The 72,089-nt window shown below is 35.7% G+C and overlaps 3 protein-coding genes across 7 annotated transcripts; 1 reads left to right on the top strand and 2 right to left on the bottom strand.

Annotated features, from left to right (window-relative positions):
• Positions 1-284: 284 nt before the first annotated feature.
• On the bottom strand, positions 285-6,812 carry LOC118739145 (cyclin-dependent kinase 12-like). The gene is made up of 8 exons (XM_036470315.1): positions 5,953-6,812; positions 4,748-5,817; positions 4,489-4,678; positions 3,890-4,403; positions 2,900-3,820; positions 2,452-2,840; positions 1,913-2,386; positions 285-1,719 (listed from the first exon to the last, which is right to left on the bottom strand). Exons 1-8 carry the CDS (start codon positions 6,498-6,500, stop codon positions 1,617-1,619), a joined length of 4,209 nt encoding a protein of 1,402 aa, XP_036326208.1. The 5' UTR covers positions 6,501-6,812; the 3' UTR covers positions 285-1,616.
• A 1,999-nt stretch (positions 6,813-8,811) lies between these two features.
• Positions 8,812-12,890, top strand: LOC118739144 (serine/threonine-protein kinase PLK4-like). The gene is made up of 7 exons (XM_036470314.1): positions 8,812-8,986; positions 9,065-9,160; positions 9,217-9,610; positions 9,681-10,791; positions 10,847-11,369; positions 11,498-11,683; positions 11,752-12,890. Exons 1-7 carry the CDS (start codon positions 8,930-8,932, stop codon positions 12,118-12,120), a joined length of 2,736 nt encoding a protein of 911 aa, XP_036326207.1. The 5' UTR covers positions 8,812-8,929; the 3' UTR covers positions 12,121-12,890.
• Positions 12,891-18,423: 5,533 nt separating this feature from the next.
• Positions 18,424-54,962, bottom strand: LOC118739143 (neuronal membrane glycoprotein M6-a-like). 5 transcript variants are annotated; one of them, XM_036470309.1, is made up of 6 exons: positions 54,756-54,962; positions 53,053-53,507; positions 29,103-29,262; positions 25,657-25,816; positions 23,507-23,651; positions 18,424-20,927 (listed from the first exon to the last, which is right to left on the bottom strand). In XM_036470309.1, the coding sequence occupies exons 2-6, from the start codon at positions 53,267-53,269 to the stop codon at positions 20,650-20,652; spliced, it is 960 nt and encodes a 319-aa protein (XP_036326202.1). In that variant the 5' UTR covers positions 53,270-53,507; positions 54,756-54,962; the 3' UTR covers positions 18,424-20,649. The 5 variants fall into 5 exon arrangements, with proteins under 5 accessions (XP_036326202.1, XP_036326201.1, XP_036326203.1 ...); XM_036470308.1 differs by having other exon boundaries at positions 54,780-54,962; XM_036470310.1 differs by having other exon boundaries at positions 53,053-53,287; positions 54,780-54,962.
• Between the last annotated feature and the right edge of the window lie 17,127 nt (positions 54,963-72,089).

Genomic DNA, 72,089 nt, shown 5'->3' with positions numbered 1-72,089 from the left:
AAATATGCTACAAAACGGTGACAATTTTAACGTCAATTTTATAGAAAGAAGTGCAACAAGCAGTTGGCTGCCGCTAATTTGATGCGAGCCATAGAGTATGTCTAAAACGTACTAAAGCCAGAAACAAGCTGCAAATAGTTCTGATAAAAATTAAATTTTTTTTACAGGTTTTTAAAATTTTCAGTTTAACAGTTCGGAAATGCAAGAATTTTAGAGAAATCATACATTTTCCTCATACATACACAATATATACAAACCTTCTGAAAAATATAAGTTTTTCTTGATTATTTTTTGTAAATTTTTTTGTTTTTATTGACTATAAAGTACGAACTGTTGCTTTTTATTCATGATTCTCGGTTACAGCAGCAACATTCGTTTATAATGATTTTATAAAAACAATATTTGTTTGTTTATGTATGTACATGTTTCCATTATAAGCATGAACTTACGAAAATGAATTGCTGTACGGATATGCACCTAAATATATACATCGATATATTTTATATTAGAGCATTCATTATACATATTTATGTATTTAAGCAATTTTATACAAGTAACTTTTAACTCCAACTGAATATAATTTTCATTACGTATGGAGAAGAAAACGGCATAAATTAAAATGAAGAAAAAGTATTCACTTTTTCGTATAAAATTTTCCTCACATGAAAATCATGCAACTGTAAACTTTTTACAAATGTCTCAATTTTATATTTATTTTATAGTACATTAATTTATCAATTCAATTATGCTTGCAAACAAAATTACATTCCAGCCATCTATCAGTTCTTTCAAATAGGTCTTGTTGTTGTTGTTGTTGTTTTAAGAGTAATTTTCTTGACCTAAAGCTTTATAAAATCAATTTGTTATTACAGTTGTTTGCGAGCATAAGTGCTTACTGTATACAAATTTCCTTTTTTCAAAGAATTTTTGCTTCAAAGTCAGTTTGCGCTTAAATGTACGGAAAAGAAACGCACCCAAAACTATTAAACGAATTATGCATTTAGTCATGTGTACTTAATTGTAATGAAAGTGATTTACTTTCCATTTATATTTTTTTCTATTTTTCTTTTTTGTAATTGGTTTACAAAGTTTTAAGGTTTCCTTATCTATATTTTTTTATTCTTCTCGATTCTCTAAAACTAACTATAATTTAGTTTACGCTTTAACTCGATGCCATTAATAATATGATGATAACATATTAATAGTAAGTTATAGTAATTATAAAAAAAAACTTAAATGTTGTGATACAATTAAAAATACTAAATATAAAGTTTGTAAGTGTAATTGCTAAGCTTTCACCACTTTTTCACTCTACAACCACGCAACAACAATAAATACTGCCCAAACATTTAACCACCCATTTTACATATAAAATGAAACTCTTAAATGCAAGTTTGTTCGTTTTGTAGATGGTTATGTCGTCACAATCTCTTGCAATTGCCCAATGCAATGCCTTTTCTATTTCATATTGCAGTCATTGTTGTGTCACACTACTATATAAACAATTGTTGTGTGTTGTTTGATGTTGTGCCGCCAGCATTATCACCATCGGCGTCAGTCAACCGCTGGGCCGTTGTGTCCATGACTGGTGTCTCCACCATCGGATAGATATATTCTCACAGCGGTCCTGCTTCACCTTGTTCGCGCTTTTGGCGACGCAACTTCTTGCTCCACAACTCGTGACAATCTTGCCAAGTAGGTAGCCGTGGTATAGCCATCCTGCGAAAGGAAAACGTTTATTATTATAACAGGGTATACTCATGCGTCATTGCAACAAGTGACAAGTGATATTTTAATTAAAATCCGTGCTTTTGCCAGATATTGTTCTCTTTTGCATTTCCTTCAAAATTTAAATTGTTTGTACACGTTTTCGGTACCTACAATTATAAACCTGCATTTTTCCTAAACTTACTCATCAGGATTTATATTCACGAGCCAAGGTGATTTAAGTGCTTCTTCAGCGGTAATACGACGATCCGGATCCAATTCCAGCATACGATCAAGCAAATCCAAAGCCGGCAGCGGCATGAATTCAAAATCCTCACGTAATCGTCGCCTATGCTGACGTTTTGGTTTGAATGTGTGGAAGAGTGGTAGTTTGATAACATTGGGCCAAACAGCCGGCACTGGCGTGCCACACACACGGGAAATCGTCTCCAGTTGTGGCATTTCTGCATTAGCTTGGAACAGTGGTCGTTTGACAAATAACTCTCCAAGTATACAACCACATGACCATACGTCGATAGCTGGCCCATAACGTTCTTCGCCGAGTAGAAGCTCGGGTGGACGATACCACAGTGTTATCACTTTATTAGTGTAAGGTCGTTCACGATCCTCGGCATTGTAGAGTCGTGCCAAACCGAAATCGGCCAGTTTTACTTGCCCTCTGCAAAATGAATGATTTATTTTTAAATTTAATAATAGTAATAGTTGTACGCTAGTGCCACTTACTTGTTGTTCATTAAAATATTTGAACATTTGATATCACGATGTAAAAAATTCTTTTTATGGCAGTAATTGAGGCCATCCATCAGTTGCTTCATAATACTCGCATTATTCTCTTCATTGAAATCGACCATGCCTGATTCTAGCAAGCCCATCAAATCATGATCCATATACTCGAAGACCAAATAAAATGAGCCTTTATCTTTGCGGAATTCTAAAGCATCTTGCTTGTCGGTGACTATTTCATGTAAGTTAACAATATTACGATGATTTAGCTGCCGTAATATTTTAATTTCCCGGACAGCTGTGATGGGAAACCCTTCCTTTTCATGCTCCAAACGTACTTTCTTTAGCGCAACTAATTCGTCTGTATGATTATCACGCGCTTTATATACCTGAAAATGAAATATGATAATATACGTTTAAAAACAATTTCCTTTTTTTTTGTATCTACCTGCCCATAGGTGCCTTCGCCTATTTGTGCTATCATTACAAAAACGTCTACACATCGTTCGCCCCAATCGCGCACTTGATTGCGTGAATCGCGACGATTTAATATGACAGGCCGCTTGCGTTTTGAGGATGTTGCATTAGCGCCGCTTTTGTTGCTACTAGACATTTTGCCATTACCCGGTGTGCCATCGATTGACGCGCTATCCCTGCCACCTTTCACGGCACTCGCGCTGGTATTCGCTGTATCGAAATCTTCCGGGCTATTTATAACATCATCTTCATCGCCACTTAGCTCTTCCCCGCCCGGCACCATTGGCGGCATTGGCAAGTTGAGCAAGCTTTTATTGGCATTGGAGTTTGTAGCAGGTGTTGTTGGTGTAGGTGTAGTGGCGGCGGAGATGCTGTTGCTACTTGCTTTCTTAGCTGGAGAAGCAGTTGAGCTGGCGTACTCTGAGGGCGGAGAAGGTGTTGTTGCAATGGCTAAGTCAGCCGCGCTGATGCCCGGTGGCATGGGTAACGCAGTAAGACTTTTCGGCTTTGTCTTGATTGACGGGGGTGGGACTACAGATTGACGATCTGTATCATCTATTGCGGTAACTTTGGTTTCAGTAATCTTTGCGGTTTCAATAGTCGTGGCGTCCGTGTCGATGGCCTTCTCTTCCATCATTTTCGGCATGGGAATGTTAGTTACTTCTACAAGCGGTTTGCTACCACTGCTCACGCCATTGGGTGCTGATGCAATATTAGGGGCTGGGATTGAGGCGGATGTGCCGGTCTTTGCAATGGTGCTGTCAGAGGTGGATGACGTAAGGTCTGAATGTGCGATGACCTTCGACGTGCCGCTATCTATAGACGAACTATTCTCGTTTATTATGAGCGCACTATTGCTGTTACTGTTCTCCTCTTGACGCTCCAACAGAGCCTATGAAATAATAGAAAAATAGAGTTAAAGTATGAGCCAATGGGATTCTCCACCGTTTCGGGCACTCACATCTATCGCCTTTTGACGCTTGTGCTTGTCTTTAACCAATTCAGCAAATAGACTGGTATCGCTAATCTTTTTACTATATTCAATACGCTTGAGCTTCAAATCACGTGAGGTGGGTGACGATGAAGGTGAACGGGATCGCGAACGCGAACGTGATCGACTGCGTGACCGGGTGTAAGACCGCTTACTGCCTTCGCGACGACGGTGACTACGCGATGAGGAACGGTAACGCCGGTGCGATGAGCGGGCGCTGATAGCCGATGCAGAAACTGGCGAAGGTGGTGAATCATAGTGTCGCGTTAAGGAGCGCGGTGACCGCGACCGCGAATAACGGTCTGTACCAGTTCCGCGTTTTGACGATCGTGAGCGATCTGGCGAAGTGGATGCCTCTTGAATATATTTGCTGCTGTTGTGGCGATAACTGCTGCTAGTAGCACCGGTGCTGCGGTATGCTGATGATGATGCTGCGGTATACGCGGGGGATTGTTTGCTGCGTACGGTCAACATACTTGGACTCCTAGGGAACAAAACATAAAAATGTTTAATTATATTTAGAACACACTAAATCATATCATCGCAGTTAAATAATTCAAAGGTATTACCTTGAATAACGTCTTCCATATTTGTCCCTACTACTGCTGCCAAAGCGTTCATAGTCATGTGCTTTACGTAAACTATGCGTATTGGAACTATAGTGACGTGTGTGGTGTGTTTCGTACGCAGGCGTGCGACTATCAAAAGCTTTTCTGCGTTTATGTGGAGGTGTGGCTTGCTGATGATGATGATAGCGATCTAAAACATTGGCGAAAATAAGTTTGAAATTTTTGCAGCGTAAAAAAAGAAATGTCAACTTATAATCACCTGGTGATACAGCCTTATATTTATGTACATCCATTCCACTGCCTCCGCGCGCACTATAATGATGACTGGACACACCACTTGCGCCAGCATTGCGACGATGATGATGATGTGCTGAGAGATGTTCTTCTTTTGGAGGACTGAGAGCATAACGTGAGCCACGAGTGGTTTGTCCTCGTTCAGCACTGCCGCTGACATACAGCGGAGGAGTATGCGGCGATGTTGCAGCGGGAAAACGTGTTTTAGCGCTATTACGCGGAGGCGTGCGGTGACGCTGATTACTGACTGTGACTTGTAGACCAGATGCTGCTGCTGCAGCAGTGGCACCAGAACCTTTTGCTACCGCTGCTGTTGAAATACCTACAGCGGTCTTTTCAGCGTAATAACTATTACTGCTTCCGGGACGTATTGGCGGCGTATCTATCGACATGGGACTGACTTCTTTGATGGGCGTGTACGATGAACCGACACCACTGCCACCGGTATTACGATCTGGACTTTTGATTGCACTGTTGCCGACAATCTTTTCATGTGCACGATGTATTTTTGGAGAAGGAGTATAGTGGCGTACACTCTCAGCTGCTATAACAGCATCCAAATCATTGTCGGAAATAGACTCGATGCTGGAATAAGATCGCGCCCGCTTCTTTCGTCGTTTTTTCGATTTCTTGCTTCTTTTGTGTTTTTTGTCTTTTTTGGCTTTTTTACGCTTTTGTCTCTTTAATTCGGCTTCAAATTCATCTGTGTCCATGGAGTCACTACTAGCCAATGCCGCTTCCCAGTCAGATACCTCTTCATCCAGTATTTTGCTGCTGCCGCTGTTCACACTATTCTTTTTTTGTTTCTTTGTTGACGGATTACCTTCATCCACCAGATGACGAGAAGACAATGCTGCTTTCGAGTCATTGGAGGCTGAAGCCAAAACCTTGTCACCTTTGGCATTGACAGAGCTGCTTGTTGTCGTAGCGCCACTGGTAGTTTTTGATCCGCGCACTGGTGAACCAAGAATTATGCGACGTACCCGATTTGGTGATAGATTGGAGAGATTATCAAGACTCTCATTGCGTTTTCGCCTGTGAAGAAAATGATACATTTTTAGTTTAAAGGGACTTTACTGGCCACCAGTACAAATTTATAAATTTCCGTTTCTGCACCAACTTGTGCCTCAATTTATAGGAATTCTTTATTTTAATATCCCCTTTACTTACCTAAAGGTATCATCGTCACTGCTCATATTATGAAGTTGTTGATCGCCTTTTGGGGGATTCGGTGGCGGCAGATGCGTCGATCTCATATCCTTGCCTATATTAGAATTCGAAGCGTCAACTCTTTGCTTTCTTGTTATTTCATTAGACTCTGTATTGAGTTCCCCAGCTTCTGGATCTGAGAAATCTTCCGAACTTACGTCTGAGTATTCTACAATGGCATTCAAGGCATGTGTTTTTTTCGATGGTTGTTTAATTGTCAAACTTCCATCGCCCTCAGCGCCGTCATCGGCAGTGGTGGCGACGGATCGACTTCGTGGTGATGGGCTGCTGCTGCTACGGCTACGTCGCATATGACGCGTCAGAGAATTTTCACGCGAGCGTGAATGTTTACTTTTTTTCTTTTTAGACTTCTTGTGCTTTTTCAATAAACCATCATATTCACTGGTCATGAGAGCATGTGAAGTTCCGCCAATGGCGCTGCTGCGATCGCCTGCACTGACGTAGCGCGTGCTGCCACTGCTGCCGCAACCACCCCGATCTTTCTCCATAGCTCCTGGAGCCAAAAACGATTTACTCACGAACACGCACCTGTGCTACTACGATCCTTTGAATTAAACGAAGTAATTGAATTTAAGTACAATAATTTCTGTTTTTGGATTGTTGGCTGTAATATTTCACTTCTTTTTGGCAATAGCAAAGAGAAGACGCATGTAATTAAGCTTTGACCTTTTCTCTTTTTTCATTGATATATTACCAACTTTAAATCACATCTTAGCTTTTTTTGTCACATCGGTTCCATGCAAAACGAGGAGCTAGGATACAATTTGTAAATTATTTTCCTTATTTTTTACAGTTTGTGAAATTTTCTGCAAGTTTCGCCGTCAACGATGTCGCCCCGATGAACTACACGCAGCAACAACAACACGGTAATAGAAATAAAATTTATCATTTGTCACTTTTTTCCCTGTGTTTTTTGAGGTTAGCTGCCAAAAGAAATAGAGCAACACTGAGAAATGTCAAGAGCAAAAGCAATATTGCAACAAAAATCATGAATCCAATTAAAAACGTATATTAAACCTCAAAAAAAAAGCAATGGAAAACTAAATACAATTACCTAGATACATGCATAGGTATTTAACAATAAACTTATACATAAATTTTGCAAATTTAATTAAAACTATATATAAACTAATCATCATCTCAACCAAGCTTACCCGATAACATCCCTGATGTTTAATCTGAGTGACAGTAGAAATCGTCCAGGCATGATTTGGCACAGCAGCAAAAGTTTCACAAAATCGGAGAGTTTAACCAGTTTTTTTTCAATTTAAGAATTTTCAGATGAATTAAGATGAAATTCACGGTAAATATTGTCGAATAAATTTTTTTCGACCTGCGGTTTGACCATTTGACCCGCTTGTCCACTTATTGGATGTCGTCTTTCGCTGCACTTGGTTTATTTGTTATTACATTTTTTACAAACTACCTGGGGTTTCTTTATTATAAAACACTTGTCATTTCACACACTTTCACCGCAATTAAACAATTTGGTAACAGCTTTGGAAAACTAACCTGGCCAATGCACAGACAGCTCCAGTAAAAATAGGTTTGCCAGTATGTGCAATACGTGGTGTTATCGCATGTATGTTTGTATGTGGCGAAGGCGTGCGAAGGGCGCCTTGCGCTCCACTGGTATAGTATTCCCGTTCGATTTTATTTGCTTCCAATAATTTTCCCAAAGGAAAAATTTGACGACCTTGTGTGCAAAAATAGTTCCTTATTTCAGTTTAATTTAAATCTAATTTTTGGGGCTTAATAGCTTCATATTCAAAGTTACAAACGATCATATTCGCATACTAATTCTATAAAAATGGCAATAAAATTATGGAAGCAGAATAAAGTAGAAATTTTTTTCTCAGCAGCGCTGCAGAGCGATTGCGATTACGACAGCGAAATCTTTTTTATGTGCTTCCAATTTTTTCCAAAAATTTATCGTCACTTTTTGCCCTGCAGTTTTTTGAAGAAGCAGAGCAACACTGACAAGTGTCAAATAGAGAAAACCATGTTCCACTAACCCAACGTCTCCACACCAAATTTTTGACTGCTCGCAATTGTATTCATTATGTGTTAAGATGTATCTATTTTCCCGCAGATTAGGATATTCGTTTGTTACTAAAATGCTCTACCGGAATCGCTTACTACGACGTTACACGATCAATAGCTTGAAAGCAAGTTGCAATACCTTATTACTAACAACTTTTCACTTTTACGACTTGAGCGTCGTCTTCAATTTTTCCTTTCGACTCATGAGGTAACTTGAAAATGAAGTCAATCAGCTGATCACTGTTAGTCTGTTCCCGTAGTTGGGGATTTAGTCAAAAATAGCCGGGAAGATATTTCTGCAGGTATTTATATGTGTACGGGAACGAGCCGACAATTTTAAGTTGTTTCCTTGACGACTGCATCTTGAAAGTAAAGTTGACTATTAATTGCTTGCACCTTACGTCACAGCTGTCAATTGAAATGAATTTTTACAAACAGTATGCATGATCAACTTGAAATCAAGGTCTTGATCGTGTAACCCCACCAAGACGCTGGGGTGCTACATGAACATGAATTTGTATAGTTGAGTGTACCAAAATGTATCTTTGCTGCTCTTTAATGCATCTCTTATTTAATATTTAGATAATGAAAGTTAAGCTGATTAATAAATAACTCATAAGTACATTCATTATTTGAAATTCTCGTGACATGCTGTCCTGTCATGCAAGTCCCAATCGAAGTTTGACATATTTGACAAAGATGTGTTTAGTGCGCACAAGCACTTTCTGACGTTGACATTCGAATTTAAAAGAAAGAAAAAAATGCCAAAGGACGCTGGCAGGTGTGGGATCGGTATTTATTTACAAATTGTCAGCGTGAAATAATCCTTGCGATTTTTAAAGCTTAGCAGAAATTAAAGACTTATTGATTGTGGATGAATAAAAGTATATCAATAATGTCTACACACATTGGACTAGGCGAAAGTATTGAGGTGTGCGTTGGAATTTGTGCAAAATTTAAGGTCTTATTCAAGTGACGCTAAATTTTTGATTACGAATTTTTCATTTAGGACTATGAAGTGCTCCATTTACTTGGCAAAGGTGGCTTCGCCAGTGTTTATAAGGCGTGTTCTACGCGTACAAACGAAATGGTGGCTATCAAAATGGTAAATATAAATAAATAAATGGTTTTGAACTTGCTAACACGGATAAGGGATTTTAGATTGACAAACAGCTTATACAGCGTGCTGGATTAGCCAATCGTGTGCGGCAGGAAGTGGAAATACACTCGCGTCTTAAACATCCCTCTGTTTTGGAGCTGTACACATTCTTTCAAGATGAAAATTATGTATATTTAGTATTGGAGTTGGCGCATAATGGTGAATTGAATCGTTACATGAAACAACAGATGGGGCGATCCATGACAGAAGAGGAAGCGGCCAGTATATTGCGACAGGTTGTCTCCGGTTTGCTATATTTGCATTCCCATCAGATAATGCACCGAGATATATCCCTATCGAATTTATTGCTCAGTAAGGATATGCATGTTAAAATCGCCGATTTTGGATTAGCAACTCAGTTAAAGAGGCCAGATGAGAAGCACATGACTATGTGTGGTAAGTAACAGAATATAGATCCCAAATAATTCAGACTAATATATTGCTTTATGTTTTACGTGTAATGCAGGCACACCCAATTATATATCACCAGAGGTGGTAACCCGAGCAACACATGGTCTGCCCGCGGATGTGTGGGGCCTCGGTTGTATGTTCTACACATTATTAGCGGGTCATCCACCCTTTGACACTGATGCTGTGCAGTCCACACTTACAAAAGTAGTAAAATCAGATTTTCAAATGCCCCAACATCTATCGTACGATGCACAGGATCTAATTGAACGTTTATTAAAGAAAAATCCGAGTGAGCGAATAACACTGGAACAAGTGCTGCAACACCCATTCATGGTACGTCGTGAACAACGGTATGGCACAGCTGCCGGTTCAGCTGCTGATAGTAACAAAATTCAAAATAACAACTGCATATCAACAAATCAACAGAAATATTACCAGCACCAGCAAAGTGCTGCGAGCTGTGACAGCGGTATTATAACCTTTGCCAGCAGTAACTCCAGTTCATCTCGTACAGCTGCACTTCAACGTTCACGTTCGATGGAAAAGTATCCCACACGTGGCGTTCTGGAACGCATACATGAACATCATCCCCAACATCAATATCAAGCAGATTTTACGCCACTCAAAGCAGCACATTCTTCCAATTCCTTGGGTAGTGGTTGCATGGAACCACATGAACCACGTCCAGTTCATACATCAACACCTCAAAGTGATAGCATGGAACTTGATTGGCAGTCTAATAGCTCGTCTAAATACAAGAATTTGCCGTCAACTCCGAACTATTCTATAACTAATCATTTTCCTCTCCCCAAGCCAGTAGTTGAGAACAATGAAACTAATTTTACGACTGGTGGCACTGACTATCTTCCGCAAAATGCAAAACATCCGGGGGGACGGGAAAAATTGGTACATTATTCTAATGTCGGAGAAATTCCAGAGCAAAAAAACACAGAAGAGCGTTTGAGCGTGCCACCATTGAATACTGACCGTCTTTTACCGACACGGTACAAAACTAAAAATGCAATTATGAGTATTCTATCGGGGGGTGAAGTGGCCATAGAATTCATAAAGTATAAAAGTCGTTTACGTGAAGAGCGCATAACCGATGTATGTTGGATTTCACAAAATGGCTTGCGTATTACAATTTACCAGCCAGATCCGGGAAGGTAAGGATGTAAACAGGTTACATATATTTATTTAATTCGAATACTTTTTTTGTAGAGGCCTTCCAATAAGTGAAGAACCGCCAGCTATGTTAACAGGCGATTCGTCAACTGTTTACACATACAACAATTTACCCAGCAAACATTGGAAGAAGTACATCTATGCTTCGAGATTTGTTAATTTGGTTAAAGCAAAAACCCCGAAAGTAACATTTTTTAGCGCACAAGCAAAGTGCCATCTGATGGAGAGTATGGAAGATTTTGAGGTATTTTTCTATACTGGCGCCAAGGTGACAAAATCGCCGACACAGGGTTTACGCGTCTATGATAAACATGGGCGTTTGTTGCAAAATCACGAAGAATCAGTGGCATGCAATTTATTGCAGCACCAAGAAGAATGCCTGAAGCATTGTCAGGCGATTTGTAGTGCATTGCAGCTGGTACAGACAAGTGGAAATTGTTGTTTCCCAGCTGTGGTGGGTAGGCGACCCAGTGAATTGGACGTTATGCAAGGACAGTGTATCACAACTGCAATGCGGGACACCACGAATTTGATTTACCTAACGCCAAGGTCGCAACAGGTGGGTGCTGGAGAGGATTTGGTAAACACATTTAATAGCTAATGGCTTGGAGTGCCATTTACTTTGACAGTGGCTTACGTGGAAAGAATTTGTGTACAGTTTAAGTTTTTTTATTTTTGCTTGTTTAGGGCAGCATCAACTTCTCAATTGACACTATGTCTTTAGGATTACGCAGCGGCAGCAACTTTAGCAATGCATCATCGCAACAATCAATGGGTTTGCAACAGCAGCAGCAACAAGAGCAAATAATAGCAGCACAGCCCAATGTACCGATACGAAAAATAAATATACCCGGAATCGGTATCGCCACAGAGGTGAGTTCAACCATGACCACACAGTACTAAAATTTGAATTTTAACCTTTCTTTTTCCACTCACACAAGCTATCGCATGGTATTATACAAATACAATACCCAGATGGAGCTCATGTCTCCGTGATACCTGCTAATCAAGGTGGTGGCATCACTTTCACACAAACGAGTGGTTTGTCCACGCACTTTAGCACGCAAGACGATCTGCCATTTGTGGTAAGAGAGAAATTAGCACAGTTACCGCAAATAGAGCGGCAGCTGAAGCAGGCGCCCGTATTGAGCTCAAACGGGCGCTACGGGCAACCCAAGCAACAAAATTATACCCACGAAGGTATGCAAGTAGGTACGACCCCACGCACTCCGAATGCCTGCGCTAAATACAGCACCACCACCACCGCCGCCAGAGACACGCATCAGCATGTCATGAAATATTTTCGCTAGTGCGTTGAGTATGGTGGTGTGTGGGCGTGTTAGAACAGCGCGTGCGGAAGTTTCTTATTTTAAAATTAATTTATTTGTAACAAACTAAAATGATTTTATTTTTTTTTATAGAAATAGGTATTTTCTATTGATCATACTTGATTACAATTAATGTATCTATGTATATTTGGTAAACTTGAATTGAATTAAAGGTAAAATATACTGTTTATACTGCTTTTAAATTTTGTGAAATTGTCCTGTACACAATAAAATTTTCAAAGTGGTGGTATAACCAGATTTTGGTAATTTTATTTTTATTGGCGACAAGATATCGCACATTTAAGAATATTAGAGATGTATGTAATTCAAAATTCAATTTGTGTAGGTTTCATCATACAGTTAATAAGCGAGATAAGGAGGATATGTTTAAATTTTGAAATAATTCTGTATATGATATATATTTCTGCATACATAAGTATGTATGTATGTAACATACACCGTAGCATTGAGCATTAGCTGCATTTGTTTTCCCACAAATTCACTTAAAAGAATGATTAATGATAAAAAAGTTTACATATCAAATCCACTTGTTAGCTTTGAAATCGTTTTTCTCGAAAACGTATTTAGGCAGCGTGGGTCCTTTTTAACTTTCCCTTTTACATACATAGTATATACATAACTATAAAATAAAATACAGACACTTTATTTACTTAAATGTTGAAGTTTATTATATATTATTTGCCTTTTATATTACATAAAATGTGAGTGAATCTATGAACTAGAGTACAATAGTAGCTTAGTTTAGATATATATAAATTTTTATTTCTTACATAATTCGTACATAATTGTATTTGATTTTACTTTATTTTAAATAGATGTACATATCGCACCTTAAATAATAAAAAGAGTTAATTCGAAATTTTAATTATGTGGGAAAACGCAATCAAAGTTTGTTCATTTCATATAGCTGGTATACAAAAAACCATTTTTGGAGAGTTATCTGTTTAACTGAACATATTCTCCTTATTATTCTTAGCAATTGTACAATAAAGGGCGGTGTTATCACTTGCGAAGCGAATGGATTGGCAAACGCAATTTAAATATGCATTAAGAGTGTGTTCGCTTGTACCAGCTTGTGCAAGTTCTTTGCATCGCGAACACTTTTAATACCTCTTCTGCCTTTTAGCTCTAAAAACGTAAATTTTGAATTAATTCCCTTTTATTATTATACGGTCGATATGAGCGTAGCAAGTTTCTTCTATTTTATTTGATTTATTCATATTTTTTTACAATCGGATCATTTCACTGAAAAGTCGATGAAATAAATTGTACTGTTTTGAAAGAAAAATAATCAGCAATTTAATTTACTTGCTTAAACTCCGTTATTACATATTTTTGTATGCGATGTTTTGCCAAAAATAACCATTTGTTTAGAAAAATGTGGGAGCGCAGGCTACTGAAAAACAAAAAAAAAATGGTTTAGTTATTGAAAATAACAGAAATTTAAATAATTTTTAAAATTTGGTAAGCACATACATGCATATTCGCTCATTTTCAAGTATATATATTTTTTTGTATTTCGCATATTTATTAACTTAACTCTCCTAATATCACTATTATTTACACGTATTAGATAGCAGTAAAATATATATATTTTTTTTTGATTTTTTTTAAATTCTTTCCTAAAAAAGTTTTAGTAATTAAATCCATATTTTCAAGCTTCGTTGAAAATTTTACATCAAAAAGTGTATATTTTTATATCTTCAAAAATCGGCAGTATGACAGTGGCAGTACAATATTGAAAAAAGAAAGTTGTATGTACATATGTACATATGTATGTAAAATAATACATATGTTATAGAAAAGAGAGTGAGCTAATTAGTTGTTTACATTCTATAATTTATTGCTTTTGAACATTTAATACGAAGCTAGTTCATTGAATTTCGGTTTTATTTTTAACGGTGTTTTTTGCTTGAAAATGACTAATTCTTTTTCGATGTGTTAGTTTCACAAAATTAAGTTAAGCGAAAAATGATTTTTTTTTTTTATTTGAATGTGTTATGAAAACTGACAGACGGGAAAAACATGTTTCACTTAAATTACTAGTTAAATGGGCAGTTAATGTATGTATATTAGCGTGTCAGACAAAAAAAGTCGCAGTTTTCCAAAAATCGAGTTTTTGTTATATGTAAATAACATTAGTTTTTAAATGTATTTTTTCCAATAAGTGGCCCCTGATGATAGCAGAGTTTAAGCGTAAAAGGTCTGTACTTGAACACTTTATCGACGGAATCAAAATAATCGGCCTTTCTCGCAATTTGTTTTTGGTTTGCCTGTCAATGGGAACGATTTATTCACATGGAATTAGCGATAAGGCTGAATGAGATTTCTGAAGTTGTTTCAAAATCGGTTCAGCTCGCGTAAATCTTTATATTTTTCCGAAATCTTAAAATATAAAAAAATTTATAATTCCGATGGAAAACATACCGATTTTTTTTTGTATTGAGATTGGTGCACCTTCAAGTAGATTTGATAGACATATGTACATAAATCCCATTTCTTTTATTTCGAAGTGTAGTGGGATTATGAAAATTCGCTGCTCTTAATTTTCGTCTCCGGAATTCTTTCAAAGGTAATCGGCGGTGCCCAAAAGTATGCAACATGAAGAAGTAAGAGATTCAATGTGTAATCAGCCGAATCTGGCAGTATGAGGGGCATGTAACTAGATTTTGCATTTTGTTAGGCGCGCCTGCTATTCTTTTCCATATTTTTGGCGATCAAAATTAGCTATAGCGAATGTTGGAATCCGACTGCAGCTAGCTAGTGATTAAAATAAGTGAGATCAATATTGACAATTTCAAACACTATACCCTTGATTCAGATTGACAATCAGTAATAGTCTTGATCAAAAACTGAGAGCTAGATCCACGCAGGTTATTTCACTCGATTATGACCTGTTATGATTGAGCGAGACTACTGGGACAACCCAATCTGAACAAATCTGGAATACAAAACCTCCAATTGTTAGAAATTTGGCTACTAAAGCGCAAGGTTGGTGTGGGCAATGAGATCTTGCCGCTCATGTTTCTTTCCTACTGACCGCTATATAACATACAATATATTTATAGCTGTAGAACTACGAAAAATCGAGCTCCCATCTGCCAAACTTCGCGATTATTCCCAGGGGGGCTACTCTGTCATGCGATACGACAGAAAAATGCGATGCGATAGGCAATCACCCCTGTGTATTACTTACGATGAGTTTGCGCGAATGCTAATCATTTGTTTTCGCATCGCATTACAGAGTAACCCCCCAGATGTGAGTATTCGCTACAGCTAGGCAGGTTCTGCAATTCACTTCCGAGTGAATCGGGCGGAGCCGAATATTAAATACCAGTCGGAAGTATTCAATATAGTTTTTCACCTCACCGAAAATTACCGCTACATGGCAAGCAAGGGTGGTTTTACATCTACATATTTTAAAAAGTTTCGGTAGAACGTTCAGTTACACATAATGAGATAAACTTATATATTTAGATATATGTATGTGGGCGGTATCACGCCCTTTGGATTGTTGTTAGTATCAATTTTGAGTAAATTAGCTTCCTAAAATTTCGAAATATCGAAGTTTCAAGCAAATCTGAATTTTATCGTTATTTGAAAAGTGGGCGAAATTTTAGTCCGTTTGAATCGGCAGCTGAGATAGGCCGATCTTCCACTCAGCCGTCGATATGAACTTAGGTTTAGCAAAAAAAAAAAAAAGATTGCTTCTAAATTGCTTGCAAAAATACTTGAGACCAGGGTGTAATGGCGAACTTTTTTTGCTTGTTTGTAAGGTGGTATGGTCTACTACACATGCATATCTGTGATCCATTATTTGACATTAAATTTGAATGTATTTGTATCGAAGCAGCTCCTCCTAAGTATATATATGTATGTACATACTTATTTTAAATGTAAGCATACGCCTTTTAATAAATCTATTACATATTTGATTGTATTGATTACCTGTTACGTACATATTGCTTTTCTTTACACAAAAAAAAAAATAAAATAAAAGAAAATTTTTAAGAAATTAAATACTATTTACTGGTTCCAACTACTTACGTACATCAATTACTTAAATGTTTAATATTTTTACATACATAAATCTATATGAATACATTTGTATATACAAAATTTATTTCAAGTTTATGCACTCTTTCTTCAATAATTACTATTTTGCTAATATTTTAACTAATCGTTGATTTGATATGCTAATTTGCTTGCATTGCATATTTTACCAATTTTTGTAACTATTTTGTATGTATGTATGTATGTATGAAGATATTACTAAGTATGAATATGGACTTTTGCATTTTGTATTTTGCAAGCAAGCGCACCTTGGCAATTTATATTATAAATACATTTTCAAAATTATACACACATATGCGCACATATTTCATATACATATGCAGGTATTGAAAACAATTAATTTTAAATTGAATGCAATTTATTGCTTGCTTTTTGTTTTGGCAAAATTTTCAATACAACTTTTGGGCGCAATTTAGATTTGTTTTTGCTTTTTAAACTTTTTTGTTCTTTTGTTTTTATTTTCTATGCAAATTCAGAAGAATTCATTTTGAGCATAAAACTATCGATTGTACATTGCTATTGAGTGTATGTGTGTATGTGTATGTATGTATGTGTCGTACTTTTAATTGATGATTTTGACAATTGCAGTAATTTTTGCATCCAATTTTTGGGCATGCATGTCTACATATACAAAGCTATACATACATATGTACATATATGTAGTGGCTTTGTGTGCGTGTTTATATTTTTAACAATATGCTTTTGGTGCTAGCATTCGCAAACAGGCGTTTTTTTTTACACAATTGCATACATCAAACCAAATGTATGTATGTATGTAGATATGTGGGGAGTCGTTCTTTTGCGAGTAATAATAGAGTGCAAATGTGCTGCTTCAAGCCGTAAGCGGAGCGTTTCATTGAAAGTAATTTACTTGAAAAATATTCGTAATTAAATGCATATATGTAGTTACGATTTTTATTTTTTATGAAATTTATTTTCTAAAATATTGCGTTTTTCATACGCAAAGTTACAATTGGACGGCTTGGCTTTCTGTAGACTTATAGCATTTGGCCGGGTGTGTGGTTGGAAGAGTTGATGCGGTTTGTGCAAAAGTTTAATATTTTTTTTTTTTCAAAAAATTTTATTTCAGCTCACCATTCTATCATGCATGAAAAAATTTTGGTTTGATTTTGCTTCATCGGTGGTTTTGTGTAACTTTATTAAATATGTAAACGTAGAGTGTGAAACATTTTATTTTACAAAGAAAATATATACACCCGATATCATCGATACGATATCAAAATTATAAGCGCACCAAATATTAAAAAGTTTTAACAACCAGCCTTATCATGAGTTTAATTTTCACCGAACCGGTCCACTTTTCGTTTCCGTGTACTTAGTTCGAGCGGATGGAAAAATTTCGGGCGCATTTGCTTTCGGCTGAAACGTGCGATAAGACTGAATTTATATTTTAGTTATTTAATTTTAATTATTTTCTTCCATACAAAGTATGTTTGACAACAAAAAAAAATTCCAAAAATCAACAACAAGCCCCACCTACTTCGGAAAGGTCTTCATTATATTGAAATTGAACCCGCTACAATACTGCATACTCAAGATTTTTATAAAAAATCGATTTAAAAAACTTGAAATATATACGAAAGTATGTTGAATTCTTTAAAATATTGCACAAAGTTTGAAACACGTATATATGGATTAATTTTCTTAATTAAAATTTAATAAAAAAAAATAAGTTTTTAAAATTTTCCAATACGTGATGCACTCATAATTTTAACATGGGGTGTACATATTTAATTTAAATAGTATTGTAAAAATATTACTAAAATTATGTTATTGAAATTTTACAACTAAAACTGTATTCAGTGAATTTATGCTAAATGAATAAACCTAAAAGTGATGTTCGTAAAAATACGTAAGCAACAACAAACAAGTTTTTAAAAATGCATTACTTTACGCATATTGTTATTGTTGCTTCTGGAATGTTAAAGTAGTAAGATCAAACTGATATGTCTGGTAACTCTTGGCTTGTTTTTTGTGGCTTTGTTGCACAAATAAATAGTTGTTCTTAAATCAAAGCTTAATTAAATTTAAAATCAAAATAATTAAATGAACACATGTAATATTTTTTTTTTTAACTCAAAATAAATGATATAGTAATATTAAACTAAACTAAAAAGACTGAATTAACATATTTATTAATTTAGTGAATTTCTTAAAAATTTAGCGAATTATAATGAAAGCATTATTGTATTAAAAACATATTTACCGTTAGCTTGCAAAACTTGAAAATTATACAAAAAACAATAGGCATCTTCATCTTAAGTCATAAATTTTCTATAAATGTTATAAATCAATAAATTCGTAAGGAAAACCGGTTTATTTATCATTTTATCACGTTTATTGGCAGTTTATCTCCTTAGATGAAGACGCTATTATAACTTAGTTAAATGTAATATTTTGAAACATATTATTAATGATGCAAATTTGATTAACAAGTCAAATCAGCAAACTTCGAAAAAAATGAAAAGAGGCGTGAAATGGATACTCTGGCGTATTCATTTCATAAATTTACCAAGCCTAAAACACGAAAAAAAAGCTTAGGTTAGATCCAGTTAGAATAGGTTAAGTTTTAGTTTAGTTCAGGCTAGATAGCGTAAAATTAGCTTACAATAGCAGAGGTGGCAAAATTCGTCTGCTAAAAACAGATCCCGTTGTGGTGGGTATTGCTAGATTCCTAGCCCTACCCTTTAATGTTTTCAATCTAATACGATCATTTGCAGAATCCAAGCAGTTGTTGCAATCCACTTTGCTTAAACACTTGAAATCTTCGAACAAGTAGTTCCACAACAAAGTACTGAATAGATTCTTTATCATATCCTACCACCACAGTATGTCAAATTTTATTGCAATATTAACATGAAATTGTAGAAATCCGATCATAAAAAAGCTCAAAAAAAGTTTGCACAAAAATGCCTTTAGATCAAAAACTTGAGACTTATGAAAGTGCGCGCTTTAAATACCGCCAAAGGAAAATTAAAAGATAAACGCCCGATCTAACCCCTTCTAAATGAAAAAGTATACATATTTATGTATATAAAAAAGTTAAAATTGAAATCTAAAAATAGGTCACTTTTCTAACCAAAATGGCATCTACGGAGGATTGTAAAGCCCATACACACAACTAAACTGTGCTAAATTTTTCATATCCATCATCCCCTTCTAAAATGGAGGGAAATGTTTTTACAGAAAAAAAACGCAAAAAAATATGATCTACCAAATTGGGAAGCTGTATCTTCCGGTTTCGACCGGAAGTGGGCTAAAGTGACCGAAAGTTAATTTTTTTTTTTAGATTAGACAAATATAAATGTTTTTACTATAGATTCGTATGCTAAGTATAAAAATACGTAAAAATTGGTTTAAACTTTTATCATGGAATTGTCTGTTTCGACTTCTAAATGGTCTTCGAACTTCATATCGTCCTAGGCTTCTTAAATGAGTGAATAGTTTTTATTAGAAAACGAAAAAAAATTAATTACCGTGTCGGAGTTGCTCTAACTTTTGTTCATATTACTGAGTTCCGGTTTCGACTGGATGTGGCTGTGTTCAAAATTTGAGACAAATCGAAGGCCAGCAAATCGTCACTTTTTGGTTACATTTATTATGGAATCGCCGTATAAAAAAAATAAAAAAATAAAAGAGCGGTACAAATGAAAAAGGAAATCAGTACATATGAAAATAAGCCAAAAATAAGTTAAATAAAAAGAGTGGATATACTTATGAATTTAAACAAGCTAATTACATCTTTTATGAATTCATGAGTTATGAGCCAGATTAGAAATAACAACAAAGAAAATTATTAGATACATAATATTTAATAATTCAAAAAATCCAGTTTTTAAAAGTTAAATAGAAAATAACTAAATAATAAATATTTTACATGCCATTGCTGTTATAAAAAGAAATTATGTGAACTTATGGTACATAAGGGGGAAAAAAACAATTAAATTTCAGTTAGACAATAGTTATGCATTTCCGTATCTAAATAACTTAAAGTTAAAGAATTATTAAATAAACAAAATAATATACATAAATGATGTATACAAAAAAAAAAAGAAGCAATGTGAGCAGCTTGTTATTTTATTATGTAAATATTCCAGAGAAAGTTCACTACACACATTGCTCTGCTTATTCCTTTTTGAAATTCAGTATTTATGCATGTTTGCTGTTTGCATTTCCTATCATCGTTCTGCATAAATCTTCATTGTCTATAGTTAGCGATTCATTGTTTTGTTACTTCAATCAGTTCTTTTGTTTTATTCTTCTAAGTGTAAATGTTGTTTGTGTGTGATGTGTGCGTGTTGAGTTTAGGTGTTTTTATTATTATTATTATTTTATTTTCGTTTTGTCTGTCGCTCACTTCTCCTTAAGCTCAAAATGAATCTTCTGAAATATGTCCTAGAAGCGATCCTTGGATGTTGCGCTATACTCGAGCTCATTTAGATTTTGTATTTCCTGCAGCTCCTGGAATTTCTCATGATCCCTTATGTGCGCATAATTGGCGGCTAGACACATTAGATAGTGTACCAAACTCAGTATGACAAGCAAAGCAGCCAGTGTGGCGAGAATGAACATAACTTCGGCATTCTCGACGCCATCCTTGCAGAAGGCTTTAATCTCATATTTGTCGCAGATTTTCATATCTTCTTGTTTGGTGTTGGGCGGGAACATGAAATCTGCAAGAGAGCAAGAGAAGGAATTGTTTATTTAATGTTTATATAGTTAATTATGAAAAGTTTATCATTTATTGAGAACATTAGCTATTTAATTAACATCTGGATGCTATCTAAATTAGGGTGGTACTTAAATAATAGCAACATCTAAATTTAAAAATTCTAAAAAAATTTTTAGGGGTGAGTACCAGGGTTTGGAAAATTTTAAATTAAAATACAAATAGCGAGAACTGGACAAAATTTTGAATTGAAATTTGATAAATTTGAGATATTATTGAAAATTATTCATAAAAACTTGCCAAAGGCAACTTTTTTTCGAACATTTGCAATTATTAAGAAATTTTAAAATTTCGTGCATGTCTTTATTTTGTATGTAGAACAAAATAACGCGCTACCTTATGATGTTGATATCTTAAGGCCCACCCTAAAAATATCTATGCATTGGTTCTCGACGCCTATGCAGTGATCATCCCTCGCTAATTAAATAATTATGCAGACCTCCGGAAACATAGATTTCTTTTGACGTAGGAACATCCATCAATGTTTTCAAACTAAAAGCGCAGTTAGTCAACGACGTAGCGTAAACGTAGGTTGACGTACGTAGCAGCATATAAAATTTACTGTTGAAAAAGAGAGAGAAAAGAAACGGCAACGTCACCGCCATGCGGTGGTGAGTTTTCGTCAACACGCGCATCCCATAAGGTAGATCGTGTCTGCGTCAACCTACGTCTACGTTACGTCGTTGACTGTTTGCGCTTTAAGGCTCAGCGCGCACATTCTGATAGTCTGAAGTGACACTGCAGCTGAAACAAAGCAGCAAGTACTTTGGAATACAAATCGATAGCAAACTGACGTGAAGCCTCAATGTGGACGTGTAGGCGTAGAAAACCTCGGTTGCGTTCTATGTATGAAAAAAAATATGCTGGGCTGCATAAGTGTGGGCCATATCGGCTTCTCCCTTTCACAGGATCCTCACGACAATGGTCATAAAAAAGAATAACACTTCTATCATCGAAGGCATCTTCCGCTAGCGGGCCTCTCTGCCAAGAATATAGTATTTTCGCCTGGTTTAAAGTTACAGTTTTTTCGCACGTCCTAAGGGTCCCAGTAATATAGCAAACAACTCTCTGAACGGGTTGACTACGTGATTCCGGGCCTGTATTTTGAAAGGAATTTCGGAGCCACGATTGAGTTCATAGACGCGAGTTTGAGAACGACTAACACTTTAAATTTTTACACAGATGGATCGAAACTGGATAACAGCGTAGGTTTGTTGGTTGGTAGAAGCGTATTCTCTGGAATGCTTGTTTTTTTTTGTTGGTTTCATGATTCGTCAGTTTCTTTAAACCATTTGGATGTTTCGATGAATTTATTTAGGCTAGTTATGGTGCATTTGGAGATCTCCTTAGGATTTTGGATAGTAAAACTCCCTAGTATTTCATGCCTTACTCGTGCCAATGCTAGGCACTCGCAGACAAAGTGTAGGATCGTTTCCTCACTTCCCGTAGGATCACAGCTACTGCCCCGAGGGTTGTACGGAAAGCCTTTTTAGCTACGTGTTCGCCAATGGGCCAATGTCCCGTTATCGTGGCTGTTAACTGAAGTTCTTCTGTCTTTGGTTTCTCATAATGCGGACATATATTCCTCGCCGTTTTGCAGGCTTGAAGGTTGTTCCAACATACATATATCAGTCATATGTACAGATTGCAAATACAGTTCTCATTTGATAAGTCCGAGTGGACAGTTTATTATCTCTGCTTCGGATTCATCAAGAGATGCTCCGGCCTTTGCCAACTCATCAGTCTTCTCATTTTCGTGTATGTGGAAACCCAGATGGGTAAGATGTCTATTAACTCGGCCTATAGTCGACTTATAGTTGCCGGAATATTGTAGCATTTTCACTTCCTTAAGAAGTGTGGAAGCGTGCAGTACTATGGGTGAACTATATGCTGGTGGAATTATGTATACGCACCCAGGTGCCCAGGATTATGTATACTGTGCTGCCAGTGTCCAGCCGATAGCATGGTGCAAATTAGTCTCTGGCAGTAGTTTTTCTGGTAACATCTATAGCGTTCATTGTTTTTTCCAAGCCCTGCCATAGTTAGAAAGTCTAGCCTAACCTATAGATGGTTTTAAGCTCGGGTCGAATTTTTATGAACACGAATCTAGAGACTGATGTACAGAACAAAGTTGAATTAAAGGAAGGATGGAAGAAACCATTTTTTCTCGACGCTCAAAAATAGTATGCCAGTTGATACTTTTTGTAACTTATCAGCATTAATCCGGAACCCAAAAATTACGAGTGAAAAGAAAATCGATAGTCTGTTCTAGAAAAGTAAGTAGTTTTCTACGAAAATACGGAGTGTGACTCAGCCAAATGGTAAACTATTTTCATTTCAAGGTTATCAATAAAAGGGCGTTTCCTTTATTTATTACTTCTGACAATTTTAGTTCAAGGAGTGATTCCTTCTAAGATGGATATCGTTTGAAATAAATTTTATAAGCCAGTATTGAATTTTTTTACGAATATAACATATGCACACACATACCTATGTATAAGATTATATTGAATTTTTACTTACGAAACTGTGTTAAATCAATGCAGCTGAGCGAACGTTCCACACTTGAGCACATATTCCAGAACATCGTATAGATAAAGGTGACTATGACCAAGAAGCATAGAATTAATATCCAAACAAAGTTTAGCAAATATGTGATGCCCATGAACTGAAACAGAAAAATATAGAAAACCAGTGTTTTGGTTAAATAAAAAGATTTCCAAAAACCTAAAATTAAAAAATTTCACTTTTCAAATTGCAATAAATATCTTATAATGTACATATAATAAAATTGTAACAGGCCGATGTCTGTACATTATAGATATTAAAGAAACGCTAATATGGAGGTCTTTATTGGAGTAACAGAAGTCATAATCAACAATTTTTATAATTTTTGTCTGTCTGTCTGTCTGTATGTTTGTTGCATCACTCGAAAACTAATCCGTGGAATTGAATGCGGTTTTCACCGATTTATTTCTAGAGGTCTAACCTAAGATATAGAAAAAAAAATAGAAAGTTGCCACCCGTTCGAAAATTGTTGTTTAAGTAATCCGATAAGATAGGGTAAATATTGCAATATGGCTATCAAAAGAAAGAAGTGTTAGCCGAACATATTTTTGTTGAAGGTTGCCAAATGTTTGTTTATTTAATTGATAAAAAATTGAACATTGCAATACGGGTATCAAACATCACAAAAATACTTTTAAGGCGCAGTGAAGCACGCCGGGTATTTGCTAGTATATATTATTTTGGCGCTAAAACTTTTGCTAAGAGTTTGGCCGAGCTTCTCCTCCAATTTTCGGTGTGCGTCTCGATGTTGTTTCACAAATTGATAGTTTAACGCCGCCTCGGAACGGCGATTGTATTTTTATGAGGAGTCTTTTCATGGCTGAAATACACTAGAAGAGGTTTGCCATTGCCTGGCAAGGGGAGCGACCGCTGTCAAAGAAAAACTTTCTATGTAGTCTGATTTAATTTTCAGCTGACCTAACGTCTACGGGTTGGCCTTCATAAATGCAATACTATTCAAGTACGCTACACGCTTTCACGTTAAAATTTCCAAAGATACATTCATGTCTCGCTTTTGTAGAAATACTCAAACAAGGCTTCAAAGCAAAAAAAAAAAAAAATTAACAGAAAATATTTCAATTAGACAACAATCAATTGCAGTCGCCTTCTTTTGTCTTTGATTAACGCTTAATTAAGTTTTGAAACTTTTCGCGGGCGAAATGCGTTTTTAATAGTCGGTAAGTTGTCGACATTGATATCTGTATGTATGTATGTATATACGTTTTCGAGTAGTAGTTAGCAATATTTAGGAGTCTGTTAGTCAGTTCATTGTAACTTTATACACAAATAAACCCTTTTTTGTGCGTGGGTGTGTGTGCATACAGTCAGCAGCAAAAATATACATACCCTGGCGTTTTGACGATTTTATTTGTTTATAGTTTCCCTACCAAATTTTTCTTAATATTTTTTATAAAAATATATGTAGTTTATCAATTTATTTTTTATAAAAATATATGTGGTTCAAGAAATACCAAGAAATTTTTTATCGAAATGTAAAGTTTTTCAGTGCGATATCATAGAAACATTTTGAAAGTACAGTCTACTAACCCACTCAATTTTAGTTTAATAAAGTGCAAGTTTCAAAACTATCGTTGATTTTTGAGACTTTTTTGTGGAGGGTGTACGTATCTTCTTCTATATAAAAAAAATGATTCTTGCAGTTTTTGCTGTTGAATTAACTATATTTTTTATAAAAAAAAAGAAAAATTAAATATGTAAATAAAATCGTCAAAACGTCATGACGCCTATTTTTGACGCTGACTGTGCTATATCGCAGACAATATCGGTGCAGTGAAAATGTCGCATCAACTTAATTTTTGTACTTTTTACTCCTATTTGGTTGCCAGTTGGCGATGAGCCACCACCATCTCTACCATTATTCTCCCGCTGCTCATCCCGATCAGTTATTCGACTTCAGAACTTCACAACAGTAAATACTCGTAGTATGTATGTACATATGTATGTATCTGTATGTTTTAGTTCTATTTTGTCTACTACTTTCCTTCAACGCTTGGTTAGTTGACTGGCAAGTATTTTCTTTTAGTTTTTTTTTGTGTTTCTTGCTTTTAATTTTGATGTTGTTTTAGTTTTTGCCTTTTACTTACCACGGCACACGAGATGCGCCCACCCACTCGTGAACGCCACGCGCGATAGACCTTGTATCGTGTCGCTCCAGTTGCTAGGAAACCAACGAAGAGTATCATAAAGCCAAGCGCCGCCATTCCCGCAGCAATTATGACGAAAATCATTTGAATCGCTTCAATCCTGCAAAATGAAATGAATGCGCAATTAGAGTTGGTTACATTTGTTGCAGAAATATCCGTTTCGGGTGCATTTTTATGTGCTGTTAATGTATACTTAAATGCAAAAATTATCCGTATTATATCAATGTTGTACGCATAATTGCAGAGGGAATTTTAATACATACGAAAAAGCAAATAAATCAACAGATATTAAATTAAAAAAAAAAACATTATCTTTAAGCCGAATCTTAATTCCAATTTCGTTCTTAGATTCCAGCGCTTGGCTATTCAAGGCATAAACTTAATGATAATTTGCTGAAAATTATTCGCGGATTTTACGATCTCTATTTTGGTTGCTTTGGAAAATTTTCTGGTTAGAGAGTTGTAGGTATCTTTAGCTAACTATAGACCCACTCTTCGCTATATGAGGGCGAAAAATAGAAGGAAATCTGAAATAATCCAGTTGCAAGATCTTTGAGGGCTGCATTGGATCGGAGGCGATTGAAACAGCTTATTAGGCTCGCAGATGCAAAAAAATGATGAGCTTAAATCACCTCAACATCTTTTAAAAACTAGCCAAGTTTTTGCGAGAAACGATCATATTCCATACACGGCTGGGACGTTATGTGAGATAATGACTACATTTATTATTATTAAATATAAAGTAGATTTCAATTGGGACAGCCACTACGTCAAAGTCTACTCTCTAATGTTTGGTGGATGTTCGAGACGACCAGTTTGGAAGAAATCTGGCAAAAGCCGTCCCAGATTTCCGAGTTTTGCGTTAGAACTTGAGTCTGCACACGTAAAAAACCCAACTGATGAACACATGAATTAGGCCATCAAGATCCTGCGATTTTACGCCAATAGAGTTTTTGTGGTAGGGTTTTGTGACTTTGCATGTATTTACCAATGGAACACCGAAAGAATAGGGGCCATTGAGCTAAAAAAAGTGGGCGTGGCCAGCCCCCTTTTCCTGGCTTGAATGGCATATTTTTTTTGGGTGCAAATTAACAAACTGAAACTTAAGTGGATCCCCAGTTTTTATTTAAAAAATGTCTCTTCAATTGCATAAATAACCTTTAAATAAAAGAACCGGATTACAGAAAAGTGTGCCAGGGAGTGACTTTTTTCGTTCAAGCTGAACGCAAAGCAGTATCGTCCAATTGGAGAGTCCTCAAAAGGATTTCCCAGGCTATGTTAAAGACTATTGCATTTACCTACAGTCACTTTTTCACATAATGGAATTAACTAAAAGATTTATGTATATCTAAACACTTATTGCACACCCCCTACTTTCGTATAACGGCAAATTTAGAAACTGCGAAAAATGTGCTTCTTCTGTAACTAATGAAATCATTCCGCACCAATTTGCAAGACTGCATAAATGGACTCAAAAAGTGGCGTTTCTCACCCTAATTGTATTATGTTAATGTATGTAAATACTTATATGCTTGAAACTACTATTAACTCATCTAACGATTCCTAATCTTTGACAATACATGCTTGACTTCATTCACCACGATCTTGAAAACTGACCCAATCGGCGTGACCAAGTTCATGGTCCTTTTAATATTATATAAACATCCGAAATTATTAAAATGTTTGAAATAAATTTCGTCTCACTTTTCTTGTATTTTTCACTTCGTTGCTGAAGTACTTAATGAAGAATTGAAAATTCATCAGGGAAAATTATAGTTTTTGTAAGTTTTATCTTAATATCTTAAAAACTTGTAGACTTATTTAAAAATGATAAATGAACGTGATGTGCTAAATTTAATAACCCATAATTTGATATATCGTCCTGTTTATAAAAATTTACTCATTCCATAGATATTGTAAACCAAAGTTTCATTTTCAAAATTCATACACTTTGATTCAATCGTACGGGCTAAAGATAAGTTTTAAATTAATTTTTCGCGGCCAATAACAATTGGCGTAGATCTAAGACATCATCATATTACTAAATATTACAATACGGTCAAATGTCTTTTATTTTCCTCCATACAAAATTGACCCAGCCTAATGTATATACCTAACAGGACTGAAAGTGAGCTGCTCCCCAAAGGAGCAGTACAAAAGTAAAGTAAACAAAAGTATTTAATTTCTATCAATGCTCAGAAATAAATATCACTTTGATTAGAGACATAAAGTATTTTCTTTTGAAAAAAAGTTAATTTATGTACAACCATGTATGTATGTATGTATGTGTTTTCATATGTATATCATATAATAAAGCCATCAAACGGTTAAAAAAAGACGCCATTATTTTATTAAAACAAAAATATAATACAAAAATTTAAATTTGCATGCATCGCTTTTTAAATGCTTTAGCGCTTGCCAAGGGCTTCTTTTGATGACACACATGGTTCAAATACAATTAAGTGTGAAATTAGGAAGGGAGCGCTTACTGCTGATTATGGAGCGCTCCAATAGCACAAATGGAGCGCTTCTAGCCCCGTTGGGTACAGCTACATACATATGTATATGTACATATGTGTATAATAACCCTGCAGTAAAATTTAGAGACAGTCTAGTTCCGAACTACAAATTTCAGAACTATCTCTGAACTGTGGCAAAGCGACTGCAGAGCGGGACAGTTGAAACTTGCGGTGTAAGTGTACAAATTCTCACTTCCCGTACAATATGAAAGTAGCTCAGCTAGAAGACCTCCGACTCAAGCATCGTTGGTCGCGAGTTCAAATCGCGGTGGAGGCAGTTGTGAGTTTTCAGATTTAATGAATTTAAATTGTTGCGTGTCGCTTACAATATATTTTTTTTTATAAAAAATGTAACAAACGAGGAATCTGTAAAAGAAAAGAAAATGCGGAAGAGATATCCAAAAATCGAATCTTAAAAACGGTTTCTTATAAAAAAAAACCTGTCCAAACGACAATTGCCACCGCTAATGACATCGCCATGTAAAACTGAACAGCTGAAAGCATTGCTTGGGTGTTGGGCTAGATCTAGTTCTATGCTAGTGAGATTTTCTGCAGGGAAAACTCGAAAACCCGCATAAATTTACCCCCATACCTCAGCATGTATCCGTAAACAGCTGCACATTTCTCAATCGCATTCTATCAAACACCACGTCGTTTTAGACACACATCAGAGTGTGGACGATGTAATTGTAATTATCGTATGCACATTAACACATTTGGTTTGAAATTAACAACTTCCAAATACTGATGGACCATTTCGCATGGTCAGCCCATCAGCAGGATGATACAAATTATACTGACATACAAATAGAAATATGTATACCGATAAACCACTATACCCCGATAAGTACAGATATGAATACTCACCAAATTAGATGCAAATGAAACACTTGATCCATCATAATCACCGTCAACGAGGCGCCACGATACATTGTGCCACAGAATATGCCAACGCCAAGCAGACACATAAGTGTCGCTATTAATGTGGCATAAGGAATGCGGGACATACATGATTGACAGCAGTCACCTGTAATGAAGGTGGAAGAGAGAGAGAATAGATGAGTACGGTGGAATAATGCACAAATCAGGTATGGAGTTAAATATAAAGGTACAGTTCTACATAAACATAACTATGATCCATCTATGAACATATGTACATCTATACATATACATACATATAAATTGAACTTAACCTACCTAGCAAGAATGACCTAACGCATGCAACAATACACTAACGAAATTGTCAATAAGAACCAACACATTTGCATATTAGCCATATCCATATGCCATTCTTTGCGTTATATAACATCGCATAACAATATTTGATTGAAAAGAGACAACTACATATAGGATAATATCAGTGGTCATAAGCAATAATCGCCTAAGTTGAAAAGCCTGATCTAGAGAAAAAACGCTATAAAGATTTGGGTTGTAATGTTAACATTATGGGGAAACCAAAATATTTTCATCTATAACTTTTTAAATAGCCTAGGTAACGAGATAGAAGTTTCACAAACACATGGAATAGTGGTTGCAGAAATCGATAGCATATATAACTTAATTCTTTCTTAAGCGGTTATTGCTATGCTTATTTGGGTATGGCTTGCAAAATTGGTTGTTTTTATGGATATATGCCAGCATTTTAATGATTTGAACGTAAAGCTTTAAGGCTCTAATAAGTTATTGGTAAAGATATTGACGCGTATTCATAGTCGAAATAAAGTCGACTCTAAATTAAGTAGCAGCCATTTTGGGAGATATTACATTGATAATTATGGCAAAAAGTTGCGATTATTTGTAGTGTCGTCTTTTTTTACTATTATTATTTCCACATTTAAAATCATATTTGGATTTGGATGAAAAACCAGACGGATCAAGGGTCACTGAAGAGTTTTCTGTGGTAATAAATTCATTCAACGACGAATTTTCATCGAGGTTTTCTGAATTCAACGCGCTATTGGAAACATTCACTTCACTTGATAAACTGAACTTGTTTCATTTGCTAATACTAAAATTTTGGAAACTTGGAATTTAATTCCAGACATATTTGATGTCTGCAGAAGCTGGCGTTTGCACACAAGGTACACAGAGACATTTGAGAGACGAATAATTGATTTTTTTTTTTTACATTATTCAAGTGTCAACTAATGTCTCCAAGAACGGTGATGCGTTACGACTTCTTTTTGGCACGTCATGGCTACATTGAATAAAGGTTCGCCGTGCCTGGCCAAGGATATGTCCTTGTAAAGTAATCGATGAAATACACTGCAAGTAGTCGGCCGTTAATTGACGGAGTTTACCAGGTAGCTACCGATTCATCAGTCCTGTAGTCGCTCCCCGGTACTGCAGGGTAGCTTACTTTAAGTACATACATACATATGTATGTATGTGAGTGTAAAGATTTGCTTATAGTGCGGGCATTCATTCATAGTTCTACACAAATTGTATTAAGTCCCACCACATTGTGTAGAAGCATTCCAGAGCCAAAGCATTTCAATAGGTTATTGCGATGATTGCATTGCCAATAGATTGGTGCAAAATTGAGGTATGAAGGCTGCATGTGTACATACATATGTATACCCATTAGAGTGGTCCAAAAAAAAATCCGAGATTGCTTTCGGGACACCATTCAAAATATTTCCACTTGCTGAAAGGTGCTGGCACCAATCTTTACGTTTCTCTGTATAAATTTAGAGGGTAATCCTGAAATGTTTATATTTTACTCTAGAAGTATATTGTACAATTGGCTAAGCAATCTAAGATAATTTCAAATTTAAATTAGCTGAAAAAATATTACAAGCTTCAGTTGTCATGGCAAAAGGAGCTTTTTATAAAAATTATAAATATTTTTGTTAGTTACCAAATGATTAAGTAGCGCAATTTCAAGGACATTACGTACCATGTATTGGTTACAGTAGAAAATTGAAAGTTGGTATAGTCGATACAAATACCAAAAAGAAAAAATTAAGGGGTGCCCCTTTTCTGCGAAGACATTTCAATCCAAAAGTGACAATTCGATCATTCAGATATTCCATATCATTTATTTACTCATTGGATTGGTCATCGCCAACGAGTAAACTTTCTTTGAGTAACCTCCCTTTGAGTAACACCTGGTTATGCCTTGGCTCCAAAAGAGAGATCTGCAGAATGGTACTTTCATTGATGGATGGACATTGATGACAGCAGAGGAAGTCGATTAGACTTAGAGCCTAGTAAACGAATACTAAACAGAAGACTAGGGATAAAACGATACCATGTAGGTATCGATACCTTTACTTGAAAGCAGTGTCGTAAGAAAGTATCAATACACGAAAAATATCGGATCTAAAGCATCGATACCTACTCGTATCGCAATGCAGTTTTAAAACCATATTTCTTTGGATTTTAATTCTTTTGACTTAAGAACAGCTTAAACAAATACTTTGAATAGATCTTTTGGTACTTAGCCGCCACCAAACTGATTTCCTGATGAAAGAAGAGCAAAAATATCTGTTAAAAAAGTTCATTTTATACTGGTTTCAGGAAAAAATTTACGTCTTCAATATTTGAAGGTCGCTGGCGACTAAAAAGCGATAAAGCACTGTGAGATTTATATTAGTGGAGGAAAAAATTCCGAAAGAAAATTCGCCTACTCAGTACTTGGTTCGAAAGTATAGATGCCAAAATTACTTGGTATCGTTTCATCCCTACAGAACACTGAAATGGCATCTAAGCTGCTCTAAACGCCTAGAAAACCTTGTGAGTTCAGGCATCGTTGCAAATTTGAACCTTTGAGGGCACCGTGACACAGTGGTGTTGGCGATCCGGGGGTTTGTTGCAGCAGTGTTTAATGGGATCGGAGCCAATAATAGGACCAAACATAGCGGAAGCCGAGAGATACATCAGAGATCGCATGACTGAGAATCATGAGAACCGTTGTTGCAATACTCCACCACAAAAAAATAACCACAGGTTTTCTGAAAAAAGCTAGACAAGGTGGTGGCGAGAGGGATTCAGCTACGAGCCCTAATAGCACTGATTAAGGGGAATCGTTGACCTTATTTAGAGGATGAGCATAGTACAGAGAATTTTTTCTGCCGATGGCCGGCCTTTGCCTGACTGAGATGGGTTTTAGGTCGGACGTATTGAGACTGGACGAGTTACATGCTTTTTCCGTCGTAAAACTACTGAGATTCATAAAAGGGCATTAAGTAAAAGACCAGGTCTGCCCAGTGCTTGGTGAAACATTTTACATTTTCCGGCAAATTTCATTCCGCTCTATTCTATTCCATTCCATTTCATTTCAAAGAGAACATACACAATGGGAAGCTCTAATTGAATGCTTGTTAAATCGTTTTGGGTTTTCCTACTAATTCCACTCCATTACATATGATTCCAAAGAGCAAACATACGCGGAGCAGTAAAATCTGGTTCTCGCTGTTTTTTCTGTGGCCGGGTTTTCTGGTCTGTGTCTATGCGATTTTGTGTGGAAGCAGATATACATGTCTAATTTGTCTAAACCACTCGTAAATGCAATTATGTAACTCTCCTAAACTGGATGAACGGTGAACTACTGGTCCTAAAGCCTCGATGTTACAGCAGGCTTTGACATCGATGAACCGACTTTCCAAGATCTTTACAGCATAACACTCCTATACTAATTGGACGAAAGTAAACGCACTTGTTCGAACTTTCTCCTTCTGTAACAGCTAAGTGTAGGGTCATTGGGTCAGAGATTTCCGAAAGCTGCTCGCAGTGAAGCTGAGGTAGTAAAGCATTCCTGAAGCTTCGCTAAATCTGATGCATCTACGCAGAAGGTAATTTTGCCCCAAATTTGGGAGAACTCGACGTCTGTTAGGGAAAAATGTCAAACGTAAAAGAGTATTCTACAACATGCGAAGGCAAGAGCGGTTCCAATGGAAGGAATATAGTCGCCGGATGCCGAAATCATAAAGAAACCATGAACAGCAATTGCCTTACTGGAAACGACAGGGGTAAGCGACTTCAAAGCAGCAATGGCTTTCAATGAAAATAAGTTATACAACTTTAATTTCTACAGCTAAATGATGAATGAAAATCCTCCGAAGCTGAGCCCTGCTTTGGTCACCAGGCTTCAAAAAAGAGCTGGAAAGGAAAAAAACGAAGATCTCATTGATCTTATGTTCTGCCTTTCAACGCCACATTGCAATTTGCGACCAATTTCACTCTGTAGAGAAAGTTTGCTATGAAAAATTGGTTTCTGTTGAAAGAAGCAAAGTTTTCTTTTTCTTTCGAATTTATTCTGGATCGCCCTAGTATACACACATACATACATGCTGCACATTCAATATCCTTTCCCAACATTTCACTCCAGGTTTGCATTCGCAAAATAGGTCTGTTGATATTTCATCAGTAACCAGCTTCCAACTATGCAACAAGCATTAGCAAGCGAGCTACAGCTACCTAGTACACGCTTACATAAATATTTATCCACGAAGGTGCACATTTCTATGTATATATGTACATACATACATATTCACACATATTTAAGCATTTTATTGATTGCTTGCGAAGGAAGAGCAATAAAGCACAGGTAATCCAACATAATGGGATAGGTATGAACTTACTATGTGTTGAATGCGATTTTTTAGAAATATATTTGAAAAATACATAGTTGAAAATGTGTACATAGCATGCATGTATAATAGCATGCAACTAGGAAGAGGTGTAGTTGTTTTTATAGCGATATGTAATTAAAAAAAAATGATTTGTAATGCATTTTTTCAAGTTCAAAGACCATGTAATAAGTGTTGATAAATCAAATTTATTGAGTTTGAATTATAAAAAATACGTTTGATTTATAATATGTATGCTAGAGCTTCATTTGCGTTTAATGCTGTGTAACGAGGCGTATGAGTAATATTAATTTTCACATAAAATGTTCATTCGAGTATGAGTGCTTTGTGATTCATAATTGACACGTCAAAGGGTAATTTCGTTTAACATATTTTCCCTTTTTTACATGAAATAACATGTGCACACTTTTTTTAATCTATTTTAGAAAAAAAAACTAATGACACAACTGGCATCATAAAAAATGCTTGCTTGACGAGTATAGATACGGTTTTTTTTGTACGGCATATTATATACTATGAATCCAATTTTCTTTCATCAAAAGTGTCATATTCATACATTCATACGTTAGAAGGATACATACCCATACATAGCTTCAAATATGCTTATGAATATGTGTGTATAGTGGTTGTGAAATCCTCTTCCAATATTAGTTCAATAGGTAACGTTGACTTTTCATTTTATTTTCAAACTACAAGCGACTTTTCATATGCAAAGCAAGCGAGAAAGAAGTGTAACATATTTCATGTATGTACATATTTTTTTTACCATGCAGCTCACTGATTTGCGTAAAATTTCATTTCACTACCATTTTTTTCCTATTTCTTTGCTAAGCTTTAAAAATCAAAACATCAATGCACGAAAGCAAAGAGTAATGAAAGGTAGCAGAAAAATGCACTGAGACGTAAATTTAAAGTTTTTTTGAAACTTTGTTTTCCTCTTGCGCGCAGAAAAAAGAAATTGTATTATAAATACAAGATGCGAAAGTATCGTTTTCGTAGCGACATTTGTATGTATGTACATTAGGTCATACACCCCTGAGTCTGAAGGATTTCTGCAAGGCAATTTCGGGAAAAAATATTTTGCCCGAATCAAGGACTCATCGCTTTACATTTTTCGTTGACACCTAAGTTCATGCATGTGTATGTACATTCGGCAATAATTTTGGCTTAAGATAAGAAAAAAAAACAAGAACATCGATTCTTTAAGATCCGACTGCAAATGCTGAGGATATGACGATAAATGTAAGGCGACCCCTACATTCGAAAAAAAAAAATACAAAAATGCTTCCTTAGCAAAAACTCAATGATTTACAGATATTCGAGTGGTACGTTTGGCAGGTAGGTAAGTATTAGAACGGTTTACTTCGATTCTACAAATCTTCGAAGAAAAAATTTCGAAATTCCCTTCGAATCGAAATACTTACTTAGCAACAGTTTAATGGTTTTTGGCGACCTTTAATTTACCGACATTAGGGTGATAGAAACTGAGATCTAATAGGTATATACATAAGTACTAGAACTTGGTACTTGGATTCCATGAACTTGCGAAGAAAAAAGGTTTCTCCTCGCTACAAGAAAATCGATATATCAAACTATAAAATTTAAATTGCGAAGATATAACGAAAAATTAAAAAAATGCGATCCCTCGGTTCAGCCAAAAAATATTTTTCTATTCGAAATTGCCTTACAAAAATACATTAGGTGTACGACGATACATCTGCGAGTGTATGAAAGTTGAAGTCAAAGAACTTTTGGTTGCTTTAATGGGTAGTTATGTGTTTTTTTTTAATTTTTTTTCCAATCTACATGCAATCAGTATGTGAATTCAATATGACCTCCTAAGCATTTTCGTGCACTTCTACATATATATGGACATATCTATGTATGGATATGTATGTATACACTTGCATAGTACTAGCCCATCTGCTCACATGTTCGCTAACATCCTTTTGTATACTCATATGTGCCCAGCCAATTTTCGTTGTACTATCTACATATGTACATACCTTTTCGTTTAGCTTTCGCATGCATTGAGATTTGTCAGACAAGATTGATTGTTCAGTGAATGAGTTGAACTGCAGCCTGATGGCATACATCTATTATCGGTGTGCGTGAGGTAAATGTGTAGCGAGGTTTGTGTGAGTAGCTGAAATTGGCTTAAATTTCAAAAAAAAGGCAACATTTGAATACAGTGTATACCGGTATTGTATTCGCAAAGCATCTGTTGTTTGAAATTACGATGCATTTACTTTGATGTCATGTTCCTTTGACTACGTTGGCAGGCAAATTAAAAAGAGAAAGTGAAGTATAGGAAAATATGAAGGTGGTCCGTTATTAAAAGCTGGCATGCGAGAATGCCGAGAAGTAGGCTTTGAACATCGACAGCGGGTTCAAGTGTTTTTTTTTTGTGCAAATGACAAGCTTGTCATAGTTAATCATGGATGAGCTAGGCGTCCAGAGAGTAGACTGAGTGATGGTTGTACGTTTTCAGAGTAATATATTAAAGTTAGTAGAGGAATGAGTTATGCAGTGGCAATAAATTTAAATTTAATATTACACACATACATACCAAATAGCTGGCGTGGCCTTTTAGCACCAAGACGTCAATAAAAGAAACTTTAAAATGTCTACAGAATCAGATCGATGTTTTTATTTATTGGTTTATTTTGACACAAATTTCTTCTCATTAACCGAAACCGAAAATATTATTGCCAAAAAACAGACAATTAGCCGCTTTAGTAGCGTACGTACACGAATAAACCCAGCCGGCCATTCGGAAGATTGTTCGGCGATTCATACTCGTAGCATTCTCGAGTTATGTATTAGCGAGTCGCATAAAAGAGTGTTTGAGGGCGATTCATATCCGCGATGAAAAAGCGAATCTTTTCTGATTTATCCAAGCGATTACATAATTTTTGTAAGCACCAAATTATTATGGTATGGAGTCGATTTCGAATCGCGTGTGATTGACAATGCTGGCTGGGGTCTGCCAAAAAGGCAGTAAGAAGATGTAGTGTAAGTAGTAAGGAGATGTAGTGAAAACTTTAGCGCTCTTTTGGAAAATACATATATGTTTTCGTTTTTGAATTTTCTGCTATGTTTGCAGTTCTCAAGAAAAAAAATGGTCGCACATTTATTTCTTAGCAAAAAGTTTACAGCAAAGGCAAAGTACCTTTTCAAACCACGGAAATAAAGGAAAATATTTCTTGTGAAATTTTTTAAGAACTGTATTCGAAGCTTAAAGCTGGATAAGGTTACAATTCAAGTAATGTCAAAAAAGTTCAAATATTTTATAATTTAAATTGAAAGTGGCAAACCTAAAATTCCCCATATACGCGGTATTAATCTACCTGATTACCATTAATATAATGGACATTTTATCTGTAATATCTCACAAAAGACATGCAAGCATGCACGTACATATTTGCATACAATAAAATATTATCAGCTATGAGATTTAAATGAGTGGAAAATAATGTTTCCAATCGACTGATGGCATTGTAATAAACAAATACAATGTAATTAATGGTAAAATATTGCGCGCGAAATGAACATTTGTGATGGACATAATTTAATGCGAATTGCTGGAAAGGATGCAAAATGCAAATGCACAAACAACATTACACGTATAATAATATAACGAGTGCACATACGACAAAGCAAACAAATAATGACAGATGAAACAATTTTTTGTGGACAATTAACAGAGCCATTAAACGGTAAGCGGAGAATATATAACATGCTGTGCACATACATACAGTCGGTTGTTTTATACATACATACGAGTAGTTCAAGTGCAGTAAATATTGGTAAAAACCTTCAAGTGTCAAATGCAGTCGTTTATGGCATTTACTGCATGCGAAAAACTTTAATTGTGCTGCCAGCTGACAGATGATTTTTCTTCTGGAAAAAATTGGCTTCCTAAAAAACAGCATACACATAGTACTGTTTGCTCAAACTCTAACATTTTCAACTAGTTTTACAGTGAGGCAGTTTGCAGTTTACACCAACACTACTAATTCGATTACTATCTTTTATATGAGCGATTAGCAAACGATGAACGACATGTGGACACATGAAACATCGAATTTGCAGCACTGCTCTCTACCAGCGGCCACCCCCGACTCGTCCAATTAGGTTTGACTTTGATGTAGACCTGGTGCCTGGTTATGTGGTACAATTACTGGCTCGTTTGGGGTGCAACACTGACACAGAAATCAGCAGCCACCATCCACACCAGCTGCGTGCTGATGACTTTATATTGGTTTTGGTATTGGTATTATTGTTGGTGCTGCCACCTCCTGAGCTATTACTTTAGTCTGTAATGTTTCCCATTGTTGCTCAGTGTCAGCAACTGTGTTGCGCTTTTGTTGTTGTTGTTGTTGTTGTTGTTGTTGTTACTGCCAACCATGACTTTGCTGACGATTGTTGTCGGTAATAGCAGATTATTTAATAGGCGGCACAGGCGGTCCGATCAACCAGCAATCGTTCGGTTGACTTCTTCTTGGTATCTGGGTGGATGGGTGGCTGGGTGTCTGGCTGGCTGCCAACAGCAAACACTCGTTTCCATATGCTGATGGCCATAAAAGTAGGAGCAGCCATTATTTTAAGGCCGCATCAAATTTTTTAATATATTTTGTATAAGCAAGTTAACTTTGAGGTATTTTCAGCTATAGCTGCGGTGCTGCGTGTCGCTTCTGGACGGTAAGGAAGTTTTGGTGAAGCATAACTGGAGATGCAATAATGACTTTTGAAGTGAAACTTGTGAAGATGGTACTCGTATGTGCCACTGGGGGCGGGGAAAGAAAATGACAAAGAGAAGGATATAGAAAAAGACAAATATAATGACAGAGATAATGACAAAGACTATAGGCCTCATGCATTAAAAGTGAGCTTAAGCTCAAACTCATTTTTTCACTGGTGGAGTGAGCTTAAGCTCAAAAATTTGTAATCGAGTCGGAGCTTAAGCTCACCTTTTATGCATGAAGCCCAATGACAAAGACAAATATGAAAATCAGGGACCGAGAACAAAAGTTATGATCGAAACTAAATGCCATTCTCGTAGTTTTGTTCCCAAGAATGCTCTCAATGCGAATTATATAAGAACAAACCCCAAAGAGAACAAAATGCGATAAGTACTTTCGGGAACAATCGGGAGAAAAAAATGGGAAACAAATCTTCGAAACGTTTTGGCAAAGGACAAAACTGGAACAAAAGTCTAAAGAACTTTCTCTCGAAGAACAATTTGGGAACTAAAGTTTCAGGGACTTTTTGACAGAGAACGAAACGGAAACAAATCTTCTCTGAACCATTCGCGATAAATGGAAGCAAGAACAAGATTTTTCCCTAAGCGTCTTATTACTATGAAATTTTTGAATATTAAAATTAATCAAAAAAGAACTCAAAGATAATTATGTTAGTAAAGTCAACGAAAGACTTAAGACGCGAACTTTCAATGCACAGAAAATGAAGAATTGTTCCATAAATTTATAGTTCACACTAATGATAAACGATCTGGAAATTGAAATGATCCAGCTTTCCTCTGGCTTAGAATTAACAATCGTGGTTCTCACTTAAACGATTTTTCATCCCAAAACGCAGACACCCCTCTAATTCTTAACGTTAAGTTCTCAAGACTCTTGTTCCCGTTTTGCTTTCTACCAGTACGTTTCCCAAACTTTTGATCTTATTTGATCCTCCTTGAAAATGTTCTCGATACTTTCATTCTTATTTTGTTTTCATTCGAAACGTATGTAATTTAACTTTTTGCTTGCGATTTTAAAATTTTTTAGTAAGTTTTTGAGCAATTCGTTTTTGTGTGTACTTTGAAAGAGCTTATGAACTGAGCATGTGCACCTATTTCTATGGTCGTTACTGTAGTGTCTACTAAGCGCTTTTGCATATAACCTCAAAATAATGATATTTACTTGTCGATTCGTCAAAAGGCTCTATGGCTCTATTCGTACAATGGTGTTGGTAACAGTAACGATAATGGCTGTGTTACTGGCAACACAAATACACATGCATGCACACATCTATACGAGTACAATACATACATATTTGGTATGACTATAACGCACGAGGGCAGCAGAGTTTAAACGGCAACAGACCTTTGCATAAGACAGCAAGCAGTGTCAGGTTGCGAGAATTTGGCTGTCATAGTAATTGTAGCGGGCACAGCAGCAGCAGCAGTAAAATCAGTAGGTGATTGTTGGTGCGAAGCGTTTTACGATTTCACACCTTACTTGTGTATATGAACATACATATTTACCTACTTATATAAAAGGATTCACATACAGGCAAACGCTTAGAAGCTCTTTGTGAAGAATTTGAATTTTACAGTAATTAGGGAACGATTTGAGAGCGATCTACGAAACTCAAGACGTGCGGATGCCGTGAACGGTCTGCATAATTAGTTAACCAATAAAATCCTCAATTTGACGCATGATGAATGGGTAAATATGTCCGGCAACAAGTCTAAAAGCATGGACAGACGGCAACGTTGATACAGATTAACAGCGCAATTGATCTGATCAAAGTTGTGCCTTGATAGACAATTACAACTTCTATATTTTTTAAAGTTGTTTTTAGTTAGTTGTTTTTGACTTTTTTAGTAAAATTAAACTCTTAACTAATGCTAAACTAAAAAATGTGAAATAAAATAAACAAACGAAAATAAAATAAAGTAAAATTAAATATAAATATCAAATCAATTAAAAAAATAAAAGAACTAATAAAAACCTTTTTTTTTTGCCAATCGCTCCAACCGAGGATCAAACCTGGGACCTGCAGGCTTGTAATACGCAGCCCTCACCACTCGGCTACCGCGGATGAATGAGTCTGCTTTCTTTGCTTAGGGACCGAGGAACACAATGAAAATGCAAACTTACAATGGACATCCACTTTGTTGTCGGTAATGCAGTCGACGTATTAATTCAAATAAGTTCTTATTCAATTTAAATTGGATTCCTATCTGAATTAGTATGGTGACTGCATTACCGATGAAAAGGTATATGTCCATGCTAGTTTTGTATATTCTCTATATTCTATGCTCCCTGAGTTTTGATCAGTGTTGTCATCGAGAATTCCCTTGATCCGAAATAATTCCGAATTAACGAGTTGATCCGGATCAACGATGCCGTCTGTCTATGCTTTAAGAAAATCTGCTTTGGGAGCATGGAAGTCTCTCTAGTCATACTGGGTGTTATAAGGTGTGTGATGTTTTGGCAGGTCTGTAGCCTCTACAATGTGGCTAAGTCGGCGACCGATATGTTGCAGCATAGCTTAGAAGCAGGCAAAATATCTTACTACTTCAAAACAGTCCTCTTTTGTCTTAGCCGAAAGTATAAACGACGACAGATTTGAGGTATTTTTTTGTGAAATTGTTTTATGAGTGCCCTTGCGATTGTGTGTCCTGAGAAGCAGAGCAGATTGTTTCGGGTTGATGTTACATCGGGAGATTACTTTGTTGTGATAAACATACGATAAGCCTTCTTGCACTGAAGAAGTTGTGAAGTATGGAGACAGGGGAGTTTCTTTGAATTGGTCTCGAAGAATATCAACTATTCCAAGAACGAAATTCGACTCTTCCCAAGCAAGTATAAGGCACCCTATTTGAAGACACGTTGTTTGAATGTGGCTGAGTAAAGAACACTTAGGGCCGGTTCCTCTATCCTTGGCTCACTCTAATCCCCCGTTAAACATCGTTACCGAAATTATCGACTCCCACTCTATATATAATATACTTATACATACATACATGCATATATCTTTTTATCGAATATTATACTTTCTTCATACTGAACATCTGACATCTTCCGTTTTAAAGAAGACTTCCTGAATTTTTGGAAGTTTCGGACTTTATCGTGAGTATCGGGAAAGGCTTTTTTCACCTCCCGCCCGGAAATTTTTAAAGACCTCTCGATACCGGCCATCCCGACCATTTTGAAAATAAAACTGCGGATCCCGAGGGTACCAACTCTACATGGTGGAGAAAACTGGATACAATTTTCGTTGCAGCTGCTGAGTCGAGGAATAAATGAAGAAAAATTTAAAACTATCTCTATTATTGTCCCACTCAAGATAAATCACTTTATAAATCCACACTCTTGCTTTAATTATAGGGAAAAGTAAAAGATAAATATTTGGAGTGTAAGCTTTCACTTACACTTTTTGCAATCCAACCCAATCTGTGTAGGCTTCGAGATCTAAGCATGACGATTAGCCGGCCTAGACAGAGACAATTCCTATTTTGATGTATGTATGTAAATTCACGAGCATCAGGCAAGAGTGTCAAGTAAATCTGTGGTTGGCCGAGCTGCTCCTCCGATTTGTGATGTGCGCCTGGATGTCCTTACTCAAACTGGAGGGACTTTCCTGCCTGCCGAGTGGCGACCGCTTTTAGTACAAAACTTTTTGTGTGTGTGTTTTTTTAGATGTTGCTCGGATCAGGAATAGAACCTTGGACCTAACGCGCTCGACCACGGCGACCGCCAAAGCCATAGGAAGTCTACTTGTCAGTTACAACACGACTTAAATTAGAGACACTTGTTTCCAGCGCCCAGAGCCTCAGGTGATGTGCTATTTATGTACTTAAATCTGTACATATTTATATTTGCATGCATATTCCTAAATCTATTTTTGTTTAACAACCAGCTTGCTACACTTTTATTTATTTATTTATTGGTGAGTTTGTCTGTCTTTCAGCCAGTTTGCCATCCCTTTCAGTGCTTGTGACCTTACTATAATAAAACGTGGTACATTTTAGTATTCAATGCACATTCGTACATTGCGACGTGTCACAAAACGGAAGGAAATCAATTGTGTGCGAACTCGTTTTGAAGTTTGCATGCCCGGCAGATATGTATGTATGTAGATAGACAGACAGCCTGACAAATGGGCTGAATGGCTGAATCGCTCATCATTCCTTCTGTTGCAATCAAATTCCGGGTATGAAAAATGGGAGTTTGCAATCGTACTCGCGCGTTCCTACTTCAATGAATCGTATAAATAATAAGCATCGCAGTATTGAAAATAACTGAAGAGCGTTATCTATCTGACTAAGCTGGAGCGTGACGGAGGGAAGATTGAGTGTTTTTGAAAATGGTATTGCATGGCTGATGCTTTTATTTAACCGTGTTTGTTTTTGTTGTTGCTACTGCTATTGAAGCTTAATTGTGTGTTTCAGTCGTTTTGTTTGTTCACAGGTTTATCTGTACGTTTTTACATGCATATTTATGTGCATACAAGGGATTTTTCGCGAATACGAATATGCGAATACGAATGCGAATACTAATGTTAGGAATAGCATTAAAAAAGCTATAATCAACTAAAGCCATCGTTTTTATTACTTAAACATTTTGTAAATTACACTGGTTTGCAGCAAAAATTTTCAATGGATGCTACTATCCAATTCCTATAAAGAATTCCTCGCTGATTTCGAAAATCGACTTAATTTTGTATTCTATGGATAAGTTTTCTAAATATTTTAAATTTACCGCCATTCCGCTTAAAACAAAAAGTGGTTACACTTAATCACGTATATCTGTCGACCCAATTTAACAATCTCAATGTGAAATACGGCAAATGGGTAAAATGTTTGCCTTTGTGCCAAAGCCTGTTCTGTTACAAAAAACCATCAAGTTACTTCTGAAGAAAATTGATGGATAAATAAAGAAGTATCTAATGAGTGGTGAAATGAAGATTTTTCGTATGTGAAATGAGCAGGAAATATTGTTACTCATACGCCATGTACATCTAATTAGCACGCTTTTATGCCCATATTTCATACAAAAAATCTGTTCGCATTTTCATTTGACCACTCATTACTTCTTTATTTATCCACCGATTTTCAACAATACTAGAGTGGACTCTCTGCCCACGTACACATTCGCATTCCCAAAATATTCGTATCATTTGATGCGAATGCGAATGTCGAATGTCGAATGCGAATGTGTAAAATGATGCGAATCATTCGCATAATGAATGCGAATGCAAATATTCCCAACATCCCTGATGCATACATATGTACATATTTGCTATTTGTTAGCTTTGTTTGTTTATTTGTTTGTTTGTTTATTCTTTTGCACTGCTCTTACTGTTTGCTTTCCTTGTTTGTGCGTAATGTTGCAGGCGTTTTTAATGATTGCTTTGGGAATTATTTGCGGTTTTCTTCTTAAAATGCCCTTACTCTACGCCTCCTTCTTAATCTTTCATATTTACTTACTCCTGCTGGGTGTTATTGAGTGATCTAAATCGGTCACATTATTTATGTATGTTTTGTGAAATAATTTATTATTAATGTTTACCCACAATGGGTTTTGCTCTCATCTACAAAGCTCTTAACCAAGGCTGCGTTTTTACGAAGATTAATTCGCAAAGTTCTTTGATTATGAATTGCATGGCGTTAAGGAGTAGATAGATCAATATACATACATACGTACATATGTAGCCATGTATGTAGGTGGGGTATATTTTGAATGCATAGATTGGCTATGTATTACAGTAAAATCTCGATATACATGCTTACCACGATGAAACGAAAAACTAAATATAAGGCCCATTCTTTTGCAACCGAGCTACAAAAGAACACTTGCTTAAATGACGAAATACACGCAAAGCAACAACACAAACTCGGCTATTTATCCGAGTTCAACCAGGTCGGTTAAAACATATGCGACCTGCAGAGTAATGTTGTTAAGTGAAAAAACTGCTGTATTGTGCATTGTTAATGGGAAAGTGGAGAGGCAAATTTTTGTTTTCGTATACACATGATAGATACTTTGAATAGCTATATATATTACGCAAATACTTCGCATAATTATTAAATTCTATTGTTTTTTGTGTCTAAATCCTGTTGTGCTAATCCCACGTTTGTTGCCAGCTACCAGCAGGGTTGCTTAAGTAGCTAAAAGGGAATTTTACCCGAGTTGAGCGTTCTTTTGTCGCTCGCTTACAAAAAAATGCAGCTATAACAAAATTTTTGATGCACAAATTTTGAGCATGACAACCTTCGGAATATATTCAGGGTAAGAGTCGCGCCAGCAAAAGCCTCTGTATAACGAAGTGTCGACTCAAAACTCGCTACATAGGTAATTCTGAATGCGTTAGCAGTTAGAGTCCCGTTATGAACAAGATTTTGCATTTTTCCTTGTATCGAGGTAATATAACGAAACAAAGCCCGTTCTCTTCAATTTCGTTACATTCAGAGTGAAGCGGCTGCTTCCTCTAATGGAATGACCGGCAAATCAATAGCAATACGGAAAACGAACAGTGCATTGCCACCTAAGTTAGGGGTATTATCAAATTTTTGCAAAGTGCGGTGCACGATAAAAACGAATTTCTAATGGGAAAGCTTTGCAAACTTTGCACAAAAATAAGTAAAAGGAGAAATAAAACGTTTAAACCTAAAACTTGAAAACTACATTAAAAAAAGTGCACATTAGATTTTAACGAATAATTAATTTGAGATCGCAACAACCTAAAATTTATTTAATTGGAAATGTTCTGGGTGTATTGGTTTTACACACCCGTACACTAAAATTAGAAATGTGAAAAAGTGCAAAAATAGGAAGAGCGCATAAGACCAAAGAAAGAAAGAAAGTTCGTCCAAGAATTAGACGACATCTTCGATATTGCTTATGTTAATGTGCTCATAAGAATGACAGTACAGGAGAACATATGTAGCTTTTTAGCTTGCACAGAGGATAAAAGGCCGCCCAGGCAGCATGATCGGCATCGACAAGGCCCTTACTGATAATAAAAAGAAGAAAATTGCAGTGGAATTTACAATGATGACAATGATAGAATGGAATTGGAAATGGACGTTCTACCAAAGATGTAAAAAGAGGAACCTAGTAACTTTTCAATGAACGAATTCGAACGCAAATTTGAAGGTACCGTACTGCAATTTGAAAAAAAATTGCTGATTTTGTAAACGAGAACTTAGGGTGAATTCCAAAACGTCAAAATACAAAGCATCAGTCTCATTTATTTCTAAACCTCAGAAGATTGTAATGCCAAATGTGCGCAACCACGGTTAGATGCTAGTTTTCAACTTGGTTTCGCAAGTTAGACTTTTTCTTTTAGTCCGGTTTAGAAAGAAAAGAGACTGATGCTTTGAATTTTGACGTTTTGGAATGCACCCTTTCTTGTAATACTACTCTTCTTATACCATTTTATTATCAATAGTACTAGTGCATAAGGATGGCAAAATATTGGAAGACATTACAGAAAAGAATAAGAATGATAGCCTTCCGGTTGCTGCCACTAATGGAGACATCGAACAAATATTAGGCCTTGTGAAAATATTGAAACTGTGAACCACCAACTACTGTTAAGAGCAGTGTTTGAAGACAGCGGCTCTGCTGGCTTAGCCATGTCAAGGGAATGGACATCGACGCTGCAGCTCTGAAAGTATACAACTCGAAGCCCGATGGAGGTAGCAGAGGAAGAGAGAGGCCCCCACTGCGCTGGAAAGACAAAGTAGAGAAGGACTTAGCTTCACTTGACATATCCAATTGGTTTCGGTTGACACAGAAGAGAAATTACTGGCGTGGTTTGTTGAACTCGGCCGAAATCGCTTGGGCGGTTACAGCGCCTAATAAGAAGAAGTGTTTGAAGAAAAATTTCGAAAACATTTGCGCCCGGTTTGTATCTGTTTAGCCGTTTCCAGCAAAAATAGGGAAAAATCAATCAAAACAATTTCAACTGGATTTAGCGATGAGATTATTGTGTCGAAATTAATAGCTGCACAGATGACACCATTACATTTTGCAAGTTTCAGATACAGAAAAGACAACGGCGCAACGACTATAAGAACAATCGGACCTGGTTTTTTATTCCTTGGAGGTAATTCGGGTCAATACAAGGTTAGATTAGATCCTCGGGTTCGCTTCTAATCGCAAGGCATGTGTGCCGACTAGACAGTGACCTCTAAGAATTCTTGTTAGAATAGATACCTCGGTACGTTCTTACCCTAAAAGTCTAGCCGTGCGTTTTTTATCGTAGGAATGCCATGTAAGCCAGCCGTTCCACAGAAGGAGAGGTTTCTCCAGCGTTCGTTTGGTGATTTTCTTTGCATTCAGTTTGAAAGTGGCCATTAGTATGCCTACCAAGCTCTTCCCCGGAAGGATGGGGGCAGTCGTACCATTCCTCGCAGTTCATCAGCTATGCAGTTGCCCTTAATATCTCGGTGTCCAGGCACCCATATGAGTTGTATTCTATATTTTTTTTTGTATTGGACCCCGTTGAGGGTTCGCGATGGAGGGTAAGTTGATTCTAATGGCGGTTGATCATACAATTTATGCACCTCCCTAGGCCTGACTCCTGAGCAAGTTATGAGCGTTTTTGTTTTCATTTTGTCGCAACTTGGTTCTCACAAATTTCAATGCCGATCGAGCTAATATATATTTGTAAAATTTTTATTTACCCTAGTCTCACAGAAAACTGGACTCCGATTTTGGAAAATCGAAATAAAAAAATAAGGACCACCTTAACATAAATATTTATGTTTCTAAATTTATAAATACTTTTTTACATATAATAAGCTGTACGACTTTTTCTGTACTCAATAATTTTGCGTAACATATGTGTCGATGTATGTATTTATATACATTTCCCCCGAGTAGAGATTAATTTATTGACATTTGCTTCCAATGGTGGCTTTAATTGTGTGTAAAAATTGGCATAACTTAATTTATTAAACGTAATACTAGTGATTAAGTAAAAAATTAATCTCGAACCCATTAAGCGGCTAATTTAAATCGCTGACATAAAAAGTTAGCACTGTATATAAATAATTAACATATATTGCAATAATAATATAGTTTGTAATATGTATCAGAACAAATGAATTAAAAAATATTGTACGACAAAAAAACATAAAAATATGTTTTATACAATAACATCAAAAAGTAAATTAAATTCAGTGAAAAGCTACGTCTGTACAGAAGAATTTAAAGAGTGAATCATAACGTAACATATCCAAAATGAATGACAATTAAAATTTTCCACAAATTTTCAAATAATAGCTATTAAGCAATGAGTAAGCCTTGGAGTATTAAATTACCAAAATCATTAGTTAAAATACACCAGCATACACTTAGCTCTCTTCGCTAACCCAAGAGCACTTGAAACAATATTAACAAGTGGCCCAATTATGCAAACTGTTATTCGAATGCAAATACATATGTAGGTGGGCAACTATGTATGTATGTATGTATGTATGTATGTATGTATGTATAAACATTTATGTATATTCGCAAAAGCGTGAATGATTGCAGTTTAAGCTACTTTAATATGCAGATTTATACAACTCTCTTACTTTTGACTGTACTTACTCAAATGCTTAAGTGGAATCTTCAACTTTGCACTCTTGCATAAGTGGATACAGAAAACTACTTGAAAAACATAAATTGTATGTATGTATGTATAGTATATTTATACTAAGTATGTACATAAGTATTTATGGCTCTGTTTGCGCTTATCTATTTGTTTTCAATGTAATTCAATCTCATGAGCACATAAATGACCCTTAAGTTCAACAATGGACCAAGTTAAGCAATTATAAGTCAACTAATGTCGGCAATTGTGAAGACTAATTGTGGGTGATTTCATTGACTTCCTTCCATTGCTGCTTTTGTCTGCTAATAAAGTTTGGCATTTAGAACTGAGTGGCATTAAAATAACTGGCAAAGTGATGACTACAGGCGTAGATAGCGCAATAATGGTCATAACTACACAGCGACGAATAGAAGTGAAGAAATTTCGAAGGAATTAATAAGGCCAGTTTTTGCTTCAATATGTGTCGAAAACTTGAACATTTTAATATCCATATTGAGTAGACTGGGTAAGGAAATCAGAACCAGCTCAACAGAGACGACATGATTATGATAACAACCTTAGAGAAAAGATTAAAGACCGAACTAGGCAGCAAAGCGACCTAGAACGAAACAATTTTAGACAAAACTTTTCGGTCGGCCAAAATTGAATTTGAAAAACTTAAAAAATATTCCAAATGTTATTCAGAGTTATAACAGAACCGAATGCCAGTGAAGAGCAATGTCGCATAATTTCATCAAATTTCAAATCACCCTATACCGATGAAAAAAGTTCTTAATTAAAAAAATTAAACCTTTATTACACATCTACAGGATAAGGTCTTTAATTTGTCATTTCTTGAATTCCTTTTCAAAAGTATTCTCAAACTAAAATCTTACTAAATCTCTTTCGTCTGACATTGTGATACACGTGTATTTCAATAAACTGATGAAATAATTTAAATTTGCAGGCTGTGGACCCATACGAACACCCTGAGGACTATTTAGTGCCGGCGAGTTCTAACGTTACTGCGATATGACAGTAGAAATCCCATTACATCTACTTTTAGGGTGCGATGCGGTTGCGAGTAAAATGCTAACACACCTTAAGGGTTGTACGTTCGTTCACTTGGTTTCATTAGTGCCCTAGGCCTGAACGAGGTTCTGTGATGAGGTTTGAGGCCACAATAGACCCAAGGTCGCAGTGCACATCCTCCATGAAATCTATCTACCTATACATCCATAAAAAATAAAAACTCAGTACATATTGAGCACATCTGCTGCCAGCCATACATTCCGTAGTTGTAAATATTTTTGTTTCCAAAGTCATTCAGTATCAACATAGTTAGTGTCCAATACTGATTAGTAACATTTTTACGATTAATCACAAGAGAAAAAAATTGTATCTACTTTTTATTTAATGTGCAAAAAAATTTGCCTGTCTACTTTCGTTAACTAATATTTACATAGAAATTAACATACACTTATCTTAATAATACGTACATTCAATGAGTCATCGAATGAAATCTATTGAATCATTTTTTCTCACAGTGCAAATGAAATAATTATTACAGCAAAATAAATTATGTATATTACTGCGTGCTCATATACGCGGCTCTATTGAAGCAGTTGTGCTGTTGCCCAAGTCGAATAGCTTGAACGTCCAATGCATCTATCCCCTAAGTAGTTTGATTCATTTTAGCAAGCTAGGGAACATTGAGTAAGCAACTCAATGTACATTCAAATACAAACATACGAGTACAAGAAGAATATTTGAGCCGTTCGAGCATACAACTAATACAAAGCACGCTGAAGCCAATTGTACGAGAAACTTACAATCTTTATAGTATTTAGGAACAAACCCCAATGAGAACAGAGGAGATAGCATACATAAAAGTATAAAATAATTCAACTTCATAGCTTATACTTATGATCGTGTCAACCGCGATTGTGATTACTCCAACTGATTATCCTTCGATTAGCTGTGCGAACCCAGTAAGAGCCCTAACTTCATTGAGCCTGATTAAGGAATAAACCGTATACAGAAGAAGCAGTAAGACACAAATCAAATTTTTTTTGTCTGTCGTAATATTGCGACCGGAAAAGAGCAGAGATAAATTGAAGTAAAATCATAGACAGACGGCATCTTTGATCCGGATTAACTCGTTAATATGGAGTTATCTCGGGAATTAACAACATACAATTTTCCATAACTTGTGCCTGAAACACACTAAAATAGTAAAGAGAGTTCCCAACAGACGACATCGTCAATAACCCTTTTTGTTACGTTTTCACGCAACAGGGATTAAATTAAGCAGGTTATTAAATTAAAAATCCTATCTGATTCTTACTGCTGCAGTTGCCTAGAGGACAATTGGGTCGAATCAACACTTTCTTTCTGGTTATCCAATTTTTACAAGGTTAAGGTATCTTGATACGCACTTCACAAGCAACCCTAAAGAACTCTCGTTGATTTAAATTAGATGCCTTCGTAACTTGATGACTGGCTCGCGGATTTGCATCGATTGACCTAAGTGCTGGGTGGGAAGCGGTCTGAGCGGTATCACTGAATGTAAGGGCACTATTTTTCTTAAACCACCTTTCTTCTTTGGTTCATTAATAGCTACCGCATGGACAAACAACAAAACCATACCAACAACAACCAATTTAAAAGAGAAGCTACGGGGGCGATTATTTTCGGACAACAGTGGGATGAAGGCGGCCGTTGAAAACTATTTTGATGAGCAATTTAAAGAGTATTTTTTCAGTGGCATACAAATTTATATTCACAAAATTCAAAAAATATAAAGCCATACTTCTCATTCATTAAGTCCTTTGGCGGCGAACTCATCACACGCTAATCGTACATATTACCTTTCCGCTTACTTTTGCGTGTATGTTTATGTTCTGTAGGAAAAATTAATCGCTTTCTGTTTGATGAAGATAACGCTTTGGCCGTTTTCCTACTGGGAACACTTGTAGCTACAAATAATAATTTAACTTTTGGGGAGTAAACACAGATGACGAAATATACTGAGTTCGTTTGAGATTGTGTAGCAAGCGATAACTAATGCGATGATAAGATATGGGACGATGAGTATTTAGGTCTAACGTAAATGAGTTTTGAGTTGGTAGATGACTATTGAGAGGGAATGGAGTAAACAAAGAAATTAAAAGGAAAATAGACAATATGGGCACATAAAACGAGAGCAATAAGGTGGAAAATCGCAATGCAAAATGTAAGCAGAAAAAATAAATGAAGAAAACTAGAACTTTGGAAAGTTCACAGCTATGGTTTTTATGTTACGCTTGGGGAACTAATAAAAATAATGCTTAAAACAGTAGTATATGCTTTGTGAATACATATGTTTGTAAAAATGAATGTACATACATTAGGCACATGACTCTTTTCTAAAACTTCTTCTACTTTTGAGCAGTGATGAAAAACCAACAAAAATTACAATTTTGTAAAAGTTTTGTAAAAAAAAGTTTACGGAGGGAACTCCGAGAAAAAAAATGTGTACATATCGATGGCTGAGTGAAAGATCGACCTACCTTGACAGCCAGTTCGAAAACGTCCTATCTCAGAAAGTTTTTCAACAGCGCTCTATCTCAGAAAACTTTTAAAGAACGTCCTACTTCAGAATATCACCGACAAGCGCCCTATCTCAGAATTTGGTTGGAGAACGTCCTATCTCAGCTGCCGATTCAAAAACGCCCTACCTCAGCTTTTTTCCGATGTATTTTCGTTTGAGATAGGGCGTTTTTGAACCGAATTCTGAGATAGGGTGTTTTTCAACAAAATTCTGAAATTGGGCGTTTTTCAATCAAATTCTGAAATATGTAGGTCGTTCTTGAAAAGTTTTCTGAGATAGGGCTTTTTGGAACTGGCTGGACGATCTCCCACTCAGCAATCGATATATGGAAAATTCCATATCAACTTATGACTACAAATAAAAATTGATTTCTATGGAAAATTAACCTTATATAGATATTTAAAAAAATTTACTATACAAATATTTATACAAGTAGTTTTACCCAATTCACAGAGTTTTGCAATTGTGTAACTCAGGTCAAAACCCACTTCTGTATTTTGTAACGTCACGCAAGCGCATATATTTGCTTAGACTTTAAATCTGTACTACCAATTGTTGTAATTTTTTTACTTAATTACTATGCAAATATAGAAAAACCGCTCTTAAATTTTTACTTTTTCATTTTGTCAGATTGGAAATGCTTAATTTTTCCAAATTTTTACAAAAACCTTATTTTTGTTGGTTTTTCTCCTCTATAAAAATTCTTGCATATATTGTGAAAAATTCTCTGTGCCAATATTTTTTGCCGTGAGTGTATGTATTTAATTTTAGAAAAAAGTCATATGCCTAATGTACAATATATACATATGTGTATTTATTAATGTATTTTTTTTTTAACTAGCCTCCCTCCTTTATAGGACAAAAGCCTAATTAACCTATTAACTGCAGTGACAAGCGTTAAATTGTAACACAAAAAGAAAAGTAGTTCACCATTAAATACTCACATCGACAGCGTAAACTTTGATCACCATCAGACAAGCAGCGATCAAGTGGGTCAACAGAAGGTCGCAAGCATAACAACAACAATAAAAAATCATAAAAGCAGAAATGTGACGTTGCAAAGCGTAAAATATTAGCACATATTATTTTGCATTTAATACTAAGGTGCCAGATTACAAAGTAACTTCGCGCTTTTTGTATTACACAATTAAGAAAAAAAAAAGAAAAAATATACATTTAACAAAATGCATTTGAGCCTTAAGCAGTATGTAGTGTGCGTTACTTCAATACGTTGCATCAAAATCTAGTTAGTGTTTTTTTTTTTTTTAAGTACGAGTGTGTATACGAAATGCCTTTGTTTTGCATTTACCTTCTTCGCCACCACGTTCCGTGTAACGGTCCAAGGAGTGATCTGAACGGTAGGTACTGCGTCGTCGATTATGTATTGCTGTGCCATTATTGTATGGATTGTTGTTGTAGGCACGCGTCAGTATGCCATCATCTTCGAAATTTGTTTCGAGTAGAATATCTTCGCGCGGATCGCGTATACGATCACGTTGATTTAACGATTTTGTAGGTGAAGGCATATTTCATGTGTTGTATATCTATTTAAGTTTTTTTTTGTGGTATTATTTTGCTTAAATTTTTGACAAGAATTCGGCGTTAATTGTCTTTGGTATGCTTAAACGTATTTGAAATGCAGTCGCAGTAATAATACTTTTGAAATTTATTTTTTTTTTTTCGGAAACAGTTTGAACACAAATTTCCGTCGTTAGTTGAATACTTAGTTCGTTTAATTTTAGTTAGTTTTTTGCACAAACGTTGCTAAAATGAGAGGAGAATATTAAGACTTTTGTTAAAAAATATCTTTTTGTTGTATTCTAGTTTTAAGACACTTTTTAAGAACACAGTGAAAAATTCAATTTTTTTGTTTAGGGTGCATCTATACGCAGGTGAAGAAAAATGCAAAAATGATAAAATATGTAATTACTGTATTTTTTTTATTTTAATAATAAAATTAATTACAAAAAATTCTATTAGGGATTTTTAAGCGTTGGCATTTACAAATTTCACTGTGCAGCATAAGAGTATGGCTATTGAACAGAATGTGTGACTCCTACATTCGGCAATAATTTTTTTTTTAATAGTTCTACTCGTATAAATTTAATAACTTTTGGCAAGCGTTAATTTACTGACATTAGGGCGGTATTTCGGGGAATAAGAATCAAGAAGCGATTGTAAATGTCGAATTATGAGTTAAATTTAAAAAGGCAACCCCAAGGTTCGGAAAAAATTTCGAAATTGCCTTGTGTACTGGGTGTACGGTTAACTTTTCTTTGTTTGCTTGTAACGTGGTACACTCAAAAAAAAAAATCACTATTGGTTTAATACAAGTTGTATTAAAATGAAACTTTAAACAGTATCATGTTTCGGTATTAATATAATCGATATCTGTGTAATTTTCTTGGTTTTTTTTTGGTTTCAATGTGACAACGGAAACAGTCATTTAGATAAGATGATTAATGAGGAAAAATAGGTTTTTCGAAAGTTCCACGTTGACGGCTAAATAGCATCGTGCTGATGACAACCTTTTTTTGAGTGTACGGTCTTATGTTTCTTTAGATTTAATTTAGTTTGTGTTTATTTTGTATTCGGTTTTTTTATTTAACTTCGCTTAATTTTTTTTTTTTTATTTTATTCTAAATTTTATTCCACTAAAATGCACTGCATTTGCTTTGTTAGCAACACAAGTTCGCGGTCACATTTTCCTTTGTGATTCATCAACAATTGTGTTTAATCGTACGTAACGTCATCACACAGCCATACGTCACGTTTCATTTGTAATTATAAAATAGATTGGAAATATACACTGCAACTGCACTATTTCTTGACATTGTAAAAATGCCATAAAAAAATGCACAATCCACGACACAGCATTTTGCAAAAGCCGCACTTTGTGTCCGACAAAAGTGCATTTATGTATGTATGTGTACACTTTAACCTGCATTTGCAGAGCAAGAGGCAAAAAAAAACAAAGAAACAAAAAAAAAATGTAGAAAGACTTTAACGGACTTAACCAGCACACAATGGTATTACGTTTTTGTTTGCACGAACGTTACGTTGACAAGCACACAACCAACAAACAACAACACCAGCTACCAACTGTTAGTTTACCAACCAAACAACAACGAAAGCGACGGCGATGATGTTGGGGCTATTGCGACAACAGCAACTTGTTGCTTTCGATTCGTTTGCGCTTCACTTTCAAACTGATTCACCAGTACTCGCTGTGGGTATAAAAATGAAACGAAATTGAACGACCTGTGGAGTTGGTAATTTTTTTTTTTATTATTTGCCGTATATTTTTTATACTCAATATTGTTTTTTTTTTTACAGAAAGTAGCGTCCCTTCACGCCCGCTCTCATTCATGGCAATCGCATGGAGAGTACACTTGTAGCCGGTTTTCCAAACAAAATAAACAGTCGGTTATTTGGCCCTATTTACCCTACTCACTGACACTCTGTTCTACTCATGTGCGCTCTTCGTTCTAACTAGGTATGTACATACATACATACATATGTATATATGAGACATCGACTTGTTAGTTTTGAGATAAGTACCTAGGCGTCTGAGCTGTTACCTACATAACTGAAAACCAACAAATTAACGCTTCAATAAGTCAATACATAATCGTACACATACATGTATGTATGTAGTTCTACACAGAGCACAACTGTCATCTAAAATGCACTGTGGAGCGTCATGTATTATTGAGCAACCAAGTGCTCCAACATTCTCATACTTTCAACATTCTAGGTAGTGCTTTTTCCATACTCTTCCATGCTCATCGGAGCACTTTCGTTGCCCCCTCGCGCAACATGCACTAGCGGCAAATGTATGTATACCCAAAGCAGAGCCAACCAACCAGATAAGCAGCTGATCAGCGCTGCACAAGTAGAGAGGGTTTATGTATTTGAAATGTCCGTTAAAATTTTTTGCCTTAAAACTGGTTTTATTATTTAACTTACTTAGTTAAAAGAATGAGTGTTTACTTTTATTTTTACTTATTATTTAATAATCTGTCTCTCTATTTCTGGTTTCATATTACGTTGAAACATCGCTTACTCATCGCCTACTTTGGTTTAGGCTGCTGCTCAGTTAATACCTTGGGTCAATTGGTTAATTTAACCGATCGCAAGCTGAGAAGATCGTAGGTTAAGTGTCGATTGACAATTAAATAATAAGAGAATTGAAAACAATTGAAAAAATAGACAAGTTGAATTTTGTAGTCGTTCGAGTTCGAGTTCGAGGTCAAAAAACTGCGGCTACGAATCATTGAAATGCAATTTAGGGAAAATGGAGCGGACGTATTAAAGATCGAAATGATTTACGAATAGTTTTTTTTATAATTTTGGTTTCCCAAAACCCTCGGAACTTTTTGCAAAATTTAAAATTTATGTGAAAAATGCCTTCCAGTTTTGATTCTGCTTTCGAGTAGGAATGAAAGAATCCTTTAAAGCGGTCCGCCCATCAAATAAAATGCATCAAAAAAATAAATAAAAGAAATCGATTGGTTTGAGGGAGTATGGGAGAAGTGTGTAATATTTCTTTGCTAAAAAAAAGTGGAATACCTCTTTTAAAAGTGGCTTTTTAACACTACCGTTGGATGTAAACTGGATGCCTTGTTAAAGTGAATACATTTACAGTCTAGTCTCATCGTGATTTTGCCGACTGGACAATGGACTTCTCTGCGAAAAAGGACACCGAAGATAACACAACGCTGAAACCGGGTAGTCTCCAAACCAAATTAATTTTACAAGGGATGACGGAAAATCATTCCACAATACGCCGAAAAGCTGCAATCGAAACAGACAGCTGAGAACTTTCGCATCCGACTCTCAGTATTGCTTAAATAAGCCACTTCTCATCGTCCGGATATAAATAAGTACACAGCTGGAGAGAAATACGTCTCAAAGGAAGAGAAAGCGAAGGTGTGAGTGCGAAATGTTCGCGATTCTGGCATTCAGGAATGCGGCATTGAAATGCTTTTAAGACCGAGGCTGGTTCTTTCAAAAATGGAAATGTGGTAACAGACGTCGAGAAATTATTTTGAACTGCTAGACATGCGTTTGACGAAGAAGAACCGAGACCAATATATAGGAACTAAGATTACATTCCACGAATTGTCCAAGGCAATCATTTTGGTTAAAACAACAAAGCTCCTGAAGTCGATAATTGCCGCTTTTTGACATAATTTTGAATGGGATACCTGCCAAAAAAGCTGCAACTAACTTTAGATCGACTTAATTTTGACTATAATCTGTGTCTAAGAATGGAAAAATACTGACTACCACTACGGCCCAAAGTTTCCGCATGATCCATGTTTATTACTACGATTAGCTTTCCACAAATAATACATGCAAAAAATTTTTCTTAGCCTATCAAAATAATACTAATTTAAACAAATTTGGGCTTGTTACATTTAATTCAGTAAATTTTTATTTCCAGCTATTATGGTTACAACGTTTCTCAATCAAACTGGTGGGTTGGAAGCTATCTATGAAATTAAAAAATTTTCAAAAACTTGTATTTATCTGTAAATTGCACCTTCAAGAAAAATTTCTATTCCGGCTTGTTTGAATTCTCGCTTAACGACATATAACTGAAAATTTAGAAGTTATAAGTTATTTTTAGTACAGTCAAGTTATTGTTGAAAATTAGTCATCGGCATGGTTGTCATTACAGTATACTACTACAGATCGGAAAACTTTTTAAAATTTGCAAACTTTTTGGTGTTATTTAATACACGTTTATGTAGTTAAAAAATTAAATTTTCAAAATGACAAGAATGTAGGAAAACTCCTTGCTTAGATGATGAGCAGCCAACTGGTAATAATGTTATAATAGCTCGTACATAAATAAAAAAAATCCTTCAACTTACGAATATTTATGGAAAAAGGTATCCAAATTTACACTGAGGAAAAAAACGAAGTATCCCTCAAAATTTTAGGCGAAAATGTATCCAATTGGATACCTGTATATCCAAACGGCAACACTGCTCTACAGACAGCGATTGCGGAAAAACGGCCGGAATGAGTAGCCAGACATGAATCATAAATCTTCCACCATTACACCGCTCGATGATACTGGAAAGGAAGTCTTAACCTATCCGCCTTATAGCCCAGACCTTGTAGCAACAGTCTACCATTTGTTCCGGTCGATGTAGAACGCTCTTACGGGACTAAGCCTTACTCCAGTTGAAGTTTTTCATAGGCGAGTAGTTTTATTGGCGCGCGATTCATGCATTGCCAGAAGAGTGGGAAAAAGTCATAGCTAGCGATTGGCAATACTTTCAATAAAATACAGTGTACCAATTTTGTACCATAAAGTTTCAAAATCCAAAAAAAAGTCCTTTAAAACTTATGGTATACTCATATTTATGCATAACAAAGAGCAAAAATGAAATGAGAAATCTTCATAAAAAAAATAAAGTACTGCAAAAACCTAATGACGAGGAAAATTCCAACAAAGCGTCACTGCGAAAGGAAGCTTTCATTCTGGTGGCAAGCATCGATGTGCAAGGCTGAACATCTGCTTTGACAACTTGCAAAACGAAACGAAATGAAGCTAGGTAACAGCTGAATTTAAGGAGTACAATGCACAGCTAGCTTAGCAATATCTCTCGGCACTGTCAATGCCACACAAGTATCTATATACATAAAAAGGCTTGTGCCCAACGATAGATACCTATGGTACATAAGTGCCTCAAAATATGCTCCTCACAATCGACTATCGGCAAGTGAATTTAAATGAGGCAGACAAAAATTATGTAAAATGGGGAGAATGCTGAAAAATACCTATAATTTTTCACACGAATGCAAACGGAAAGTTGGCTATACATAGGTGCTTACTCCCTTCCAACTACAAATGTACATATGTACATTAGACTACATCACTCCCCATACAAAAAAAAAAAAATTTGTACTGTTTTTCCATTGGAATTATAAAATCTATTACATTCTAAGAAGTCCACCAAAATATTTCGGAAAAATACTAAGATTTAAGCGAGCTCGACCGATTTGAAAATACCTCCAAACACGGAGTTTTTTTTTATCAATAAAAGTAGTTTCTTAAAGATGTTTTTTGAAAAAAATCCCCTCAAATGACAAAACGATATAAGCTTAAAAAATTTACATAGAAATATTTAAAAAAGAAATAAACAAATTTTGAACGGAATCGTAATAATGAGGTTTTTTTTGGTGCTGTTTTTTATTTTATTTTCAAAAATTGGTATAAGAAAAACTTGAATAACTGAACCTAAACTCTTCCGATTTAGACTTGTGAGGTATCATTGGAAAGGTGTTTTCTCACCCTTTTTATTTCTCTGCTAATAAGCTCATTCAAAAGATGACAGGGAGAGGTGGGATGAACGAACATCATTCAAAGTTGAATTAAGATGTGTTGGTATTTGAAAAAAAAACGTCTTAAAATATAATAACTTTTGTAATCCCGGTGGAAAACCTGCAACTTTTTTTGGTGATGCAGTCTAATGTACCTATTTTTTGCGTGCCTATTTTATTGTCTGTTTGTTTTATTGTCTACTCGCTTTCAATATGAACAGCACATATAAAGTAGTACAAGTGCATTCGGATGAGTGGGTGAGTGCGGCTGCACGGACAGTTGATTGCGCTTCAGCAGCATTTCAGACGTACATACATACATAGAGACATATGCACATACATATGTATCTGGATTCGGTGGGTTGGGCTGCACGTTCGGTTCGTTGGCGTGGGTGGGGCACGCACAAAGACACGAATAAAATAAAGGTAAGAAGAAAACTATTTTCATAAAGTTAAATACTCCAAAAAGTATGTGAGTGGTATTGAAAGTATTCAGCAATTTTTTTGCTGTTACCACTTTGCAGACTCCACAATTTCGCTCGCTGCATAAATATAGTGAAATGTTTCTTCAGTTTTTTTTCATGCCACTTTTCCTTTGCTCCTGACATTTTTCGGCAGCGCACTTGGAGTGGTGTAAATGACTTGACGCTGAAATTATTACACCAGCTGACGAAGATGCCAGCGATAATGATAGTGATGATAATGATAACGATACTAAGGATCAGTTTTTCGTGTTGAAAGCTGTGGATTGCAGCGCGTGCAAATTAGTTTTTTCCCCCATGCTAGAATACAAAAAGGTAAGTTGGCCACAAACATAAAAGAAGCCCAGTCAGCAAGGTAGTTAACGTCGTCAGCTACTGCGCGGCTGGCATGCCTTCTAGCAGCGTTCAAATATGTATATGTATGTACTTTTCCAGCAGCCAACTAAAGGTTGCTATTTAAATGCAGGAGGAAGTAGGCGGCGCACAAGGAAGTAGTTGCGTGGCTGTCGCAATGCTATGATACCGCAACTTTGGGCAACGCTTCATCGCAGCATGGAGACATGCATCCGTCCGTTCATCGCACTGAGAATTATCACCGACATTTCCGCTCTGGTGTAGATGACAAAAATGACAAAGCATCGCAACGCGCACATGTAGCGCAGCAACCCGGCTGGTGTGGCCACAGTTTGCAATGTATCTATAGTGTTAGATATTTCAACGGGTTATGACGGAAATGGCGTTGCTACGCGCGCGCTTTATACACTCGAGAGAGGAGCAATGATATGTAGTAGTGCTAGTGTGTGCATAGAAAAATTTACCACTGTCGTCTTTGACGTCGCCACCGCCGCCATCGCCACAACCACCATTGCCAGAAAGGAAGCAAAGCAGAAAATTAATTCCTGCTGCTCGAAATGAATGACTAGAATGTTTAGAAAAGCCTGGAGTCCCCTTTTCTCCAGCAATTGTGAGTTTTCGATGCAGTAGATGTAATTATAGAGTAAGAAAGAAAGGCAACAAGCAAAAAAAGGAAGACGCAGAAAAGTAAGAAGCAAAAAAGAAAAAAATAGTTATAAGCACAAAAAAGATAATAATAATTTCCTTTCATTACTTTTGGTAGGTGAGTATGAGCGGAAGAAGCTGTGCATTAGACCATAAGCAGCGCGGTAAGTGGCAACATTTGTTGCTAAAACAATAATAAAGCAACAACAAAGGAGATGATAACTCAGTAGAGCCGTATAAAACCTGCAGTCAGCAGATGAAAAGCGTGTAATCAAAAGAGATAAAAGAAATACCTAAATAATATGAAAAAAAGTTACTTGTGGCAAAATTAAATTTGCTGATGAGTTGAGTTTAGCGTTTTTTTCTTGGTAGGCATATGGATACGTACGTACAATATATGAATGTATGTACACTAGGGTACCCCAGATTTCTTTTTTGGCCAGAAAGATTTGCATACGATTTAATTTGTTGTCCTATTTGCCTAAGTAAGCGTATAAAGCATAAATCGGGAATCCTACAGCGCAAACACTGAGCATCCTGTGCCCTTCAATAATGAACTCACCACACAGCATGCAGTATCTCGTGTGACTGCGGCGGATGGACACAGTTACACCTCGATGATCTGCGGTATGGTCAAGGGCTTTACCAGTACAAATCTCTTTAAAGTCACCCACCATGTTCAACGTAACGATCGTCATCTGGGCACCTCAAAGTACAGCCAGGATCACAAATACTTCGTGAAGTTGGAAAAAAACATGCCATGGCGAGTGCTCACAACCGAGCAAACTGGTCGAACCTTATTGAGGGTAGTCTTGCTTCTCAACCAAAAAGCTCGCTGTGCGAGGAGCGACAACAAGTTCAACTATGTCTTCGGTAAGATCAAAGTCTTCAAATCGACACTGCAACTCTAGTCAACTTAGAGGAATTCATAGTGAATTATTTATATGGAATTTTGTAAAAGATATTTCTCGTAGACTGCTGTTTGTGGTTACATTGAAAGAGGGCCTTAAGGGGTATAGAGTAAAGAGAGTGGCAGCAAGACGGACGCTCAATTGAAGATTCGGATTCAATGCTACCAAACTTTTGCGCACTTACGAGAATAATTTTCATTCTTGAAATATCCTCATGATTAGATTTAAGAGTGCTAAAACTTAGCCCCTCGAAAGGAGGATAGTTCGGGGAAGAGATGCTGAAGTAATTTTAACCCCTTGGCGAACAAAACAATTGCTGCAGTAGGAAGGACTTTTTTCATAATGGTCCTTAAAAGCTCTATTGGCGGCCTAAGATGTGCCTGTGACCAAAAAGATCTTACGATTTTGTGCCCTTTGTGTAAGAAGTTTTTAGTTAAACTTTCGCGGTTCCTCAAAAAATCGGATTTGAACTGGCTAATAAACAAAAATCGGGTTTGAACGAAACCCAATTTTGACTATTTGCAAAAGGGTAAACGAATTTTGATTGGTTATTCCATTTACCGTTTAAAAAGAATAATTGTAATATGAGCGAAAAAATAAGAATCAAAAATTAACGATAACGATTGAAAAACAAAAATCTAAAAATAACGTTTATTCGGGATCGAAAAAATAAAAGTCATAAATTAACGGTAAAACCTGACGGGAAAAATAGAAAAAATAGAAAAAAACTTCAAAAGTTAAATTAAGAATTTTATTACATCTTAAAATTATAATCACTATGGCCTCAGATTTAATTGCTCATTAAATAGTCTAGTAAAAATCGAGTTTCAAACAAAGAACGGTAAAGCTTCTTTCCATTTATTTGAATTGATCAATAAATAGAACTATAGGGCAAAATTTAAATAAAATCAAAGCATTGATTAATCGATGTTCGAAATAACTTGTCAAATAACTACATATACTAAAGCATAATTTCACCACCGTATGTGTTAACTATAACTTCCGTTTCAATAGGTAAAATTTAATATAAAAAATATTACTACCACATGGTCCGAATTGCTGCGTTAAATTCTTTAATAGTGGCCCCAACTTTCTCATCCTTCCTTTTCTTGCGTCCACTTTGCTGTAGATAGCTTCATCCCATCATTCATTTGGCTATCCATTCAGCCATGGCTACGTTAAGAACTTTTTGTCTGCATTTTTTTCCGAGACTTTTCTAGATACTAATTTATTTTTTCCTGCAGCATTTTCGAAATATGAAAGAGTAGATGTCGCACACACGTGTGCGTATTTTTTCTGCCTTCTCTTCTTCTTGTTCTTCCTCTTAATTTAGCCCGACGCAACGGCCAACCAAGGCAGCTGATGTTGCAGAAAACTTGGAGCGATGGCAGGCCGACTGCTGCGCAACTAAATGGAATTTCATTACACTGTCAAAGTAACCAAAGAATCAAGCAACCAACTAGCAAACCAAGCATGGCAGCAAACGTTTGCCGAAACGTCACAAGAAGTTGAGAATATAAAAACAAAAACAAAAACAAAAAATATAGGAAATAAATGCCAAAAGTTAGAAGCAACAACATTGTGCGGCATGGCATCCCAACATCCAATTAGGCAAGTGCTGTTTGTACAGGATGTGTCGGTTGGTATTGCTATCCTGACGCAGACATTGCCGCTGCCGCTGCCGTTGCTGGCACTGCTACCGTTGACGCTGACAAGCTGAGGTGAATGCGTTAAGCCGCTGACATGCCGACAATGAACCAGCTGAGGCTGAGGTCGAGCTAAGGCTTGCTGTGGCGTTTTGATATGGTTTGACAACGACTATGACCTGGCCTGGGACGCAACGCATGCCAACTCGCTTCGTGTGCCTATCCATTTTTTCTGTCTGTTTTTTTTTTTTTTTGTTTCTATCTATTTTGCCACAACCAAGCGTTAGAAGTTTGCTTGCATACCACACTTGTAGGAGCAAAAAAGGAAAAAGTTTCAAGTGTTTGGCTGTGCGTGTGTGTGTTGTGGAGTTTGTTTGCGTGGGTGCGTTTGTTGTTGTTGTGTGAGTGGTAAACTTTTTGAGCGCCACCAACAACTGAACTCCTTCAGCCGCACTATTCACAACTCACAACTACTTTTTAACTCACTGCCTGATGGGGTGCCCAGTGGGCGCACAGTGGAGAAAAGGCGAAATTTGCTATTCAAAAAGGTCTGCAGCCTAAAATTCTTGCCCGATTAAGTTTTTTTATTTAAATGATAATTAAATGTTTAAGCTTAATACTTATTTAAATTTATACTTGTTTTTATAAAATTTTTTAGGGAAGATAAAGTAGCAATTGTGAAGAAAATGGATTTATGAATGATTGTTACATAGCAAAAAATAGTTGAAACCAATTAAAGGGTTCCCCTAAACCGATACAACATTGCACAAGAAAAATATTACAAAAAAAATTTTCACCAAAAATCAAACATATTTTTTGAATCTTTAGAAAAATTTTAGGTAGACAGTTTTATTGCCTATTAAATTTGAGTATAATAAAATGTAAGTTTCAAGTGGCTAAGAATTCACGTGGATTTTTTAATTTTTTTTTCAATGAAATTTTTCGAACCACTTGAAGTACACTAAAATTTAATAGGCCATAAAACTGCAAACCAAAAATTTTTCTAAAAATTAAAAAGAAAAAGTTAAATTTGGAGAAACATTTCTTATAGTAGGAGATCACCCATCTCTTTAATGGATGAAATCTACTTTGTATGAATTTAACATGTAAGGAAATATTTTGCGAATGGATTGGCTGAAAAAATCCTGGCCAGGATATTTTTAACTAAATATTCAAAAATTATCATTATTTTTTTTTGATTTTGCACTCGTTTGTTTAATGAACAAATTAAATATAAACCAATCGAAAGCTAAAGCCTATAGAATGTGTTAAACATATGAGTGAAAATTACTAATATTACCTACCTGTTCATACCTGCCAACCCGATAGGTAGGCCAAGGAAAAAATACTTAATACTTTCGATTGGTATATAATTTGTTCATTACACATACGAGTACAAAATTTAAAAATAACAATAATTCTTGAATATTTAAATAAAAAAAATATCCTGGTAAGGATTTTTTCAGCCAAACCCCTCGCAAAATATGTATTAACACATTCAATTTCATAGAAAAAAGATTTCATACATTAACAAAAATAGGGAAGGTCCTGCCTTTGTCGGCTCTTAGATTATTATAACATTTAAAATTTTGTTTGTGAAATTTTGTTTCATTTTAGGTGAACTCTTTAATTGTTTTCAACTATTTTTTAATATGTAACCCTCATAGACAGGAGCAGTAAAATCGATTTTCTTCAAAATGGTTACATTCTTTACTTTCTGCACTTTGCATTAAAAATTTACTATAAACAAATAAAAATTAAAAAAGCAGCTCCACTTAAGAACTAAATTATTCTTCAATAAAAAAAAAATTAAAGTCCCGCATAAATTGTAGGTTGTATACCTTTTTGAATAGTAAATATCGCATTTACACCACTGTGCGACGGCGGCAGCGTCGAGCGATGAATTTCATCATGACAGTTCATTTGAAATGGTTACTCCAGCGACCCACACTGGTGAGTAAGCAAAGTTGAGGTTATTGTCAAGGTTTGCCACACGACGGTATGACACAAAGTTTCAAGTATTCCAAGTCGACTGCTGTGCTTGCGCGCATAATTACGTTGTACCTACTGTGTGTCTGGAGAATGACTTTGGCGATGGGCGGTTGCTTGCTTGGTTGATTTCATACGTACATACATATCATTTGCAGACCTACAATTAACCTAAAGGTACATATATGTGTGTACATGCCTGTATGAACTCAAAGGATACTTTTTGTCCTCTGCATACGAAATTCAAAGGCACCTCATTGCGAGAGTTAGTTATAGAGGAACAAGCGACTCACACAAACTGAATAGCAATTTTTGTTTTGTTTATCTCTGCGAAGAAAAGCAACACCGTTGAAGCTACCACGCTTAGGAGAACGTTTAAGCGCCTAAGGTTATGCTTTGTTGCAAAATGGAAAAGGTTAACGTATCATTTTACTTGCATTTAAATGAAATACTTATATGAAGCATAACACACATAAACATTAACACATAATTTGGAAGAGTCACACAGGCACATTAACACATAATCGAGTGCAAATACATGCGCGTATAAACAGACTTGATAAACAAATATTTACACAGAGCTTGCGAACGCTTTGTAAATACATTTGCATATGTACATATTTGTGTACGTGTATGTATGCATACATATTTGCACATTCAAGTACAAGTATTTATTTACCCACATTTGTATTCACTTCCAAAAGAAGAAGAAGACATTCTAACACCTCTTCTCACCCTAACCTTTTATTTTATACATATGTATGTATACCCATGCTGCCGTAATTAAATGTTAGTAGGCCTCTAATTGAAATTTATGAATTTTAAAAGGTGTTTTATTCGAAACATTTAAGCACCGAGCTTGTGTTGCCATTTTATCTGCATATATTTTGCCATGCGGTTTTATGTCCATTATATGTGCGTAAGCGATTTCTGGTTGTATTGTGGTATGTTTGTGGGCAAAATTTTTGTATGCAGGTTTTTCGTTGTACTTGTAATTTTATAATTGAACATGGTCCTAAAAATGTTGGCATTAATTTGCAAAGAGTTCGTCTTTTATTTGTGATTTAAATGAATGAAGCTAATATCTAACATGGCCCGTTGAAATTATGTTTTTGGTTGTAGAAAAGATTTTAGTGTTCCACAAAAAGGACATCCGCTTTTTATGTTTTCGTGTCAGCTAAAATTTAAAGATTTTATTTTTTATTTATTTTTAAATATTGAATGATTTGCTCTTGGTTTTTGATGGAGTAAAAATCACACCAGGGTTACACAACCGAATGTGGATATTAAAGGCGCATGAGTAGAGAGTGGCAATGGGTAAAAAAAATGGTATATATATTAGGTAAAAACCCGGTTACTTGGCCAAATCAGAGGTGAAAATTAAAAATCTTCGAAATTTTAACAGAAAAGGTACTATTAGCAAAGTTAGGAAGCTAGTAAATTTCGTTGGTTTTTTTTTGCAAAGGGGTATTCCACCGTTACGGGTGGGACATTTGTACAGCAAAAAATGCTCTTTCTTTTTAAATTTAAATTGACTTACTCAACAATTCTACATCTTGATAAAGCTGCACCTAATTCACTATTATATGAGTTATTACAAATACGAAAAAAATTCCAGCTTTATTTTATATGGAAAAAAATTCGAGTAATTTCTTCTGCCACGGGTGGGACAAAAAAGGAACCTACAGATATATTCTGCGGAAACTGCGAATTTATTTCACTTTTCTATATTAAAAAAAAAAAAAACGAAATTCCCCTGTTACGGGTGGAGCAACGTTTCTCGCGGTTGGGGCACGTACGAATTTTCATATGAAAAGGTTCTTTTAGTGTTGCCTATATTAGAGATTAGTTATAAAAAATTTAAGAAGCCAAACAGAGGTTCAATTCACCCACTTTTTATATTAGGATAACAGTAAATTATTTGACAGTACTTTCAACACAACCCACTTTAAACTCCTCAAAAAATTTTCTTAGAACTTGATTTCCAAAAGTGAAAAAGGTAATAAAAATGCATTTAAAGCTTTAATTTGTTATTTTTTGGTTGATTCCAGATTTTTACAAATGGCTTATCCACGCGTTTGATAGTTTTATAAACAAATAATTTTTGCACTAAGGTTTAGTTTCTCATGGAGCCTCCCCTAACGGGGTTGTGCAGTGTCTTCCATATAAAGTAAGTTTGAAAGTTTATTTTATATGGAAGAAAATGCCTAGCACCCTTGGCAAGAGACTGTTAAACAAAACTAAATACATAAATAGTTCAAAACAAAAATTAATTCAATAAAATATTCGTAAAATCAAAATGTAACGGATCTGGAGAAAGCAATTCAGCTTGCATTTTGAACTTGCCAAGGTGAAACCGGGATGAATCGTGTAAACAGTTACAGTTTTAAATAGTTTGGGACAGTGGAAACATAATGTAACACGCAATGAATGCAATTTTCTATGTCGGCCAATTACTCAAAAGCCTTAAGAAACTTTTAGCTGAATAGGTGAAAAAATTCACACAAGTAAGTGATACATTCTTTTGAAATTCCATTTCCCTTACTGAATACGAGACATTAACCAATAAAAGTAACTTAATCGAGCTTTAACAAGTTTCGAAGCAGCTGAATAAGTATCGGAAGCACTTGTTGAAGCCAATAAAATTTGCTTTGTTGATGTTTATGTATGTGCGTGTCTGTCTGCATTGTAGAGATCGTTAAGATGTTTAAGAGTGTTGAAGTAGCTCGTTAGTATGGGATTCAATAATCTGAGTGCGGAAATGAAGATGACCACAGGAAAAAAATATTTTCTTTTTTTTTTTACGTGAAAACTAAACTTGGAAAATATTAAGTTGTCAAAATTACATACATATACATATGTATATGCATGTGTGTGTGGTCAAAGCACTTTTTGCTAACTACGGCGGAAAACTTTTGCTTAAAAGCGTAATATGAGCATACGTAGATGTGAATGTGCGTCTATGTATGTTGGCTATAAACTTCTTGCATTTTGTATCCTTTACACGTCGGCAAATCTTTTGCACTCGTGTGATTTTGCGCTTCTCTATATAAGTATACACATTAGGGTGGTCCAAAAATGCATGTGGGAAAAAGTAAAGTCGGAATTTTTATGTTCTCACGCCCTGGGATTGTTTTATACCGAAAAAATATACCTCTGTTTTTTATTTTTATTTTGACATTAAAAAACATTTAGATGTCGCTCAAAGCGCTAAAATTTTCCATGTATTTTATATGAAAAAAAAATAATTCGTAGAAATGGTATAGAATTCTTCAAAATATATATTTTTTCGAAAACTCTGTTTCTCTTCAGGAGATTCCCAATAATAATCCACAATTGTTTATTCAACTTTTTTTCATAGCAGAAAATGCAATGGGGGAATCAATAAAAAAAAATTGTTAAATAAATAATAGAAGTCTCCTGAAGAGAAACAAAGTTTTCGAACCGAAAAATCAAATTTTCAAGAATTCTATATCATTTCTACGAAAAGTGGTTTTTTCCGATATAAAATACATGGAAAACTTTGAACGTTTTGGGCGACCTCTAAATATTTTCTGATTTCAAAATTAAAAAGTTGGGGTATATTTCTTTTCGTTATAGAATAATCCTAGGGGTTGACAGCATTAAAATTCCGACTATAATTTTTTGGACCACCCTAACACACAGACACATAAGTGAACATATGATTTAGTATGCGCATGCAGCAAAAGGATATATGTAGCTGAGTGAAAAGTGCTAAGCCATGCACAAATTTTCCCACACCGCAACCGCAATCTTTTTATATGTACTATATATCCGCATTTATGTTGTTTATATACACACACACATATGTTAGCATATAAATGTGTCCGAAAACTATCCACTCGCATTTGTAAAGTCATTGTGTGTAGTTTATTTTGTTTGGTTATACGGAAATCGCTTTAGTGCACGCTCAGCCCTATTGCAGCTTTTTCCCATCCCAATAAACCAAAAAAGTAAAAATAAAATACTCTTGTCACGTTGACAGCATTAAAAATTACTTGCGGTTTTTCTACAACTCACTGATTTTTTGCCTAACACTCCTTGTCCGCTTTTTTGTTTTCTCCACACACACAAACCGCACTTATACAATATATCACTTCATATTTATCAGAGCAACAATTTTTTTATACTATGCCCTTGCTACGCTGCTGCTGCATCCTTTGTGTCACTGGTTTGTTATTTATTTCTGGTCAGTTGCTGGTAGAATTGCTGTCGGCTGCGGCATATGTAGCATGTCTACCAGTTTTCACCAGCGAAAATAAAGTTTGTGCACGTAAAAACAGGGTCAAGGGGTTTTTTTTTGGAGAGTATTTGCCAGTTCATCAAGGGAATAATAGTGTAACGTTATATTAAAATCTTAAAAATTGCAAAAAATTATAATTAAAATATTATTCGAGAATTTTCTATAGGTAGAATGTAAAACAAAGCATTAAAATTTACAAAAATACGTATACTTAGTTCTTTTTATTTTTGTTATGAATTAAAAAATTAACAATGTGATGTAATTTTCATGTCAAACTTCTTGCACCAATCGGCGGTAAATCTTGTGCTATGAACATTTTCCATTCACAAGGCTTTTTGTGATTAATTCCCTTTTTTTGCAGAAATAGTTTAGAGGTCGTTTTTGGTACTATAAAAATAAAGTTTTTATCCTTGGTATTGGAAAATAAAACTTCAAACCAAATAACGGTGTTTTTTTGTTTTTGTAAAAAAAGGAATGGAAGAACTGCTCAGCAGGTGGTCAAGGTAATTGTCTGTGTGTTAAATATTGTAATCGATTATTTGTTCTTTTTAAAGCTATTTTCAAACAACCTAGTATGGTTGTCTAAAAAATGTACAAAAATATAGAAAATGAAGAAAAAAGTAACTGCTTTTCGGAACTATAACTGGTATTTTTCTACCATTTTTTTTTGTAAGAAAAATACATATTTCTGACATAATCTCCAATTATTTTTTTTTTTAATTTAATTTGAAAAAGCTTCTACAATGTTGGCCGTGTATGGACTACCAGAAACGAGTAAAATTAAGAGTTTAGTTCGATAATTTCATATTGCGATTTCAGAAAAAAAGGGAGAGAAGTTTTTACCGCTTCGAGAGAAAACCTCAATAAAGAGAGGACACAAAAGGCTGTTTACAGTTTAGTTACTGCAAAGGCTGCTCTTTTTAATTTTCAGCAAAGGAAAATTTAGTTAAAATTGAAATTCATATATGTAATTCGGCAGCAATTTTCAAAAATATCCGCTGTATGAATACTGTTTATAACTATGTAGCATTTTTTCTTTAATACATATATTTAGAAAAAACTGCATTAAAACTTTTTCAATAAAACCACGTATGTATTAAAAAGTGCCCCCTTCAGACCGAACGGTCGTCAAGGGTTAAGATCGGTTTCTGCTGAAGATTCTCTTGCAACAACTTTTGACATGTGGTATGCAATTAAATTTGCACGACTCCAACGCACTTTGCGCTGAGGGATTATTATTATGAGCCACAAGCACCGCGACCTTTAAGGTGGTCAATTGTACATGAGCCTTTACCCTATACGCTGAGAGATTAAATTTACTGAGCTGACAACGCAGAGAACAATGTCCCGTGAAGTACGCAGTGAGAGTTCGAAGGTCTTCCTTGCCCAGATTTATAAGCTTTTTTGAAGCGTTCATCCTGTCTTTGCCCTGGGCATTAACTCCAGAGTCTTTGGGATTTTTTTTCGACCCACTTGTTTATGACATCCCTTGGTGTGCTTTGGTAAGCTCACTAATCGGTTCTGGACCATGAAATGTTGTGATATCTACGTGTTTTGCTAGACGGTCCACCTGCTTATTACCACTGTGCCTCTTCTGAGGAATTCTTTGCCATAGATTACTATTGTTGGAACTACAGCGTCCCTAATTTGTGTGGGTCATTTGTTAATTTCATGCAGACCTTTTGGTGGCCTGTCTTATTTCCGCTTTTTAATTCGGAAGTATTTAGGATTCTCAGTGCCGAAAGGGTGGCATCCGTCTCTATTAGGTTTGGAACAGCAGAAAAGGTCCGCATTGCCCCTAAAATGCCAATGAACACCATTCGGCGCAGTTTGCTTAGTTTTGTACTAACATATCTTTGTGTAGCTTCAGTCCACCATATCAGGGATCCGTAGGTGACTATAGGCTTCACAACCGTGTTAAATTACCAGTAATTTAGTTGGCGGAGAGTCGCCAAGTTTTCCCAAAAAGTCGCGTGCAAGCGAAGATTACCTGTTCGACTTTTTGATGTGCGTTCCAGGTGAGTGTCTTATCCAGCCACATTCCTAGGTATTTTGCTTCATTTGGAATACTTATTCTGGTGCCGCCCAGAGTAAATTAAGTCATGGATAACTTTTTTCTCCAGGTAAACGGAACCAGAAAATCCTTTGGTCTCACACCATCTTTGCGTAATGCGAAGGGTTGGAGATCGCTTCGTCATGCAGCTCTGTAACGCAGATCACCAGCTCGTCTGCAAAGCCTTGTGTTTCAAAGGCATGCTCATTCAGCTGGAAGAGGAGTTCGTCTATAATCACAGTTCATAAGAGAGAAGACAGTACATCCCATTGAGAGCAAACCCTTGTGGCTGCAAGCATAGGGGGATAACGAGAGAGTCTTGCCGTCTAGCAAAGCTAGTTTGAAATGTGATATGTATTTTGTTTCTATTTGTAAATAGCATATGGTGTAGATATGTATGTTTTTTTTTATATAACGGGTCGGTTCAGACCTGTTTCTCTATTTCTGAAATGACACAAAATTATCACCCTTTAAAAGGAAGTAACGCTTTCAGGCTATAATTATGCAAGGATTATTTTGCATGCATGTATTCATATGGATGAGTGTGTTCTATAGGAGTAGAAGAAACAAAAGAAAGATGACAAAAGAAAACACAAAATACTGTAATTATAATGTTAAAATGTCGCTGTAACAATGGATAAAAATAAATATGCATTAAAAA

The sequence above is a fragment of the Rhagoletis pomonella genome, unplaced genomic scaffold, assembly GCF_013731165.1.
Source record: "Rhagoletis pomonella isolate Grant_MI unplaced genomic scaffold, Rhpom_1.0 Rhpom_scaffold_00005, whole genome shotgun sequence".
Taxonomy (NCBI): domain Eukaryota; kingdom Metazoa; phylum Arthropoda; class Insecta; order Diptera; family Tephritidae; genus Rhagoletis; species Rhagoletis pomonella.
This window is presented reverse-complemented; position numbering and strand designations above follow the sequence as displayed.

Bases quoted from the DNA above. Each gene is read 5' to 3' on its own strand.
- LOC118739144 (XM_036470314.1), top strand. From the start codon at position 8,930: ATGAATAAAAGTATATCAATAATGTCTACACACATTGGACTAGGCGAA. The intron at 10,792-10,846 runs GTAAGGATGTAA...CTTTTTTTGTAG, and splicing joins TACCAGCCAGATCCGGGAAG to AGGCCTTCCAATAAGTGAAG. The intron at 11,370-11,497 runs GTGGGTGCTGGA...TTGCTTGTTTAG, and splicing joins TAACGCCAAGGTCGCAACAG to GGCAGCATCAACTTCTCAAT.
- LOC118739145 (XM_036470315.1), bottom strand. From the start codon at position 6,500: ATGGAGAAAGATCGGGGTGGTTGCGGCAGCAGTGGCAGCACGCGCTAC. The intron at 3,821-3,889 runs GTGAGTGCCCGA...ATTATTTCATAG, and splicing joins AGCGTCAAAAGGCGATAGAT to GCTCTGTTGGAGCGTCAAGA. The intron at 2,841-2,899 runs GTAGATACAAAA...TTTCATTTTCAG, and splicing joins GCGAAGGCACCTATGGGCAG to GTATATAAAGCGCGTGATAA.
- LOC118739143 (XM_036470309.1), bottom strand. From the start codon at position 53,269: ATGCCTTCACCTACAAAATCGTTAAATCAACGTGATCGTATACGCGAT. The intron at 25,817-29,102 runs GTGAGTATTCAT...TTCATTTTGCAG, and splicing joins TTTCATTTGCATCTAATTTG to GATTGAAGCGATTCAAATGA. The intron at 20,928-23,506 runs GTAAGTAAAAAT...GCTCTCTTGCAG, and splicing joins CATTGATTTAACACAGTTTC to ATTTCATGTTCCCGCCCAAC.